This window comes from Gymnodraco acuticeps, unplaced genomic scaffold, assembly GCF_902827175.1.
Source record: "Gymnodraco acuticeps unplaced genomic scaffold, fGymAcu1.1, whole genome shotgun sequence".
Lineage (NCBI taxonomy): Eukaryota > Metazoa > Chordata > Actinopteri > Perciformes > Bathydraconidae > Gymnodraco > Gymnodraco acuticeps.
Window position 1 is genome coordinate 1,148,629 of NW_022990747.1, and position 68,328 is coordinate 1,216,956.

At 43.1% G+C, this 68,328-nt stretch overlaps 1 protein-coding gene across 2 annotated transcripts; it reads right to left on the reverse strand.

Moving 5' to 3' along the window:
* Positions 1-32,427: 32,427 nt before the first annotated feature.
* On the reverse strand, positions 32,428-60,287 carry LOC117556694 (AN1-type zinc finger protein 3-like). Of its 2 annotated transcripts, none has more exons than XM_034232179.1 (6): positions 59,916-60,287; positions 47,174-47,214; positions 46,501-46,698; positions 45,183-45,245; positions 37,379-37,585; positions 32,428-34,760 (listed from the first exon to the last, which is right to left on the reverse strand). In XM_034232179.1, exons 1-6 carry the CDS (start codon positions 59,996-59,998, stop codon positions 34,606-34,608), a joined length of 747 nt encoding a protein of 248 aa, XP_034088070.1. In that variant the 5' UTR covers positions 59,999-60,287; the 3' UTR covers positions 32,428-34,605. The 2 variants fall into 2 exon arrangements, with proteins under 2 accessions (XP_034088070.1, XP_034088069.1); XM_034232178.1 differs by having other exon boundaries at positions 45,183-45,248; positions 59,916-60,284.
* Between the last annotated feature and the right edge of the window lie 8,041 nt (positions 60,288-68,328).

Sequence of the window (68,328 nt, forward strand, 5' to 3'; positions counted from 1 at the left end):
GGACCGGAAGTAGATGGGCGTGACTTCGCCACTCTATAGTGTGTGCGGCCTGCGGTCTTTAGTGTGAACAAGCCTAAACAAGAAAGAAAACACAACTAACCATTCCTCTGTTTAATGGTCAACATCAACATCAACATCCTGTTTTGCTTTTCCATGTTTACAGTTGAAGAGCGCTCTGTGCCTCTATTTGTCAAAGCCACTGTCAGTTGTCATCAACAACATTATGAGGAATGAAACAATCGATTGACAAAGCACACGCCCATTGCCATTCCTGTTCGGAGCCAACACACATTATAGCCGAGTCAGGCTGCTATATTGCGATTCTGAACCACCACGCAATAAAGGCAGGCTCAAAATCATGGCGCAAAATGTTTTAGGTTATTGAAATTATAGTCCATTACTTTGCATATTTATATAAGACCTACAGTATATAAAGGTTTATCAACCTTTATATAAGACCTACAGTGAGAACAGCTCACACACATCCTGAGATCCACACACACACAAACTGCCTTCTCTGTGACACCCAACCTGGATTGAGTTGTCCCATATCAGTGATCACTCTGGATAAATAAATGTTGCTTTACCACTTCCTCCCGACTTAATCGCGTCCACACACAACACACACACACACACACACACACACACACACACACACACACACACACACACACACACACACACACACACACACTCACTCTCACACTCTCACACACTCACACACTCACACACTACAGGCCTCTGCAAATTGTTAGCACCAACTGCCTGTAATGTGATATTACAACAATTAGCAATTAGACATTATACAACACTGGTACATTGAATTTATGTTTCTGTCTACGCCTTTTGCAGATGCGATGGTGCTGGGTGTCATTGGGAGATTTTATCACTGCCTGGGTAATGGAATCGGGGAGGGAGGTTGGAGGGTCTGAGAGATTGTGTTGTCAGGGCTTCCTGACAGACGAGCAAAGCTTTCCGCTGCAGACCTTTCCACCCTCTCCCCCCCCCCCCACCATCCCCCCGACTCCTGCTCCCTCTATTCACTTATAATTTAATGAGCTTTATTAGTATTAAAGTTCACAAACAATATTGCCAAGGCAATTACATGCAATTGACATATCATTTGAATAATGATTAGAACTTCTCAGAGTGCACGCTTGTGGATTTTTGTGTGCAAGTAAGAGCAATTAAAGAAAAAATAAAACGATAGAATAATTACAGCAACGCCATAGCTCATGAGGAAGAAAATAAATGAACAAATAAGGGGAATGAGGGAAACTGGAGCCGTTTCATATGTTGTTAAAATGGTTTTCTCATAGTAAATAGAAAATATAATATTCAGAAAAGACAAAAGCAACTTTCTTGGGGCAGCCAGGTTTGTTTTAGTCTATAATAAGATTGTGTTTAATTAATCTCTTGGGTTTTTATATCAGTTTAAATTGGTTCCACTGGTCAGGTATTCTGCTCTATGTGGGACATGAAGATATATAGCACTGAAGTTTGCGATGATGATTCATTGTTGATCGATTGTGCTTATCTTTGTTTATAATTTGAATGGGGCAGTTTGTATGAGGCTTGTTGGTGGAGGTGGACCAGGTTCAAATATAACTGTCACTGGAAAATAAACATTTGCAAACAAAGAAAATGTGTTCATCTATAAGAACAGCAGATAATGATCTGAACTTCGTCTAATTAATAAACCAAACTTTCCCAATAAAGGGTCTAAAATCAACGTTTTATTTCACTGACTACATCATCTCATACCTTTATCGTGCAACAAGCAGCTGTTTTCAGGAAAATAAAAGCTATGACAGACCCCCGGATATTACTTGATCAGCAACAAATGGCAGACAGACGCAGTTTCTAACTTTCTTGTGAATATAATTGAAGAGTTTGCAGCTAAAGAGATATATATTTCCCCCAGGAGTCAGTAGAGACCAAAAACAGAGTTGAAAGAGAGCGGATATTCGTCGTACATTTGTTATTTGAACAGAAACATAACTCGAAATGAGTGATGATGTTAGTCTTTAGCAGCTTGTTATGTATACAAACAAATGATTGCTAACACATTTGCCTATCCAACTTGTTTTTGTTGTGTTCATTACTTGTTAATGTTGCTCCCAAGTTGCCAAGAAAATCGTTATTGGATGTTTAAATCACAGAACACTCAATTCATTCATTATTTGGGCCATCCACATCAGACTTTCAAAATAGCCCAGAGTGTAATCTGCAGTGAAACCGATTGCCAGAGGCATAATGCCAACGCATATTATTATGATCGAGGGTCATGAATGTTACCTGCTGAGCAAGGCTGAGTAATTTCTGGTGATTACAGGGGTGTTATTATTTGTGACTCTCAATCATTCTTGAATACTTGTGCGGGCAGCTGATAGCAGAACAATATGTCAAAGACAATACTTGTTGTGTTTGATCAGCTTTAATGAAAAACAAAACAAAGATGTTACAAAGTGTAATACAAAAGGATGGCTTCTTGGACACAGACAAGCAATGGCTATTTGAAAATGGCTGTTTTGTGCGGGAAGCCCCGTGTCACACTAGTGATGATTTTCTCTGACCAGTCGGTGATCTGAGTGTTTTGTCCCCAAAGTTTATTATCATCTGAGTATGGAGTTCATTAAAAAAACAGGAACAATCTGGATCACTCAGGTTGACTGGGAATAGTGGCACTCAAGCTGATCTGATCTGTACCATAGAGTGGAAATGTGACAATACAGGACATGAACACACACGTCCAAGCACACGTCCACACACACGTCCACATACACACACACACTCCATGGGGTTTACCCTAGGTTATCTGAGATCTTATTTCAGGAGATGGCCCTCTGCTTGGATTGGTGTCCCACTTGGGAGAGAGAGAGAGAAGAATTGTAGAGCTGTCCTCTGATTGATAAACTGTGTGTGTGTGGGGGTGTGTGCGTGCGCGTGTGCGTAAAGGTGAGGTGGTGGGAAATGGAAGTCTTTTAGATGGAGCTGATACTGAAGGACTCTTGACATGGTGTAGCAGTATGTGCGTGCAAAATTGCGTGGGTTTATCCACTTCTTTCATTCAGCTCTTGCCAAGCTTCTTCTATCTAAAGAGGGAGTAAAAGTAGGAAAGCCACTCTGTTGTGTCTGCATTGTCAAAGGACATCAATTCACAAGAGCTTAATTTGTCCCTCTCACACAGCACAAATACAAAGCTTAAATCCTTGTGATTGGACATGAACCAACAAAATGCCAAGGCCGCAATAATTGGTACTGTTCTCCTAGTATTCGTATTTGAATTTAAGTGTAATCAAAAGTAACCACACGCATTCAAATCAAGTTATGGACTTGATGACAGGTAAGATATGGATTGTGGTGTGCTTGACATTTTTTTGGAGAGGATCACAAGAAAAGTCTCAGAAGGGACACAAAGCAAAACACCTTGTGAGACTGAACATACATGATGGGGAAAGTATGCAGGGATTTCACTATATGGTTTTGTAGACGTTCTAAAGCATCTTCGAATCAACATTAGATCACTTCAACTTGCCAGACTACTGCAAAAGAAACATGTTCCCTTAACTGCAGCCCATTGTCCAAATAGTCCCTGGCTGGTTCTGATTGGATCAACACTACACAGAAAGTAATGAGGGATCTTCAACAGGAGTAAGTAGCCTACTCAGAATAAAATGTAGAAATATAGTCAAACTCTCACTAGTAGGAAATGAAAGTACATAAAGTCAGATAAAGCCCAGTCAGCGTGAGATAGGAAGTGTTTACATGGCAAGAGGGACACTTTCGACCGTAAGCATCTAATGAATAAATGATGTCACCGTGCTGATGTAAAATGGCTGTCCTTACGATATTGGATACGTGTTTTTAGCACTTAAAAAAGCACATTTAAATAGTTTCTATAACTGGAGTCAGGGTATTGTTTCTTTCACTAAGCACCAGGGTTTCCGTTAGCTGGTAATTACCGGTTTTTAGCTGGTAAAATGTATTAAAAACCGGTAAATTCAAAACCTGCCGGTCAAAATGTATGGTAATAATTAGGGAGGCTCCGATAGATCGGCCGCCGGTCATTATCGGCCGATATTCACTCTTAATAGTTTGATCGGTGCTCTCTATAAAGGCCGATCAGGAGAGCTGGATCTGATCGATATGGACATAAACACGAGTGAAGTATAACCGGACACGCGAGAGAGATCAGATCAGCTGCTAAATCAGACCGAGACACGCAGCTCTGCATAATCACCTGAAGCCCCGCCTCGGTTTAGCGAGCTGCAGGAGCTGCATGAGAAACTGACGGGCTGTCAGGAGAGAGAGAGAGGGAGAGGGGAAAAGAGAGGATCCGTTTCTCCCGTGTTATTATTCAAAGTTAATGTAAACTTTTGAATAATGTACGTTATGTAGTTATTGTTGAAATCGACCTCGCCGCTCTCTTTCCCCGGAAAGTAAGCTAGGTCTGACTTTTTTCAAGCTAGCGTTAGCTTGCTCCCTCACTACCGACACCACGGGTAGCGAGGAAGTCTTTTCTTTTCTCTTCCCCACGGAGGAGGAAAGGATTAAAAGGAGCATACTGCCACACCAGTCAGTATTCTCCGGGAATAAAAGACCCACACCGTCCTTTTCTCCGGATTAAGGACAGGGTGGTTACCTCTTTTTCTCCCAACCTACCTGTTGAGAGCGGGTCCTCTCCACGCCATGAGGCGAACAAGATGGACGCCCCTCTCCCTCACACCAGAGGAGTCAGGGACTCGGTGGCTCGACTCTGCGGCTGCGGGTTGAAGATCTCGGGCACAGACACACACCAGGTCTGCTCGTCCTGCCTCGGGCTGGAACACGCCCGAGGCGCTATCGACAACCCCGGCTCGTGCGGACATTGTGTCCGCTTCACCGTAAAGAGCCTCCGCCGACGGCTAGCACGCCAAGCTAGCCTGTCGGAGCAGGAACCCCCCATGTCCTCTGACCTGCCGGCCGGCAGTCAAGACGCGGGGACATCTGCCACAGAGAGTGAACCCCTCTCCATGTCGGTCTGGGGCTCAGTATCGGAGATGGCCGCAGAACCGGATTCCCGCGCCCTGGCAGGCCGGGACCCGGTGGCGGCAAGACACGCGGGAACGGGACCCCACGCTTTACCGAGCTGGGGCTCCCGGTTAGACCTCACCATGGTCTCACCCGCGGAGGATGTCCTCGAGCTTCACTACGACGAGAACGAAGAGGACGCCTCGGTGTTCCTCCTGCCGAGTCGGATAAACATGAAGAGGACATCTTCATGTCATCGGCTCAGGCTGCAAAGCCTGGAGCGAGGGCTGCTCTCCCAGACGATAGCACACCAGCTTTGCCCTGTCTGAGTATGGACCTGCAGGCCGTGTGCAAACGCGCTGCGGCCAGACTCGACATCCCGTGGCCTGAAATGGCCAAGGAGACCTCCAGGTCCCGCTACGAAGGGAAACATTTTCCCCAAGCAGCGCGGACAAAGAGGCAACTCCTTCCGGTCTTCCCGGAAATGTTGGATGAGGTGTCGGTCTCGTGGAGAGACCGGCCCTTCAGCAACAAGGTCCCAATCCAGGGTGCCTCCTCCCTAGACTGTGACGGAATGGAGAAGCTCGGCCTGCTCCGCATACCGCCCATGGAACCGCTGGTAGCAGCCCACCTCCTACCGAGGATGGGCCCGTCACCAAGCAGGAACCCCACGCTGCCGGCAAAGTCGGACCGATTTCAGTCGACAATGACTGAACGGTCCTACAAAGCCGCAGCGTTGTCCGCCAGGGCCCTGAATGTGGCCTCGCTGCTAACCGCTTACCAAGCGGAGCTCTGCGAGGACCTGTCAGGTAACCCGGGGGCAGCCACTCTGGACGAGATGGCAGCGGTCACAGACATCTGTCTCCGTGTCCAATGCTGCGCCGTCCAGGCCACAGGTAAGGCAATGGGGATCATGGTGGTGCAGGAAAGAGCGAGATGGCTCAACCTCACCAACCTCCCAGACCGGGAAAAGGAGGATGTGCTGGATATGCCCATCGTTCCCGAGGGAATTTTCGGCTCCGCTCTTGCTTCCATGCAAAAGAGGTGTGAGTCGAAAAAGAGGGAGGACGAGGCACTCCACCTCTGCCTCCCTCGAAGGGTCCAGCCGCTGCCTTCGCAGCAGCAGTCCTTTGCCCAAGCTGCCTTGAACCCTGCTCGGTTTAAAACACCGAGAACGCAGAGGTCGCAGCCCGCCCCGAGTCCCCAGCCCAGGCTGGAGACGAGGGCGAGCTGGCCCAGAAAATCTCCGGTTCCGGCTGTAGCTCAGGCGCAGCCAACCCAGAATTTCGGCCAGCAGGCGAGGAAGAAGAAGCGAGCGGCGTGACAGCCCCTCCTTCTCCCCTCCGTGACAGAGCTGGAAGTCCACGGTTCCCCAGCTCTAAATGTGTTCCCGCCGCCTCGAGAGATGCCTCAACACCATCCTCAAGTCCGCAAAAACACATGTCACAAATCTGTTTGTTTTCCTCTGTCATTAAACATTTGCCGCTGACGCATCCAGGCTTCAGGCCGAGGGCGCAGCTCAAAAAAATGATAAGAAAACCAATAAAACCAATAAACAGCCCGTCAACTGTTCCCCTTCTGAGAGCAGCTTCGGCATCTCTCAAAGGCGGGTTACAGGCGGGTCTGTGAAGGCACCACCGTCACGCGCATGCGCAGTGCCGGCTGGGGTTTTAAAAGCACCACCGCCACTCGCATGCGCAGTGCCGGCTGGGGTTGTGAAGGCACCACCGTCATGCGCATGCGCAGTGTCGGTGGGGATTGTCGAAACGGGGGCACCACTGTGTTCAGACACTAGAGGGCCCCCATAACACAACAAATAGAGACTCAGAGGGGAAGAGGAAGTGACATCTCCACTGGCTCTAAGGAGCATGCAGTGGAAGATGCTCACATCATCTGCTTGGGTTTCAAGACAGTAACACGGGGCTACAGACTCCAATTCGCTGTCACCCCCCCCTCGCTTCTCGGGCATTCTGCATTCGCAGGCCCGAGGAGAGTCAGCCCATATTCTGGAGAAAAGAGATTCTCTCTCTCCTAGAAAAGAGGGCTATATCTATTGTACCCGCCGAGCAGAGTCAGGGCGGCTTCTATTCCAAGTACTTCCTCGTTCCCAAACGGGGAGGGAACGGAATTCGGCCAATACTTGATTTGAGGGCTCTGAACAAATATCTAAGAAGATATAAGTTCAGAATGCTCACTCACACATCTCTGCTGCGGCTCGTGCGACAAGACGACTGGTTCACATCAGTCGACCTGAAAGATGCGTATTTTCACATCCCAGTATATTACCCACACAGGAAATATCTGAGATTCGCATTTCAGGGGATCTGTTATGAATACAGAGTACTCCCCTTCGGTCTGTCTCTCAGTCCAAGGGTGTTTGTACGATGTACGGAAGCCGCGATAGCCCCGTTAAGACAACAGGGTATTCGCCTGGCGACCTACCTGGACGACTGGCTGCTTCTCGCACAGTCGGAGCAGGAGGCTGTTACGCAGACAAATGTCCTCGTAAAGCACCTGCTCAACCTGGGTTTCATAATAAACACAGAGAAGAGCATGTTGTGCCCCGCGCAGACTATACTCTTCCTGGGTTTACACCTGAACTCGGGTGCCCTTTTCAGCTCGCTTGTCAGCGGATAGAGTGAAAGCTTTCAGAGCTTGTCTCGCTCTTTTCCGGCTGCGCAAACATGTTCTCTTCAGATCATGCCTGCGATTGCTGGGGCTCATGGCGTCAGCCATCCTGGTCGTACGACTGGGACGCTTACACATGAGGGAGTTTCAGCGGCTGGGTGGCCGCCCTAAAACTAAACCCCGCGCGCCATGATGGTTACTGTGAAATGCGTAATGGCACTGCGCCACTGGCTGCACCCGACTTTTCTAGTATGAGGTGTGCCTATGGGTGCTGTCCTTTCACGGAAAGTGGTCACCACGGACGCATGTCTGACAGGTTGGGGAGGTATTTATGAAGGGTCGCCCGGTGAGGGGTCTCTGGAGCAGAGACCTCCAGCGGGCGCACATTAAAATTACCTGGAGCTTTTAGCGGTGTTTCTCACCCTAAAACGCTTTCTGCCTTTCCTCAGGGGACATCACGTCCTCGTGAGGACAGACAATACGACCACAATATCGTATATTAACCGCCAAGGGGGTTTGCGTTCTCTCCAGTTACACACACTGGCGCGCAAACTTATCCTATGGAGCGGTAGGCGTCTCCTCTCTCTGAGAGCGACGCACGTACCGGGAGTGAGGAACCTTGGGGCAGATCTACTGTCCAAAAGTATACCACTTTATGCAGACTGGACTCTACATCCAAGGATTGTGAGCCAGCTGTGGGTGCGTTACGGCAGAGCCGCGGTGGATCTGTTCGCATCAAAAGACAACGCTCAGTGTCAGCTTTTATTTTCGATGCGCGATCTAAATGCACCGTTAGGCGTGGATGCACTCGCGCACAATTGGCCCCCGGGCCTTCTGTACGCGTTCCCACCCCTGGCTCTGATACCCCCAACTCTGGCCAGAGTGAGAGAGCAACGCCACACACTTATCCTGATAGCTCCGCACTGGCCAGCTATGTACTGGCTAGCGGAGATATATCAGCTGCTGTGCGGGCAGCCATGGCAGCTCCCACTACGCAGGGACATACTGTCCCAAGCGGGGGGGGCGATCTTTCACCCACACCCAGAGCGCTTGGCTCTATGGGCCTGGCCCGTGAGTGGTACAATCTAAATACAGTGTGACATGACGCTGACCCTGGCAGCTGCCAAGCGAGCCAGCGGCACTCATGCACTATCTGTACAGTTTTCATGCACTCAGTTTGCCCCAGGGCAAACAGAGTGTGGTTGAAGCCTGACCCTGCCTTTATCTTAAGGCGGTCGGTTCGGGTACCACATTTGACATTAAGGCAGGCCCGGACTGGCCATCGGGAGGACCGGGAGGTTTCCCGATGGCCTGGCCTGCTAAGTGGCCTGCTGGCCTGAGGATTATTTTTTTTATGTATGTATTGTGAACGCAACGCTGCGCAAATGTGGGTCTGACTCTGCCTCACAGAGGGTGACTGGCTGTCTCCATGAGGTGGCCTGCCGACATGGCCACTTTCATACAGATCATACTAATGCCCTCGATTGGTCTCTGTGTGTCATTCAAGCTCGGGAGGGTTTGTATGTGTTGGTGCGAGAGCGAGAGAGGAAAGCGCGTGCACCGGTATGTGTATTGTTTGGTGTTAGCAGTGCTTGAATTGGAATTAAAAAAGGTGCCAGTACTCTAAAATCAGGCAACTTTTTCAAGTCATTTTTATATATACAGCCCACAAACAAGAATTTGGCTACTATAATGCTGGTGGGTTTGTCTCTTTACTACTGTATTTTAGAAGGTTCACTGTACTTAACATTTTTGTATGATAGGCAGCGGATATGGCCTAAAGCTCAGTAAGGTCAATATTAACTGAAAATATAGCAATCAAAGTCTAGATCTTCTGCTGAAGACACATGAAGCAGAGACCTTTCAGGTGAGAGCCCCTCTGGTGGTGTTCAACATTAATGACAAGGAAACAAAGCTCTGGTCAGAAGCATTTTTTATAAAAAGCTTTAACAAAATTAAGTATTTCTGTACATTTTGAATGCAATCTAACTTTCCAACTCAGAAAACGAAAAACGAAAAAGTGCCAAAAGTCTTCTCACATGGCTGAGCTGCTTTGCAATATACTTCACCACTGAAGAATACAAATATGTATAAAGTAAACTATGATGCAATCTAACTTTCCAACTCAGAAAAATGATAAAGAGCATGAACAAAGAACATGTAAAAACAAATGCAAAATTTGCACAATCTAAAATGAGAAACTGTAACTGCAAGTAACAAAGTCTGAGCCATGGTAAAGAGTTACATTGAACACCAAGCTGATCAGATAACTCCCTGGTTGGTCTGAAGTCCTTCTATCTCCAGGATCTGTACAAATCGGCACATTATGCCAAAAGTCTTCTCACTGGGTGAGCTGCTTTGCAATATACTTCACATTGTTAGAAAAGGCTCCAGAAGGCCTTGGGGACATCAGATCAGGGGCTGGAGCTGGACAGGCTCTTTCATCAGCACTTCTCCTTCCCTTTGCCAGCCAGGACCTCACATACTGTTTCCGGATTGAACTGTCCTAGTGATGGTCCATTACATTTAATGAAAACCAGGCTGGACAGTCGGCTGACAGAGAGAGCATTCCTTTTTGCAGTAAGGATATCGTTCATGCAGCTGAATGCCCACTCACACTCACTAGTGGAGACAGCGATGGTTCGGACTGCTTTCAGTAGAGGCTCCATGGCAGCAGGTGTACGGGATGCCCTGGTTTCCTTGTATTCGCGAAAGCCCTGAACAGTCTCTCTTCTGTCCACTTTCAGCACTTCGCACAAACGTAGCACCTCTACGTCCCCATACTGTACGTCTAACTCCTCTTCAGGCCAACTTCCAGGATGGATAACTTTCATGTCCTGGATTAGCTGATTGTCCCGGGCCTCCCGGCCATGTAATGGGATTTCTCTTGTGCTGACATGAGAGGAGGTTGTGGAAGTCATTCTGTGTCTCAGATTCTCTACCATACTGCGGAAAAACTGACCTGCATGAATCTGTACAAGCCTGCCATTCTCACGCAGGGCAACACCCTTGAAGGACTTCTCAGCTAGAGCTGTATGAACTGTAGTCATGTGTGGGCCAGGCATGGTGACCATGGATTCAAAAACTCGTATTTTCTCGAGTTAAAGAGCCTATCTGCTGTAGGCAGTGTCATCTCTCTTTTTTGGAGTTGCCGAGAGAGGTCGCTGAGCTCTGTGAGCGCATCGTACATCAGTCCCAGATTGCTGACAAACGTTGCAGATGTGAGCACATCATCCAGGCCCTTGTACTTTGCTCTGTCTCTGGAATCCCTGCTCGTGTCGTTTGCAGCATTTGTGAAGTGATCATGAAGCACTCGGTAGTTTTCCCAGACTGCTCTGACGCTCCTTTCACTTGAAGCCACCCAGCGGATGGACAAAACACGCCCTATCACCAGGAGACGCTGTCCGACTGCCTTGCGCACACTGCGCTAACTGCCTCTGATTTTTGGGGGAGGCATGGAACAAGGAATAGAGTTTTGTCAAAAAATATCTGGAAATGATTGAGCCCTGAGACCTCCTTGACCACATCCCCAACTGCCAGCTCTAGACGATGATTGGAGCAGTGCACACAAACAGGCTTGGAATTTACTACACAACTGGGTAGCAACGCCTGTTCTCTTCCCTAGCATGACTGAAGCCCCCATCACATGCAAAAGAAACGAAACACTGACCTAAAAGTCCTCGTTAAAATCTCTTCCAAGACACTCCATTAACGCCTTTGTGATGTCATCAGCCGTGTTCCATCCAACTCGATCAGCTCCCAAAAAAAACGTTTCGGGCTCAGCATCAGCTAATGCTGAGCGTAGACACACAACAAGCACCGTTTTACCACTAATAGTGGTAGATTCATCGACCAAAAACACAGAGTTTTTCTTTGGTTTTCTGTAATGTCTTTTGCCATTTTTTTCTTCGCTCATGAGCTATGTGGTTGATGATTTCGCCAACAGGTTTATTTGGAGTGCAAAAACCCCTGCCCACGTTCAGCCCATTCAGTTCTGTACATTCAAATCAATTGGCATGTCTGTGAATGGCCGGCTATGTTTGCCAATTGTATATTGCCGTTCGAAAAACTCTGATAGTGGTGTCTAATTCAGATTTATGCATAGACTGCACTTGATGTTGAATAGTTCACGTGAAGCAGATGTAAGGATGTCAGCAGCTTTTACATGGCTTGTGATTCTTTAGTTCTTGCAGTGGCGTGTTCTAGGTGTACAAAACTGGGGGGGCAGAAAGAGGTCGGGGAGAGAGAGAGAGAGAGAGAGAGAGGGGGGGGACAGAGAGAGGGAGGAGAGGAGAGAGGGGGGGGACAGAGAGAGGGGGGGAGGAGAGAGAGAGGGGGAGTGTCAAATTACATACTGAAGACCACAGGAGCAACACTGTGAGCGCATACATTTACGTACACAGCGTGGGGATGTCATAGTAATGCACCTTCATACATGGAGTAAAGGTCACCATCACAAAGTAATTCTTAACAATAACAACAACCGTCATGCTTTAGCATTAAAACACCATAGACTGTAAATATAAGGAAAACACAGACACTCATCATCGAGGTCACAATATCAATCGATCCAGCAGAGGCAAAACACAGAAGATCAACAAAATATATGACATAAATGAACTTACCAAAGCTGAAGGCTCACTTGAAAAGAAAAGTGGCACGGCGGGTCCTTCCTCTGACAGAATGTGTCTATCACTTTGGGGATGAAGTCCTGTAGTTGCTGGATCAACTGGCTTTCAATTGAAAGCATGGCCAATGCGTTAAGTCGCGGCTGTCCCATGGTGTTGCGAGTGAAAGTCTTTATCCTTTTGAGGGTGGAAAAGTTCCTCTCTGACTCGGATGTCGTCATCGGAGTTGTCACTATTATTTTGACCAAAAATAACAGTCTCAAGCAAACGTGTCCTCCAAGTTGTTCTCGTGAATGGATTTCAACAGAGACAGGGCAGTGTTTCCAGTGTGAAGCTCACTGTGGCGGTAGCAGCGTGGTCAGCTCAGACTTCAAATTCTCCTTGTTTCCCAACGCAGGCCACAGTTTCACGGCGCAGTCAAGCTCAGGTGTTGGAAATGACAGGGAACATGCTGTGGGAAGAATGAGCTGTCAACAAGCTTTGCAGCGATCAAATGGTCACTCTGTGAGAACCTCTGTTCCACCTGTGAGATGACTGTGTCACAAGCCTCCTTCATCACCGGCGCTGTGCTGCTGACTCGTCGGCCTGGCTCGTCTGTTCCATCATGAGCAAGTGGCGGCCAATGCATCAGTTTTCTGCCTCATTTTCTGAACATTTTCCTTGAACGGCAGAGCCGCGCTGCTGTTGTCCCAGGTGCATCGATGCTTCGTTTTTTACAGAGTGTTGTATAGAACATCCACTTCTGGCCATAAGCAACGAAAAAAACTCCAGGAGCTGCATAAATGCTCGGTCCCGCAGTTTCTTTGACAGGCCGTATGCCTCACTTATGGTGACCGCATCCCATCCTGGTTGTGCGCGTATATGCTTCATACACTGAAGTAGTGCATCTCGGGTCTCCCAAACCGCGTTCACAGTTCTGCTTTTAAAGTTCCAATCTCACAGCCGGTGGCCGTGGGATGCGTCTCTGTGTTGCCTCTGCAAGAGCTGCAACATGTTTTGGAGCACCGGAGAAAAAAGTGGAAAAAGCAGTTAGATCTGCAAAAAAACACCTTCAGGATGCTCATCCTTGCTGAACACAGTTGCTGCAGGGTCAGGTTCAGTTGGTGGGCGGTAGCAGCGAACAAACTGAGCGTTTGGGTACGTCTCCTTCATCACCGTCTGTACCCCGCGCGTTACCGCTCATGACGGCCACCCGTCATAGGTCTGAGCGATTAGCTTTTCTTTCAGCTTCAGGGGTTCCATCCAGAACAGCCTTGATGCTGTTAGAGAGACCTACACCAGTTTTGTCCTTTACTTCCACAAACTCCAAAAAACGCTCTGTAACTGTGAGGTCAGGCATAATGTATCGCAGCACAATCACCATTTGCGATTTACAGGAGACATCGGTTGTCTCGTCGGCCTGAACGGCAACAAATGATGTGTTGTCCACTTGCTTGGCTATTTCCTCCCTGTACACATCATACATGCAGTCCAAGAGTTCATTCTGTATGGTGCTTGATGTCCCTTTGAAAACAAGCTGAGCTTCGTAGTGCCGTTGAAGCCTGGAATCGCCCTCACACATTGTCTCGAAAATTGACCTGAATATCCCTGGATTCAGAGAGTCCGCCGACTCGTTGTGGCCCCGCAGTGCTGTCTCACATTTCCCACAAAGTTTAATACAGGTGATGATCCGAACCAAGCACGTACCTGTTTTCTTCCACCTCCTATTATGAGAATCAATGCCGCGTCTGTAGGCGCTGTCAATCTGAGCTGCAACATCACCCTTCCAAGTAATCCCAATTTTACGGCATTTTCCAATGACTGTTTGCTGCTCTCATGCTTCATTGTCCTCTCCGAAAGATGCTTTATGTCCTTTGTAACCTGTCCTCGACCAAGTACCTTGATCTTCACCAAAAAGCAGGCAAGGAAAGCAAAGAGGGGAATTCTTCTGGATGCTCGCCGTTAGCCATTTCTTTTTATCAAAACACTCAGCGTTAACCCACGTTTAACTTTGCCCGCAGTCTGTACCATTTGGAAATCCGGTGGATGGTGGGCACCGAGGCGCTTTACCTCCAGTTTCTCTCCGAGACTAAGTGTCTCAAATGTGTGCTCCAGTAAATGGTCAACTTCATTCATTTTCTTTCAGTTTTTTTACTTCTTTTAATCGCTGGTGATGTTAGCTATATGCTGCTCTCTCGTCTCCTCTTCAAAACTACACGTGACGTTTCGCAAGCACTGCACACGTGAGTACTTACAGCCAATCAATTCTGAATTATGTGAGATGACGTATGGTGGGGATGGGAGCACTATGCCCCTACGGTCATTATTTTTTTGCCACACACATTAAATAGAAAAATACTCTGAGCATGCGCAGTGTAGTTTGTACAATCACCGTTCACTTAGACTGTGAGAGGGAGGGGCAGGATCGGGTTTTGTCCCACATGGCTCTAAACAGCTCAAAACGGCACTCTAGACACTAATTAGAAGAACACAGACTAAAACAGAAATGTACAGACGAATCAGATTATTAAACATGACCTTAAAATATATTTTATATGTTTTTTTATTTATTTTTTTGTATTTTTTTGTAATCATTATTTGTAATACTTTCTTCTGACACTAGGTGGGGCTGTGCCCCACCTGCCCCTAATGACGCGCCGCCACTGGTTCTTTGATTTTTTTTTCTCAGGCTAGCTTGTTGTTTGCCCTTGTCAACACCGAAATGAGACACTGCACACTCACCCCATTCAGTTGACAGTTTTCAGTCCTTGTCCAGTGTGTATTCCCAAAGATTTGACATCTCTGCATATCCGACATCCTAGCTTCTTATCTTTAAGAAGGAGCCATGCATTGGTCTTGCAAAAATATTGCACCTGGTCCGTTGTCCAGCAGTCAGGTGCATCGCTTTGCCCGGTGTTGGTGGTGGCAGTTGCGCCAGCAGCAGCTAACGTTAGAGGCTCTGGAGGAGGCGGCGGAGCTAGTGCTAATGCTAATGCACTAGAACTTGGAGCAGGAGGATCAACCAAAGAAAGCTCCCCATCAGACACAATTTCCAAACACAGGCACAGCATTCTCTGTATTTGAAGTTTCTTCCGGCGACAACCGCTGTCTTTTTGCACTTTTATTAATCCACGCTAACATTTTAGAAATGCTAATTTGTGACGTGACTTGCTTTCCTTCTCTCGGGGGCGTGCCTGCTCTGTTCTATCACTCTACATAGCCACCCACTGGGTGGGAGTTGCACTGCATAAACACAACACACGTGCATCTAGGTATGTAAATTGTAAAGCATTAAAACATGGTTTTACTAACAGTTTTCAGTATGTTGTTACTTCGGCATTATTATTATTATTATTTTGAAACGTGTATTACTATTAAATCACGGTCAAATAGGTTAATTTTGACATAGTCGTTTCCACCACAGTATTTACATGGAGAAGATAAGCCCCGCCCCCTCTCCAGCACGTTCTGTTTGAATGACAGGAGTAAACAGCTGACAGCCGCTGTGAAACTCCAGCGGTTAGAGCGATGAGAATGTCCGTTCGGCACCTCATGACGCATCTACTGAGTACCGGGCGGTTGTATATATATATATGGATTAGCATCTGGTGCTAGCTAGCTGCGCTAACGCATATCATGAGATGTCAACAAGGTGGAGGAGAGCTCTCTACTGTCAGACTGAGAGACTGATAACCTCAGCTCAGGTGAGGTAAAGGACTCTGAGTGTTTAGATAGTTAACTTAGTCTAAGTTCTCTGTGGGTCTCAAACGGTTTGGTCACCATTTATGTAAACACATATTCCCATTTGAAGGGGGAGTGATTAGTAAAATATGGATGAATAATAAAAAAAATGTTTTAACTAGGTGAAAAAAGGTAAGATAAACTTGTTAGCTCAAACTAGTCTTTGCTGCTGCCTCAAAGAGGAGCAGGGGGGAGAGGAGGGAGACAGGTGAGGCTGGTTCAGGAGCACAGACACACTATAAATGAACCAAAAACAAATAAATAAACAAGTTTCAATGTTTTTTCATATTGGATATGGTATGTTATTAGTTATGGCCATGTACTTATGATTTTATGATTATTTAAATGTATACAGTTCTGTTTCATATGGGTGTAGTCTCTTTATTTCCCCCTCAAAGTGCACCAGATTGATGCATTTAAGTTCAACATTTAAAAAAAAATCTTACCGGGGGAGCATGCCCCCGGACCCCCCTAGAGGAGGTGAGGTCCACCTGCACTTAAAATATATTCACATAGGTTCCTAAATAGATTTGCACATTATTTTAAACAGTAACCCATGTCCATATGTTTATTCTGGGGTAGTAGATTTAAAGTTTAGGGCTATCACTATGGGCAGCCAGCAACGCTGTAAATATTGACAAATAAATCCAGAAAAATGGCACAAAAGAAAACTGGTAGTGGCCTGGCTGGGTGTATAATTCCCGGCCTGACTTATTTTCCCAGTCCGGCCCTGCATTAAGGCATCCTCCCCGCCACTGTATTCCTCCGGGGAACAGCGGCCGGATTTGCCGTGTCCAGCCCGTGCTTCACGCACGTACAAGGGTGCTTTGTCATAATGACCAACCCCTTGTGTCCTGGGCTAACCCTTATAAGGGCAAGCCTGTTACTAAGCAACGGCTCTCCCACTGGTCTGTGGAAGCAATTGCTTTGGGGCTCATACGAGTCAGAGTTCGCAGGCACCCTCGGGTCCGCGAGCTCTTTCGACTCAGAGTCTGGCTGCATTCTGGACTCTGTCCAGGATGTCTCCCATCAAAGACATTGGTGCAGCGGCGAGCTGGTCCTCGCCGCTCACTTTTGTCTGCCTCCTAACAGGCTGGACGTTCTGCTCCTAGTGTGACTCCAGCAGTGCTGGGCACCTGGTTGAGTCAGAGCTCTACCTGTTAAGTTCTGGTTGGTTTGGTGATTTTCGAGATAAGCTCGTCTGGCAATACGGGAGCTACAATTTCCCATAGTGAGACATCGAACGGAGTGTTATGAATGAGAACTATAGGTTACTTACGTAACCCCAGTTCTCAGAGTAACATGAAGTGAGATGTCTCACCAGACGGCCCTCCTTGCTATGGTGAAGCGAGAAGAGGTGCTTATTTTTGAATGGCGCATGCGTTGTGGCGCAAGCTACTTATAGGGGGTGATTTCCCTGACGCTGACGTCAAGATCTCCAGCCAATCAGGATTGGCGTAATGAGATTGATGCTTCTGTTTGCTCCGCGATGAGGCGCATCCCATAGTGAGACATCTCACTTCATGTTACTCTGAGAACTGGGGTTACGTAAGTAACCTATAGTTTCTTCATGTTTTTTGTTTTTTTCCCTCTTGCTTGCGCCGGACTGAAACTGTCTTTCGTCGACATCTCTTCACCTGCACTAGTGGCCGTATCATAGCCGTGATTGGTCAGATGTCGATTCATTGCAACGGTGTCGAGTTACAGACGTGCTCCCCTTGTCGCCCCTCACTTTCACTCTCGCGGGGGGTGCGCTGAGAGCTGAGCGGAGAACTGCGCACAGCAGCTGAGGCCCTCTGGGCGGGGCCCCCTGCGCAAGGCGGGGCCCCATGCAGCCTGCGTGATTGGCCTGTAGGGAGGGGCGGTACTGTTCTGAACAATCTGTGCTGTTGTATTTGCTGTAAAGTGTCTCTACTGTAGGCTATTTTTATTATATGTACAGCACTTTGGCTCGACCAAAAATCGTTTATAAATGTGCTATATAAATAAAACTTGATTTGATTTGATTTGATTGACATTCATACTCATATTTGTTTTAGTTATTTTGAGACAAAAATGGGTCTCAAACAGCCAGTTATCCCAGTCAGTTGGAGATGTTACTTTAACGAGGCTGTGACTGCCACCACATTTCCACTTTGAATGTCTGTCATGCTCTTTGAGGATGTGAATGATGTCTGTGGTTTTGGGATCAGAGTGTCAGAGTGTTTACTAAATACCAAACCAACATAGCCTTACTCAGTGGCGGTTCTAGGGGGTGGCACGGGGTGGCAGCTGCCACCTCAGAAAAATGCCTTGCCACCCCAGTTGCCACCCCAGTTGGCAGCTTTGTTTTGAAAGAATAGTTGTGGCTCATCAAACATTTATGAGAGAAAATCTCTATTGTCCGAGTGCAAGTGAATGCAGCACAAGACGCAAGCCTTGTAACCCCTCCCCCCCTGGCGCAAGCGTGGAAATATGATTGGCGGCGATTTCATTTGAACGGGGCGACAGCGCAAAACGAGAAGCATTTCGGATCCAAGTAGACGGAAGGAATGAGGTATTTGCGGTCTGGGTCAGGGTATGGCTGGGGTAGGCTACAGCCATACCAAGAAATGGCTTTGCCCCACCTTAGCCCCACCATGAAAAATGATGTTAAAGTAAGCAAAATAAAGTACGCCAACTCGCGCGGAGTAAATTGCACAGACAGCAGTTAGTAAGATTGATTTCAGTAGCCACTTATCTGGAAATACCGAAGACTAGAAACGTTTTTGAAAACTTTTGTCACGTAGTGATCGTCTTCACAATAGAACATCTTTGATAATGTCTTATGGCCAATCAGAATCAAGATAACGGCGTGGTGTTGTTGCAGGAAGTCCCGACGGAGAATACTTTTGCGGTAGTACATCTCTATATACATCGATACAACATTACGTGTTGATAGAAATCAACACGTAATGAAATAAGACCCCACAGTTTGATGATTGATAGGTGTGTGGGCTGTCTTTCATTTTGACACACAGAACAATGGGGGCTATCCACCCTTATCCACAATGCAAAGTAATTCACACAGCCTCTTCCCTCTTCTCTCTGTGAGGAGCAGCAAGTTCAGCTTTCAGAACAAAGTAACAAAAAACTAAAATGGCATTCATTTTTTTAAATATGTCGTGTAGTAATAGATTTATTTATTTTTCTTCTCAAGAGAGTACCAGAATGTGTATTTTATGTTAGTATTTCAAAAAAATCTCCTGGGGGAGAATCCCCCCAGACCCCCCTGCAAGGGTTGGGTTTTCAGCATGTCAACTCTTTCACTTGTGGGTAAATTGCAGGATTGGCTCCAGATCGCCCTTTGTATTTACTACAAGACAAATGTCCCTTTTTATTTCATACAGTTCAATTTGGATTGAGACAGGGAAATAATCTAAACCTCACGCGTGGCATTTCACTGTCAAGGGGAGCGTGTATGTAACTACATTGCAAATACTGACTTGAGCCCCACCACTGTATGGGTTAGCCCTACCATAGATTACCCAACCCAAATACTCTGGCGCCGCCACTGTTTGCGGTCTACAATGACAGAGAAGAGCCTGTCAAGTTTGGCTGTACTCAGCATTGAATCAAAACGCACCATAGCTTTAAATCTTAATAAGTTTGTGAGGCGTTTTGCTGATCAAGATGGTAATCGCCACATTCAGCTGTTATAGGCATGCAAACTTGATGCTCTGCTCACGGATGAGTCGATGAGAATAATAAACTGTTAAGATGATGACCTTACGTGTGTAAATATATTTTTCTTCTTTGTGGGGGTCTGCCCCAAAAAACTGTTACAAGTCCTGAGAAAATCAAATAAGACAGTGTGTAAAACTACACTGCCCAGCCAAAAAAGAGTAACCACTTTGATTTAACTAGGCCAGGCAGTAGGACTTTCCACTGGACAATAACTGCAGCAATGTATATGTTTTAGCTGAATACACGTTTTTTAACCCTAATTGATGCAGTTAGTCACTTCTTTAATGTTTGTTCTTTCTGATGTAAAGTCAAGGTTGTAAGTGTTTGCAGTGAAGTTGTGGGGCGCTGAACTGTTCTTTTGATTATTTTGATTTATGATAGTAATTACTTGTCTTTCAAATTTGAAGGAGGGTGAGCAAGCATCTTGAGGAATATTCATCATTAACTCCTCCAAAAAATATAGTTTATTTAATAATAACACTGAATATGTGAATCATAACAGTGATTGACAGCTGATAGGAATAATATGATTGTTAATATTATCATATTCATACAGACACACATCGATGAGACAGTTAATTAATGTACTTATTGCAGCAGTCTGCATATATTTGGTACCCCTGCTGGTCTAAGAGTGAAACCAACTAATTCAGTTAAAATTCATTAAATTATGTCTGGCACCTTATATATTTATATGTAAGGCTTTACTGATGTGCCACAATAATGTATCCTGATGTTATTGAGTTAAAATATCAATATTGTGGCTTTCCAAGTTAACATTGATTGATATGACTGCGATTAAATCAGCATATACTTCTGCCAGGGGATGCCACCCCTGAAATTCTCCTGCCACCCTCTTGCCACCACATGAATATTTTTCTAGATCCGCCCCTGGCCTTACTTAACATGAGGCAGCAATTAAGCTTCAAAAACAAATGTGTCCTTCTTTATGGCAACAGAAAGAACACTGATGTTCATGAAGTTATGAAAAATGTTTTCTAATGATAGATATCCTACGACTGATAATGCTTTATTCTGCATTATGAAGATGTAAAGCCACGATTATTGTCCCTGACACATTATTACAACCTACTAAATTGGTATAATGAATACAATGGGCTTCATATTGGATGTTTCCTACGGAGCCCCCTAGGGGACATGGAGAAGAAAAACAAATTATTTAAAAATAAATAAAAATAAAATGTTTTGCGAGATCTCGCAAAACCTTTGCGAGATATCGCAAAACCTTTGCGAGATCTGGCAATACTTTTGCGAGATCTCGCAAAACCCCTTTGCAGTTTGTAGACGGTCCCTAAGCACTCCTCTCCAGTGTTGCCAACTTGACGAGTTTCTGGCTAAATCGGGCGACTTTCCAAACCCTCCGGCTACTTTTTTTTGTCAAAAGCGACTTGCGACAAATCCAGCTACTTTTTCTGGTGTTATTGGAAACTTTTCTGGTGTTTGGAGAATCTGACGTGATAGCACGTAATCGTTACGCATTTACTTTCCTCGACGAGCAGCGGGTGCTGAGCCCCTCCGCCGAAGCACTCACAGGCAGCCTCGCTAGGCAGCTGCACTCGAGCAGAGAGGTGGCAAAGTGACCCAAAAGAGACACACTACGCGTCCAGACTGAATATTAATCGCGCATGCGCCAATGCCATTGCTGATCCAGCCCTGGCTTGCTGTGTGTCTCTTTTAGGTCACTTTGCCAGTCCCGAGCCCAGATAAAGAAGGAAGGTAGCAATTCCATCCCACATAACACTTTTTTTTAATTAAATGTGACTAATTATTTAACAATACTGGACACAATGTATGTATGTAATGTTGGTCTAGAGTAGACAAGCATTAAAGTCATCAAGTGATGGCCAAAAATTGAAAAAAATAAAAATAAGAATCAACAAAAGGAAGTTCATTAGTAGTTCTAAACACATTAAGGGTGTTTTTTTCCACTTTTTGTCTCTCCTTCGGCGTCCATTACAACTACGTGCAAATGGCTAAATATGCAAATTAGGCGATGACGTCATTTAGCGACTTCTAGCTACTTTTAGGACAGCCAATAGCTACTTTCCTTACTATGGAGTTTGCAACACTGCTCCTCTGCCTCCTCCAGCTGCGGATTGTGACCAATTCTTGATGTTTAGCTCGGATGACGGCGCGTATCGAACTGTTCTGATAAAATGACTCTGTAGCTCGTTGTCTACCTTGCTCTGATTGTAAAGTCATGTTGTTTGTATTTTTACAACGTTATGTTCATGAGTTATTGATCCACGAAACGAAACGTGCATGTCCCCTCGTTCTGAGTGTTTTCTTGAGGTGTCTTCACTTATGTGAAACCCTTTTATATATACAGTCCATGTGTGAAACCCGTGCCTATTGCCAAGCACTGATGTTATATCTTTATATTTAAGGCCAAGCTCAAAGTAAAATCGATGAACCACTCCATTGTTGTGATTTGTGTTGCCGTAGCAGCCGAACTGACCAGGAAGTACTAAATGAAAAGTATTGCGAGATCTCGCAAAAACATTTGTTTTTATTTTTGTTCAAATTATTATTATTTTTCTTCTCCATGTCCCCTAGGGCAGTGGTTCTCAAAGTGGGGTCCGCGACCCCCCGGGGGTCCGTGGCACTCTGCCAGGGGGTCCGTGAAAAGTTTTCAGATTCATTAGATTTTTTTTATTTTTGTTTGTGACTGTTACGTTCCCTTCTAAATCTAGGGGGTACAAAGGGAAGTAACGACACACAATGACCAAGCACAACAAAAAGGAGAGAAAACCAATCTCTGAGTAACGAACAAGTCGTTTAATGAACACGGGCTCACCAGCCAACTTGCACAGAATAATACAGCATCAAATATATCACGGAGCTCCCCTCCTATCAATCGGCAAGACACAGGTCTGCACACATGCAGCCAGAGGAGGAAAAAAGGAGAGCCCACTGCAGTCTTCCTCCGGTCCTATATGGAGGCCCTGATTTGGAATTAGGAGCACCTGGGGAGAGGCTGCACCTGGGGACAATCAGGCTGCACCTGGGGAGTCAGAGGGAGAGAGAGAAAAACACACACACGACGGCACGTAACAGTGACGCAACACTTTTGGAGAGAGAGGACGCTGGCGTTGTCTGTTCGCCGCTTCTCTGTCCGAAAATGTATCTGCCGAGTTTTGGACCAACGTTTCTACCTCAGTTTCCATACGTTCAGTGGCTTGCACACGCTGTTCTGGACACTTTTGTAACACCCGATCGCAACTTTTTACGGATGCTCCGCTTCCGACCTGTCCACCCTGCTACACCTGCTAATGTTGCTCACTTGCTCCTGCTTCAGGGCTAACGCTATCGCTAACGTTAGTGGCTCCATTCTTTCACACACAGTGACGTCACGAGCTACCCACAATGCAACATGCGCCATATATATATATATATAAATACGCCATTTTCCTGGAGGTGCAAATATCCTGGAAGTGCAAATATAAACAACTAGCTAACGTAGCCAGGCAGAGCGCACTAGGTTTTTTTTCTGAATTAACGACCGAAGAAATCGCTGCATGTCTTCGGATTACATCTCTGGACTTGAGGGGTGTGCTTTAGGTCGTTACCAGCGTAAACTAGAGCTGTGTGGGTTGTCGGATTGCCCTTACAGACTGCCTGCAGATGTATGGAAAAACGACAGTGGCCTTCGTCGATTTAGGCTGCATCTACCTCTAATTTCTGGAAACACCAGGTGAATACCCCATTTGTCACAATAATATTATCATGCCATTGCATATATGTGGTATTTTAGAGTTGACTAGATATTGATTAAGGCAATAGACTATGATATTCAGTACAGGAAGCTTAGCAACACCTAGACGGTGTACGGCTGCTTGCACCTCGCGTAAAACGGCGGATACCGGAAGTACGGTGTCGCCCTCGGCCCAATACCCGTATGTATGTGTGAAAGAATCTGACCACAAGCCCGATTCTGCGTCTCATTTTCCCGTTTTGAGTCCCAATCCTGCTTCACTGTATCACCTGCTTAGCAGCTGTTTGATGTTGTTCTGCCACAAAAGACACAACAACGGTCCTCTCCACCCAGCCAGTCTGACGGCGATCAGAAGCTAGCCTAGTTCTACCTGCTCAGGCTAGCCTGCTCTGGCCACCACCGGTGCTCCTCTGCGGCAAACTTCTTCAACTTCCACCATCTCTCCTAAGTGCTGTCCGTCCTTGAGTCGCTTCCTGGACAGGCTCCCTGCTGTCCTGGTTCATCTGTACTCTTGGCTGATAGCGCATTCTCCCGGCCGATCCGCGACCACAGCTAACGCTGTGCTAACGTTAGCATCATACCATCGTGATGCTTCGTTACTCCGCCTAGCAACTTTTTAGGATCAACCACTTCACTACACCCCCTCTATGTCTGTCAGTCATTAAATACCTCGGGCTGTTACGAGTTGGCAGACCCAGGTATGTCCAGAGAGGTTCCAAACGTGGGTTTGTTTACACCGGCTCAGCTGACACTATCCCAACTGTGTGGTCCCGGTGTTACCGTTTAACTGGTTACACCGGGGAACTCGTTACGTTACGTTAACGGTAGGAATGGGGCGTGTACTTTGAGGAGCCATTGTCGAATAACCAGGAAATACACATTTCGATCGCTTCTTTTGTTGTTTACATTTATCTTTTGGTATATTTGGCTCCATAGGAACACTTTGATGCACATTCAGTACCAGTGTGTGAGGTTGTGGTTGCGATGCCGATATCCGGACGCGTACAGCGAGGACTACAAAATGACAATGAGGTGACTGGGGATGTCTGTTCAAAACATTGCAAACGTGAATAAATCATTTCAAATATGTATTTGTCTCCGACTTTCATTTGTACATCGTTGTTAATGTGATGTTTAGTAGCTTTGATAGCTGTCCATACCTCCAGACAGCCTAAAAGTAAGACACAAGTTGTTTACTCACAGCCCGAATGCAGCATAGAGATCCGTGGCCAGCTGTGATCCTCTCCGATTAACTTGTGACAGGACTTCTTTAGCTATTCTCCAGCGAGCAAGGTTTTTATTAAATACCTCCATTCCTCTCATCACAACAAGACTCTACACTGTGCAGAAAAAAAAACAACATAAATGAAAATAACCTTGCTGGATAGTTTGACATCAAGCATGCTCATTTCTGACGTGGAGCTAATCTGAAGTAAACATTGAATACTGCTTTCTATTCCTCCATCTTGTGACTGTGTAACTCCCTCTCTTGGATATCAGCATGTGAAGTACACTGTTCAGGAACTAGTTGATGCTCTGTATGTAATGACTACTTCCATTCTGGAGAGGATCACAGACACATGGATCCTGAGGTTGAAGCTCAAACTGGTGAAAAGTGATATTTTTCCAACAATTTCCAATAAATGTTATTCTGAAACATAACTATCACTGTTGTCTTTCCTTCTATAACACTGATGTAGGCCAAGAAAAACGTTGCATTGCATAATATCTAAACTTACATTTGGCACTTTAAATGTAGCCAAAAATATGTGAAGCTTGCGCTTAGCCCACCAAAAAGTGCATAGTTGCAACTTAGGCAGTTAAGCATTTTATATCAGTGGGTCCTAATGGTGCAAGACGGGGAAGGCAGACATAATTGCTTAAACATATAGGCTTAACCCTTTAAATGGCAGACCAAGAAAAAAATCTATAGAAAAAGTATTTGTTTGCATTTTTTTATCAAATGGGACACAAACTACTTTTTTTTTGTACTGTCTACACAGTTTTGTTTTTATGAGCCTCAACCAACTGGTCGTGCTGGCATTTTATGGTAAAAGTGCATTTTCAACAATCATCATCTACAGTATTTGTATGCATCAAACTCAAATAAATGTTTTTCTTTTATGGAAAATGAGCAATATACCAGATATATTCATACAAGATAATAAAGGATAATTGTCAACCATTTTCTTTTTTTCAAGCCATCAGCATAAATATCGTGGATCATAAAATCCATCAGTTGTTTAACAACTCCTGAATCCATCCCCTCTTGGTTAGCCCTAACATAACATATTCTCACACACACACACACACACAGCCGATCTTTCTCTATGTCTATCTCTACAGTATCTCTATCTATGTCTCTATCGCTATCTCTCTCTCTCTATAATCACAAACCAAGAAAGTTGTGACACTTCCGCCGGTTTATATAGCCTAGACAATGTAGGATAGAAATAAATATAAATATATATAGCATGTATATATATATATGTATATGCTATATGCTATATATATAGAGATCTCGTCTGGATTGGAAAGGTCGAAAATACACCGACCATAGACGCATTTGTTTGTTTTTTTGCATGTTAGAAACGAGTTGGCGACACTAAGACTGCGAGATAATATTTGTGTAGCAATAATACATGACCTTTCTCAACTCGCTACTCGGAGGGAAGTCGCTGTCATATGCCTTGTGAACACTCCGATAATGCCTCTCCACGTTACCTTTCTTTGGCAGAGCGACGCTTGCTTTAAAATAAGACAAATAACCTTTGAATGTGACATCACAAAAAAATATTCTTCCTCCCATTCTGGGTGGAAGTGGTATGTCTTTAGCTTTTTGCTCGGTCCCGCACTCATTTTGTTGTTTGTCTCTTGTTAGTCTCTTTAACTTCATTTGAGTTTTCCCGGGACTTGACTGATTTTGTATCGCTTTGCATTCTGGGTTAACAGACTGGAAAGCGATAGGTCGCTTTTTCTGTCAATCAAGTAAACTCCTGAATTAAGTGGTAGGGAGGCCAAGGGAGGAGGGATCAAAACCTGTTTTGTCTATTTTAACGGAACTGGATTTTTTTTTTTATGAATGACTCGCGATCTACCAGCATTGCCCCCGCGGGCGACCGGTCGCCCGCGGTCGACGTACTGGGCACCTCTGGTGTAGAGTCTTGTTGTGATGAGAGGGATGGAGGTATTTAATAAAAACCTTGCTCGCTGGAGAATAGCTAAAGAAGTCCTGTCACAAGTTAATCGGAGAGGATCACAGCTGGCCACGGATCTCGATGCTGCATTCGGGCTGTGAGTAAACAACTTGTGTCTTACTTTTAGGCTGTCTGGAGGTATGGACAGCTATCAAAGCTACTAAACATCACATTAACAACGATGTACAAATGAAAGTCGGAGACAAATACATATTTGAAATGATTTATTCACGTTTGCAATGTTTTGAACAGACATCCCCAGTCACCTCATTGTCATGTTGTAGTCCTCGCTGTACGCGTCCGGATATCGGCATCGCAACCACAACCTCACACACTGGTACTGAATGTGCATCAAAGTGTTCCTATGGAGCCAAATATACCAAAAGATAAATGTAAACAACAAAAGGATCGATCGAAATGTGTATTTCCTGGTTATTCGACAATGGCTCCTCAAAGTACACGCCCCATTCCTACCGTTAACGTAACGTAACGAGTTCCCCGGTGTAACCAGTTAAACGGTAACACCGGCGCCCCGTCACCGCCCACTTACGTCATCACAACAAACCACACGTGTGCAGTGTTAACCTGAAGCCCTTGGCCTGTGTTGATGGCATCACTGTTTTACCAGCCATTGCAACATATAACAACTCCCACACATGCATGTTGTTAAATACCCGCTCCCTTAACAACAAAGCATCACTTATTAATGAAATTATCATTGATAGGAAATTGGATTTTCTCTGCCTCACTAAGACATGGAAAAACCAACAGGACTTCCTCACACTCAACCTAGCCACCCCCCATCCAGGTTATGCTTATCTCCAACAGCCCCGCTCCATTGGTCGTGTTGGTGGGCTGGCAGTCATCCACAGAGCAGATATCCCTGTCAAACAGCTGCTTGTGACGAATAAAATCTCACTTGAGTGCATTGCCTTCTCAGTGGCTGCCCCCTCAAAGCAGCAGGTCGTCCTCATTTACCGCCCCCCCAAACCTTCCACCTCATTCATGTCTGAGTTGTCTGAGCTTCTCACCTCAATTTGCTCTATATCCCCATCCACACTACTGCTAGGTGATTTTAACATCCACGTGGACTCCAGCACCTGCACCTTTGCCGCTGAGTTTCTGTCACTATTGGAGTGCTTTAACATCACGCAGCATGTCCAAGGTCCCACCCACACTAAGGGCCACACCTTGCGTGTCTTCACTTGCAGAGAGAAGCAATCAGCTTCATGGACTGCCTTGCATCACTCCAATAGTGTCCAGAGCTGGCTGCCATTACAAGTAGTGGTTTGGGATTGTAGCAATGCAGTTGCAGTTGTTTTGCAATTTACTTGATATATGTTGCAATGCAGGCATGTGTTCAATTGTTTATAGCCTGCATTTATTTTGTGATTAGACTTTTATAAATCATTTAACTAAGAGTGAAACACTTTAGGTACAGTGTTACTTGCAGCTAATTGATTGATTGTTTTATGGGTATTCTGTGTTGAGATAGTGCAGATATTTTTAATAAATATCTAATATCTTTCTAATACATTTCTCTTGTGTTGTTCTTTCACATAACTAAGACTATAGAAGTGTAAAAAATAGGCTACGTCAGATTATTCCAAGGGACATACATGTCAAATCAAGTCAATTTTTATTTATATAGCCCAAAATCACAAATCAGAATGAGGGGGTCCTTGGTGTATTCTCTATCTTGTAAGGGGTCCTTGGCTGAAACACAATTGAGAACCTCTGCCCTAGGGGGCTCCGTACTACGGAGTACTACGTACTACTACTACTACTACGGCATCTAGCAGTAATGTAAGTCATTTGATACTGGTCCCCAAGGGGGGAAAGCAATAAGTTTATCTCTTCCTTTGTTCGAGGTACAATAAAGGCACGCCATTTGCACTGAACTTTGACTTGACTGCAACGCTTAGCAACACTTTATCACGGCTGCGATTACAATGGTTTGATTTGAACAATTACTTTTTTTGTTTACTTATTTGTTTGTTTTAACTGTTGTGATTAACGTCCCCAGTCTTCATCTATGTTGTGTTTTTGCCCTCTACCGTAAACCAATCCCCTTGAGAGACAATAAAGATTAACTGAACTGATTGCCACTGAACTGAATATCCCTCCGCTCACCCCGCTCGACTCTGTGTCAGAGAATATAAAGTGGCCTTCAGGTAACGTAAACACACAAAGGCTATGTCTAGACCTATGTTTGTCCATTATGGGCTACTATAGAAAATGGCAGTGTGGAAGAGGACTCTATCTCTATATGTGAATAATGCTTAGTTTCAGCTGATAATATGCTATTGAAAACTTGTGAATACAGTATTTTATTTCTGCAATGAGATTAGGCTAAATCCTAAACACTGGACCTTTAAATACATTTTTTCAAAGCAAGCACTGCATCTAAAAATATTGGAGGACTTGGAAAAAAATGTTGCTTTCAATGGTCAAAATGTGTCAAGGAGAGGCAAGGTTGTCCTTACTTTTAGCCATGGGTCATTGGGTCAAGCTTCAAAAAGTATTGATAGATTTCATAAAGCACTAAGGCTAGCACCACCAAAAGAGATCGTACAATTGTTTTCAGATGCTGAGTTGTCTCGAATAAGCAAATGTAAATGTAGAAAACCGTGCCCCTTTCATTTTGTACCTCTTAGCACATGTAGTTTTTACTGAACAATGTATGAAGAGTCATATAGCACTTAATGTTGTTATATAGCAGTTTTAAATGTTCTTCTCATAAGATGTAAGAAAGTTGATAAAGGGGGTATTTTGCATACAAAAAAGCCAATGCGGTGTTTTAAATCCACTGAAGCAAAAACTGCAGTATGTTTTTCTGCTTGTTCTGCTGCAGCTGTCAGAGCTGTTGCTTCAGTCCAAACTAGATTCAACTTGTTTTAACCTCTGGGTCTTGAAAACAGACCTAGCATACCAGTGACAGAAGTAGAGCAGAACATCACACCAATGAGTAAGAAAGAGGAGAAAGCTAAGAGAGGACAGTTCAGAGATAAAGGTTAGGAAGACAAAGGATAAGTGAGAAAGACAGTTGGGGAGTGAGAGGCAGAGAGAAACAGATAGAGAGAGAAAGAGAGAGGAGAGATCCATAAGCTGCCCAGTTTGGCTTCAGTTTAGAGAATTGAAAACAGGAAATCAATAGTGGAGGCCACCCAGGCAGCCAAATAATGGAGGCTTTAGAGAGGCAAAAAGGAGAAGATGACCACACATTAATAAGGACAATGCTATTTGGGGGGAATGCGACGCTTTGGAATGTGTGGCTTGGTTGTGGGATGAGAAATAGACAAAGAATGGGTTCTCTACAAATGTGCATGCAATGAAAACATCTTCACATTAAAAAAGACTCATTACTTAGTGCAAGTAATTAAAACATAACAATGTAATGTTGTTTTCCTTTTCGCGTCAAGTCATATAGCTCTAATGTGAAATCAATATTACTATGTGCAAGATTGAACTGAAGGAAATGTAAAGGAAAATGAAAAGGACAGAAAGACTTCACAGTATCTGCAACCTATCTATACATGTCTGCAAAGTCTTGAACTATTTGAGTAAGGGTCTAATTTGACTAATATATAATGTTAGTTGTAATGAATGTGAAATTGCATGTGTGTATTGTTATGACAGTGTGTGAATCAGGGCATTCAATCAGGTAAATAAGAGCTGTGCGTATAATATCTCTCTGTATACCTAACTGTTTAATTGACACAAAATCAGACCAGAAAGGTATACACACAGCCGGTAACACTCAAGATAAAAGCTTTGAAACCTGCAACCCTCTCTGCTTGTATCCTTTACACTCCTCTCACTCTGTAATAGAGACCTCCCAATTCGTCAGTAATTCTTCATTCAAGTCTCACCCTTTCCGCTGGTTTACCTCTCTCTGTTGAAGTCATCCAGTAATTGAAGAGAAGTGTGCAGTCAGCTTCCTCCTTAAAGGTCACATGGAAACAAAAAAAGTGTCCGACTGACAGTAATGGCTACGCCGGGATTGGATCCTGCAAAATCGCTTCTAATTTCCCCCTGAACCTGACCAAATGTCAGCAGCACGTCTGTCTGCTGACGGCAGTCAGGACTGGAGTCATTAGATATGGTATAATAGGGGATTATACTTTATGTGTCTCATAGAGTTACACTCAAAGAATATTAAATAATCTCAACACAGGATGCATGCTAATAACAAATAGGATGGAGAGTGATTATTTAATGACACAGTATATTTAACATAGGAACTTGTACTTTACCACTGAACAAATATGCAGTCCTCTTAAATAGTGAAAAGTAGAATTCAACCGCCTTTTACTTATATGGTATGTTCATGGCTTATTTCCAATTGTTGCCACATTTGAAGCATAACAGTATTTGTTGTGTTTAGGTATTTGGTGTTTTGTGAAGATCTGAGGTTCTTGTGATCTATTTGCATCATAAATCATGCATATTGTCTGTGTATAAGTGGATGTACAGTAATGCATCTGATGTCATTACAAGGGCTCAACATATCAAATAACACTAATACATTTCACATGGGTTACACCAGCGCTGCCTGGAAATGTGTGTTTTATGACACATGAGAATGAAACTGATCCTGTGATTACTTTGGACATTGTTACCTTCTATTGCATTTACTGTATATCTGAGATCAATCTCCACTAATGGATGGTTCGACATGGTGCAAAGTAGGAACTAACACGTCATAGCTTTCCTAACAAATGTTTACCCACACTTGTACAGTAGAATATGTAACAGTTATGACAGTGCGGAGAATCAAAGTGTCAAATAAAGCTACAATGACGGTATTTATAACTGATGTAAGCCAATCGAGGCAGTAAGAATGGCAGCTTCCTTGTTTGTTGAGCTGTAAGGAGATTACTTACCAACGGCCACAACATCTTGTCCTCAAAATCCCTCTCTAAAATAGGCAGCCTCCAGCAAATACAAATCTCAGCCTCCTTGATACCACCCAATCCGGCACTACTCCTCCCCCGGTGTCAGGATAGAATCAAGACAACATAAAACACAATAGATTGGAGATACTGACAACCACAGCAAAGACACAGCTCTAAAAAGACTGAGGGGGATTTAAGAGATTAAAAGGAAAACCTTACTGTATTTCAGACAACCCAAAGAAGGAAAAAGAAGGATCATATACTCTTTCTAACTAACTGGGAGACAGTGCAAGTAAAGAAAAGTCCCTGTATGTCCACATATTGCATGTATTATTACCATGAAAACATTGATGGTTCATATAGAAATTATACAATTCAAGTTTTTTTTATTATCAAGATTTCTGGATCTATTTTTGGTCTATGGGTCTCAGGAGATGTCCGTGTGCATCTCAAATGACCCAAGGATGTGCAAAACCAAGGCTCAGAAACTCTGGAGGAAAAATCGACATTGGATGTAAAACGAGCATTACACAAGGACACACAGGGCATGTTTTAAAAGATCTAAAAGCTGTCTGTAACCCAGCAGGGCTCTTCAAAGTTTCAACCACCTTGACAGAGGAGAAACTTCTTCACATTTAGATGCTAAATTCCTTAGTTTTGTCTCACTTTGAGCAAGGAGGAGGGTGAGAGATTACGTTCAGCCTGGCAGCCGGACAATTTCAGTGATTGAAGATGTCTTTTGATCATCGCTACACGTTTTCCTTTGCACAACATTAATTAGTGTAGCCGGCCCACAAGACTCTCTGCTGCCATGTGAAGCCTCTTCAGTTAAATCTCTCCATTAGCGAGCAAACATGATCACATGCAAACACACACCCAAACACTCTCAAACACATTTGTTAAAGTAAATGAGATTAGCTTTATAGCAGCCCTCTGTGAGCAGTAAACAGACGTTTGCATTACTTTAAAACATCAGCAGGATGTTAAGACATGGAAGAGAGCCAGGAACATATTGTAAGAAGACCGCTAACCAACCTCGGCTTACACTCGCATCCATTGCATTTAAACAAAAAGTGTATAATCTGATTCTGATTTCTGCTAAATCTAACACAGTAGAAATATTATATATATAAATAAAACTTCTCCGCAAACAATCCTTCAACTTTTCATCCATCACGTCAATAAGCCCACTACAGGTGTTCACACTTTGTCTAATCCAGTTTATTCTTTCTCAGTAAAAGAAACTGTTGGAAAGGGTAAGCATTAAGTAAAGCAATGGAAACAAAAATATAGAATTTGTCCACGTTCATCTTCCCATTTTATAACCACATTACAACCAAAAACAAAAAAGCAGCTCAACACTTAAAAGTGAAAAGCAAAAAGGAGTTAAATAAGGTTTTCTTTAAAGATACAGAATATTCATTCATTATGTATTTTCTCTTCATCCCTTCCATAGTCCACCAGGAAAACATTTGGAAAGTAATTATTTGCTGATTTCAGTACTCTGCTCGCCCTATCCTCCTCCTCCCTCTCTATAGCAAGAGAGGGAGGAGGGGAGACAGAGCGGCTGAAATAAGGAGAAATAGAGCAATCAATAAGGGGCGAGCTGAGAAAGGAAAGTGAAAGGCAGGAGAAGGAGAACGCATGAGAGTTCATCATGCTGGCTGGAAATGAAAACATGGGGCATTGAAGTACTGAAAACCCAAGAACAGTCTTGTGTCAAATCCCCTTCAAAATGTGGATAATTGAAGACAATATTAGAAACCTGAACTACAATAACCATCACCCATCTTAAAACAGGAACCTCTGAGTGACGCTCTGCCAGCTCAGCTTCAGCCCAAACTCAAAGTGTACAGCAATGTGTGATCTTGCCCTCAATGTGAACCGCTGAGAACAAAAAACATAAAAAGGTGTGTGAGTGTGTGTGTATTTGGAAAGCTCTAAGGTGTGTGGAAGTGTACAATGCAGACATTTCAGGTCCAGTCATGAATCATACGCACACTTTAATACAAGACATGCCCTGTAAATGTTGTCTTCCTGTTTGTTTGTACACACCAGCACATGTAAACCTCATGTTGCTGGAAACAGAAGACATGTCCTTATGTAAGAGGGAGTAAAGAGAGAGAGACAAAAAGAGGAAGACAGAGGAAATCTGCGACAAATCAAGCCTCGATAAATCACATCCGAGCATTGAACACAGATCCGTGTGCGATCTCAGGACGCCAGCTCACTCCCACCACCATAATGTGTTTGAGTCCATCTCATAATGCAAGTCCTGAATATTGGAGTTACCGACGCGGTTTCATCGTCCACAGAGAAGAAACCTTTCCAGAGTAATCTTAAACCAAACAAAAGGAGTACAAAGGTGTGGAAGAGAGAGGGATGCAAGTCAGTGAGGGGAGGGTTTAATATCCTGATAACCTGAGGTGGATGATTAACAGGTCTTTCTAAAGGATTATGGGTAGTGGACGGCCAGGGGGTAAGACACTGACTTAAACTGAGTCTGGCTTGCTTCACAAAGTCCATGCTTGGAGTACAAAGCAGCTCTGTGTGATTTTGAGGTAAAGAGCACAGCGCCATAGCAGAAGTGTACACAAAGGGTAACAATCATTTTCTCCTCCTTCTTTTCATTCTTTGTTTTCATTTTTTGAGGTAAAGAGTATAGTTATATAGTATAGAAACTGGCTTCTGGGACAAACACCTGTATAAAGCATTTGATATCTTCTCATCATCCTTTTCTTCCTTCTTACTCTGCTCACACTTGAGTTGTCAGGAGTTGCAAAAAAGTGAAGAAATGGTATATTTCCTGTTGCTCTGTATTGTTCTGTCATTCCTGGGTTTGGATTTTCCAAAAGGCGTCTTAGCAGCAGGGATATGATCAAGCAGAACAAAAACGAGTGTGGGTGACAGGGGTAATTCAAAGGAGCGAGCATAATTTAAAAGCAAAGTGTGGAGGTTTGTATAAAAAAAACCTGCAAAAATGTTGATAAACAAAATGAGAAGAAAACTCAAATTTAAAATCAGATCCCTGTTGGTGCTAAGACACCGTCCGACCACGGAGACTCTTCCGAGGGAGCAGCTCAGGAGCACTCCTCTCCGATGCGCTGGCAGGAGCGGCCCACCTTGCGGTCGAGCTTCACCATCTTCAGGACCGCCTCCTGGCGCCCCCGGCCCAGGTGGTCGAACAGACACTCGTGCTGCTCCGGGAGCCGGTGGAGCATACAGAAGACATACCCTGTGGGGCGGGGGGGTGTAGGAGAGGGAGAGTGTTAATATGCTTAATGTCCATTTACTTTAACTAACTGAATTTTACTTACCGCAATAAACCGTATTTCATTTTGTCTTAATTTACATTATTTAATTTCATATTCTGTTCTTGTACATATCCCATATTCTATTGACTTTTTGCACTACTTTTTATTTTGTATTTTATTATTTATGTTGCATTGTTGGAGGAGCTCAGGTCAGAAGAATTTCATTGCCATTTCTACACTGTAGCTTTGTGCATATGACAATAAAACCTTTGAATTGAAGAACGAGACACAGCATGCAGAATAGAGAGTACGATATGTAGACAGTACATAAACCATGCATCTATACAAGAAGGCTATTTATTTGAACATATTGAAAAAACTGTAGTTAATACAAAACGTTAAAAAACAACCCTGTAAATGCAAATACAGGTTGATTTTGGAAGTATTTTTCAATAGCCAAGGGCTGATAATATGTATTGCTTTGCAACCATTAAAGGTACTGTAACCAGACAAGACATATCGTTGAGAGCCTCCTCTTTTGACTCAGTTCCACAAAGCAGAGTACCCTCATCTCTCTCATTGACTCCCTGTCTCTACTGTATCACTCTAAACAAAGGCTCTGCCGCTGTAAGAGGCTCGTTAAGCTCACAGAAGCTCGTTAGCTCGCATCGTCTTAAATTCATTCATTAATACACATAATAACACTGCTGGCACTCAATGAGCGGTGATTAAAAGCCCAGTATGACAGCTGGTTGCTATGCAATTAAAAAACGATGTCATTACAGCGCACACACATGGAGTGGAAAGTTGTTTAACATTTCATGGTTTAAAAATGAATGCTAGGCACGGTCATAAACCGGGTAAGGGGTGGGCAACAGTCGAAATCGGAACTTTTTGTTGCCTATTGCAATAAGTGTACAGAAAAATGCTTTGATGACAAATAATGATGATTCTTAAAGCACTTTTTTTTAGCTGCCTGAAACTCATTTCCATTACACCATTTGTCTCAGAAGTAACTGCCCCCACAGAAAATAAACTTCCTTTAAAGGCACTGATAAGATATTTACCACTATTTAACTACAATATTTTCAAAAGTAAGGAAGAACAAACTGTGATTTTGTGATTCCTCCATTAGAACTACTTTTAGAACATTTAACACCATGGTCACTTCGGATGATTTATTTAACTGAACCAAGAATCCAGCCGAGTTGTAAAACATCAAGAGGAAATGTGGTGATCATTGGAATGGGATTTATGCCTAAACTTATGTGTTTTCAGTGAGCTTCAAGTTTCCAAAGTTTTATTGCATAAAATCCAAGCTGTGTTAAATATGTATTCTACCTAAGGTGAAAATGACGAAAAGCAATTTCATAAAAGTAGCTTAAGAATGCACACACACACACACACACAAATGCACACCCACACTGCAGAAAACCTTTAAACATAGTTATTGTAGGAAAGACATGAATTAATAAACGTGTTATGTAATTGAACATTTTTTGTTGTTGTGTGATTACATTTAACAGTGATTGAATGATAACTTACTCAATTCACATTCAAAATACCACAGCTTAATATCCCATACTGGAGTCAGATAAGCAACACAGTTTACTGGTTATTGAAAATGAATTGTAGGGTTTTTCTTATATTAGGACCATTGCAAAATGAAAGAAATGGAAAACTGCCAGGCCAATGCAGACTTCTGGATGTCAGAGGAGAATCTGTATGATCTAATGAGCTTTTTAAGTCTTTGTGCCTTCCCTCTCTGACATACTTACATCTAGTCAGATGAGTATTATAGTCACTGTGTAACAGCAGAAGTCACCGGCTGTGACAACATTGGATCAGATACTCCGCTATATTTTTTCTCTCTCATTTATTATCTGAGAATCGTTCGTGCTTTCAACTCATTATCAGACCTTCTTGGCTTACGCTGAGAAACATTTTGCAGACCCATTAGCAAAGTAATCTGCAATTACCGCAATAGTCAGAAATCACTATAATTGCCACCATTTCCCCTTCAGCGTGTAAAAAGCATGTTTTCATTTTTTCAGTATTGGGCTATTAAGGATGGATGGTGAATTAGGCAGCGCCTGGTGGAAAAAAAGGAAAGTCAATTTCCAATTTAGAAATGATTGCGTGGGTTTAAGCAGATGGTCTTTAAGAAGTGAAGAGTTGTGACTTTTTAAGTACTTTGATTTGTATGCAAACAAGTTGATTAGCAAGCCAAGTATTGCTTTCAACTGCATTAGTGTTCGTGGTAATTGGCTTATGTTTTATGTGCTATTTGGAACATTCAGGCTTTCTGTAATGCTCCCCTAAGGCTGGCAAAGGCACTCTGGTCATCGATGTTTCCATCAACAGACAAACACATGCTCAGGTAGGAGATGCATTTCATTGCACTGGATGTAAAATAAACTAACCTATAACCAAAATTAACTAACATCCTTCATGTATTTGAAACCAAATAAAAGACAATAATAGCTACCAAATGCTCTTGTTTGTGAGTGGGCCTGTGTATGGAAGTGTATATATCAGATCATGAGTTAATATACGTGTTATAAGCTATGTTTATACGTGTAGAGTTGTATCATCGTACCACAGCGACAGGAACCCAGCTCTTGCTGAACCAGCTCCAGTTTGGTTTGGCAGCGATGGCAACGTTTGCGGCTCCGCTGTTTGGAGCCACTGCGAGACGAGGTTGATGATGATGCAGACATAGATGACGATGAAGACTCCTCACCCTCTGGCACGTCCCCCACTCTTGCTCGCTTCTCGGGTGAAACATCGCTTTCTGACTCTGAGGCTAAGAGAATAAGAGAAAACATGGCTGTTAGCTGCACGTGGAGCTCCATAACTGCAACTCTTAAATTATGTTTTGGATTAAGATTGGGCTGAAATGTGTCTACAATGCAAAAGTCTGTCACATCTCTTTATTCACTACTGATAGAGAAAAGATGGTCTACTGAAGATTTGTGTAATAATGGCAACAGAAAATATCTATCTCTGGCAGAATATACGTAAGTAATGTGTTAGAAATTGACCAATTGATGTCACCCCAGCATTACCATGTGGCAGTGTTAATCGAAACAGCCAATTATGGTTTTCAGATTTAAGCAAATAGATAGCTATGAAGAAATCTGTATTCTGTTGTGGAAAGATATAAAGCATGTGAAGGTTAGTGTTATGTTTTGCATGGGGTTTTTGTTGTTGTGTTTTACTTGTTGTTTGCTCCTTTTATCCCTCACTACTCTGTCTCTCCGTCTCTGCAGGGCTGGTGTGTGACAGGGGGCGTGGCTGGTAGACTCCTGGCTGCAGATGAGGCACACCTGTCCCCACTCACATGATCAACCTGCTCTTTAAGAGCCTGGCCCTCACCTAATTTCTCTGCCAGAGAATTACATGCTGTTCCGCGGTCCGGAGTGCCTTTCTGCAGCCTGGAGTCTGTTTTTGTTCACTTCACAGTTTGTTAAGGAGTTTTCTTTTGAGTTTTTGTCGGGAACGTTTTCCCACAGCTTTGTTTTTGGACTTACTACGGCCAGCCAGCTCCCTGTCGTCAGTACCTGCCTTGGACTACCTTTGTTTATTAAACACATTGAAACTTTATTTTTGTCAGTCTCTGCTTTGGGGTCCATGTAATATCCAAACGTCACAGAATTCTCTGGCCAAATGGACCCCGCAGAGAATGAGAGACTAAGGGAAGCGCTTGCTGCTCAAGGGGTAATGATAGGGCAACATGTCAGAGCTCTGCAGAAACTTATGGAAGCGATTCAGGATTTAACCTCCGGTGTGACCAACCTCGGAGGCCGTATGGATCAGGTCGCAGCACATCTCTCCACGCTCCCGCTGACTGCCGATGCTCAAGCTACAGACCCTGCTCCTCCACCTCAAGCTGATCCGGAACGACAGCCCGGCAATCCTCGTGAGCCCTTTATCCCCACACCCTTCAGGTATTCAGGAGATTTAGGGTCTTGTAGTCAGTTCTTACACCAGTGTAGTATTGTTTTTGAGCAACAACCATTCACTTATTCCACTGATAGAACTAGGGTTGCTTTCATTATGAGCCTACTGAGTGATAAAGCAGCAGCATGGGCCCTTGCCATATCTAACAGCAACTCGCCTATCAGTCAGTCTCTGTCGTCTTTTACTGCAGAGATGCGTAAGGTTTTTGATCATCCAGTGAGGGGGAAGGAGGCTGGTAAAAGACTCCTTTCACTCCACCAGGGTTCAGGCTCTGTTGCTAATTTTGCTATTGATTTCCGCATTCTTGCAGCTGAGAGCGGTTGGGATGACATGGCTTTGCTGGGATTTTTTTATAAAAAGGGCTTAATGATGAGTTAAAGGATGAACTAGCTGCTAGGGATGAAACCTCCTCCTTAGAGGAGTTGATTTCTCTAGCGACACGACTAGATAACCGCCTCCGCGAGAGGCGCAGGGAGAGATCAGGAAAGCATAGCTCCACCTCCCTTCCCCCTCCGTCCAAGTTTCCTAGTCGGCCTGCATTCTCTGGACCTTCTCGCCATCCTCCTGACTCCTGGCCTTCCAGAGCTTCTCCAGCAACCCAGGTCTCTCCCTTCCTTATGGAGGAGCCCATGCAGCTGGGAGGGATGACGCTTACTCCATCAGAACGTCAACGCCGTCTTCGTCAGAGACTCTGCTTCTACTGTGGCCAGGCTGGTCACGTCAGCGCCGGTTGTCCCTCTCAGCCAAAAGACCTGGCTCATCAGCGACTGATGAGCCATACATCTATCAACTCCGCCTCCTCCAACCGCATCCCAGTCAAAGGTACTATTTCTCGGTCTCAGAACTCTGTTCCGCTTCAGGTCTTGATAGATTCTGGTGCGGATGACAATTTCATTGACTCTGACTTTGTGATGCAGTCTAAACTCCCTTTTGAGCCACTTCCAGAACCTAAGGATGTGTTTGCCTTAGATGGGAGACTCCTAGCCCAAGTCACCCACCGTACTGCTCCAGTTTCCCTCAAGGTCTCTGGTAACCATCACAAGATAATCTCCCTGTACCTTATCCCCTCACCCATGTCGCCACTCGTTTTAGGTTTTCCGTGGTTGAAGCTCCATAACCCCCACATAGATTGGGCCAACTCGTCTATCGTTAACTGGAGTCTATTCTGTCACTCACTGTTATGGTTGCTGTTTGTCTGCTCATTAGTCTGCCTGTGAGTGTTTTCAGCTGTGTGGGTGATTATGTAAATGAGCTGGGTGGTTGCTCCAACACCATTGGCTGCACATCCCCTGGTCCGACTCTGAAGACGGTGATTGGATTGACGATGTCCAATTGCAGCGCACAGCCAGCGCACACCTGCTGGGGAGGAGTACAAAGGCCGCGGACTATCACCACTCTGGAGGCTCTGATGAGGAGCAAGTAGCCTCTCGCTACTTGCTCGTTGGTCTATGGTTAACTTGTGTGGTCTGTGTTTAGATAGCTTAGAGTGATTAGTATTTTGTGACTGTTGCCTGTAGTTTAGCGGTGTTTTGTGTCGACTCCTTTGGTTAGTTGTACCACTGTTAAAGTGAGGTTTTGTACCGTACTTTATTTAGTATATTAGTATTTATTTTCCCCATATGCCTTTAGACTCCTTTTGAGCCCTCCTTTTGTTTGGTTATCAACCTGTGTCCTTTTGGCTCTTTTGTTTGTTTTCCTTTCGTTAGTGTTCAGTGATTTCAGGTGTGTAAACAGGCTCACTTTTGAGAGTCCTTCTTTAGTTTGGTTGCCCATTTAAACTTGCGCCCTTGTGGCCTCTATTGTTTATTATGTAAACCGGTGTTTGTGGCAATTTGTTTGTTTCAGGTTGCCTGCCTGCCATTTTGTTTCACCCGCTTGTAATAAATACACTTATTATTGTACCAATACCAATCTGGTTGTGTTTCTTCCCTTTGGTTCCCCTAGCCCCAAAAGGGAATGTAACACTCACATTGCTTACACTCTGCTGTACCCCCCACAGTTACTAGAGCACCAGACCCCCCCAAACCCATTGATCTCACCTCTGTACCCCCTGAATATCACAGCATCAAGGAGGTTTTCAGCAAGGACCACGCACTATCCTTGCCGCCTCACCGGCCTTACGATTGTGCCATAGATTTGCTCCCTGGCACCCCCTTTCCGTCTAGTATACTGTACAATATCTCCAGGCCAGAGAAGGAGGCCATGGAGAGTTACATCTCTGACTCACTCGCTGCTGGGCTTATTCGCCCCTCTTCATCACCTATGGGCGCAGGTTTCTTTTTTGTGGACAAGAAGGATAAGACCCTACGCCCTTGCATAGACTACAGAGGTCTAAATGAGATCACAGTCAAGAACAAGTACCCCCTTCCACTCATAAACTCAGCCTTTGTCCCCCTCCATGAAGCCACCATCTTCACAAAGTTGGATCTTCGCAATGCATACCACTTGGTGAGAATAAAGGAGGGGGATGAGTGGAAGACTGCATTCAATACTCCCCGGGGACATTTTGAGTATTTAGTAATGCCTTTTGGGTTAACGAATTCACCAGGTGTTTTTCAAGCTATGATTAATGATGTCTTGCGTGACATGTTACACAGGTTTGTTTTTGTGTACCTTGATGACATCCTAATCTTCTCTCGCACTCTTCAGGAGCATGTCCAGCATGTAAGGCTGGTATAGAGACTTCTTGAGAACAGACTGTATGTTAAGGCTGAGAAGTGCGAGTTTCATGCCTCTTCTGTGAGTTTCCTGGGTTTTATTGTCGACAAGGGACAATTAAGGACTGACCCCGCCAAGGTCCAAGCAGTGACCGAGTGGCCCACTCCCTCTAACAGGAAGCAGTTGCAAAGGTTTCTGGGCTTTGCCAACTTTTATAGGAGGTTTATTCGGGACTATAGTAGGGTAGCAGTACCTCTGACTAAACTAACCTCTGTCAAGTTGCCTTTTGAGTGGTCTCCTGCAGCTGAGGCAGCTTTTGTAAGACTGAAATGTTTGTTTTCCACTGCTCCTGTGCTCTCTCATTCTGATCCAGGGGTCCAGTTTGTGGTGGAGGTGGATGCCTCTGATTCTGGAGTGGGGGCAGTATTATCCCAGCGTTCCCCCTCAGACCAGAAGCTCCACCCTTGTGCGTTCTTCTCTCGCCGGCTGACCCCTGCTGAGAGGAATTACGACGTTGGTAATCGGGAGTTGCTGGCAGTGGTTCTGGCCCTTCAAGAATGGAGGCACTGGCTGGAGGGAGCCACCCATCCTTTTATAGTATGGACTGACCATAAGAATTTGTCTTACCTTCGCTCTGCACGCAGGCTCAACTCGCGCCAGGCTCGGTGGGCTCTCTTCCTGGGACGGTTCAACTTTACCTTGACCTACTGGCCTGGCTCCAGGAATGTGAAGGCTGACGCCTTGTCCCGGCAGTTCGCCTCCCTAGTGGAGGATTCAACAGATGTGACCATTCTGCCATCTTCCTGTGTCGTGGGAGCAGCTAGATGGGAGATTGAAAGGGTGGTCCAGGAGGCCCAGGAGGACCATCCAGAGGCTCAGGATTGTCCACGGCTGTGCACTTTGTCCCCCTGCCTAAATTACCTTCTGCCCTCGAGACTGCCACTCTTCTCACCCAGCATGTTTTTAGGCTGCATGGTATCCCTCAAGATATTGTTTCAGACAGGGGTCCGCAGTTTTCCTCCCAAGTATGGAGGGCCTTTTGCCGGGCATTGGGGGCGTCGGCCAGTTTGTCCTCTGGGTACCATCCCCAGACCAATGGCCAGACGGAGCGGGCAAATCAGGACCTGGGAACGGCTGTTCGTTGTGTTGTCTCTCGAAACCCGGCCTTATGGTCTCTTCAGCTGCCATGGGTTGAGTACGCCCACAACTCCCTGGTGTGCTCTGCCACCAGAAGGCGCCCTTTGAGGGGGGGGGGGTACTGTTGTGTTTTGCATGGGGTTTTTGTTGTTGTGTTTTACTTGTTGTTTGCTCCTTTTATCCCTCACTACTCTGTCTCTCCATCTCTGCAGGGCTGGTGTGTGACAGGGGGCGTGGCTGGTAGACTCCTGGCTGCAGATGAGGCACACCTGTCCCCACTCACATGATCAACCTGCTCTTTAAGAGCCTGGCCCTCACCTCACTTCTCTGCCAGAGAATGACATGCTGTTCCGCGGTCCGGAGTGCCTTTCTGCAGCCTGGAGTCTGTTTTTGTTCACTTCAGTTTGTTAAGGAGTTTTCTTTTGAGTTTTTGTCGGGTACGTTTTCCCGCAGCTTTGTTTTTGGACTTACTACGCAGGTACTGTCGTCAGTACCTGCCTTGGACTACCTTCGTTTATTAAACACATTAAAACTTTATTTTTGTCAGTCTCTGCTTTGGGGTCCAAGTAATATCCAAACGTCACAGTTAGTCGACCTCCAAGAGAATGTTTTAAATAATGAATCTAGCAATATACTTACAGCCAAAGCTTTTGAACCTCTTATTAGACCCCTTACCCATATAATAATCTTAAAAAGCATTAATCTCCTGTGTGTCTGGGATAGCAGCTTTTAACCAGAATTTAAAGAGAGAGAGACACTGACGACCTTCATAAATAGGCTCCAAAAACTTCAATTTAATATAAACTAGGAGAGAACAGATGTTGGCACGCTGGGGCAAAAACAAATCTTTATGTTAAATAAAAAGGTGCTTTGGAGATGAATGATTATCCTGCATTAAATTACATTCCACCTAGCACCTGAAACAGTGAGAGTGTGTGGCGAGGTTCCACTGGTCGGCTGGAATTTAAACTCAGCGTTTCTCATCAATCCTGCAGACTTTTTCTCTGACCCGGCCGAATGCTGATCAGCGCTCAATAAATCTCTGAGAACTAGGCCAAGCTGAGCAGCCAGATCCCCCCAGCCCCCCCATCGATCCCTGTATGTGTGAGAGCATGTGTGTCGGTGCAAGTGCGTGTTGTGCACTGCCTCCTGTTATCCTACTAAATCTCCGTGGCCAATTTACACCAGGGGAAATGTCAACAAGTAGTTTTTTCTGTGTGTGTGTGAAATATTTGAGCTATAAACTGATTTAATAGTGTAATAGCTTGCACAAAGGTGTATGCAGGCTTTAAACTCAAATACCTTTAGATAGTCTCAGGCACATGGATGCGTGTGCTCACAAGATCCGGCTGCATTAGACAAGGATCAGCATGTTCACACACCATCGCTGAGCTTTGCCTACTCTGCACTTGTCCTAAGGCATGTGCCAGTTTTTCACGTGTGTGAGTGCAGTAGGTTGTCACCCTAGGGTCAAAGCACAATCAAATACATGTACACTAGAAGAAAGTGTGCAGTGTATAAGGTTAGTTTAAAGAGGCCTTTGATGCTTATTTCCGCACACACACACACAGACAGACAGACAGACAGAGCCGAGCTTGAATGACACAAGCACACTTTTATTTCCATGTAACTCTCTGATTGGTCTGGTGTCTTGCCTCTGTTGCATTCACTGAACACGGGAAATTACAGTCCTGTCGTCCTCTCTAGTGTCATGATGAGGTTCACGTAAAGCACGGTTAACGTATTATATTATTGAGGTAGAATTGTCCGGGGCTACAGAATTGTAGCCAACAATGTGGAATTTATTGGCTACATATTACACAGATTATGCACAGCGGGAGCAGCAATAACCGTCAAATAATAATTCAGACAGGGGAGCTCCGCACCCCCTGCCTGCCGCTAGGGGGTGCTGCAGCGCCCTCAGCACCCCCCTTCCCTCGCCCATGTTGTACGTGATAGGCTAAGGGGCGGGACATCTCTAATCACAATACAGCCGGCCAGCTAACCAATCAGAGCAGACTGGGTTGATTTTCAGACAGAGGGTGAAAAGAGGTGCAGCAGAACAGGCAGTATGAGAAAAATAAATACTTTTTTGAACATTACAGCATGTAAACATGTCACAGTAGAGGCACAAAATACACATATGAACATTTAACCCTTTATTATTTATTATTTCAGTTCAGCTCTCTGCATGCTCTATGTTTTAGCTCTCTCAGAAGTGTGTCACTGTGAGCTGGTTTCTCTTAAACAATGACAAATATTTCTTAACTGTTTGGGAAATGGACCTTATTGTGGTGAAATGACAGTGACAACCATTGGGCTACATTGCTCCCATCTGTGTGACCTTCACAATTTGAATCTGTATTGTAAGTCTATTTTATATATGTACTGTATGTATATGTTTATATATTTGTAGCCAACATTTCCCCTAGTAAGCAATTGATTAGCTTTACACATTTTCACAGATACACTCTATTGCGTCCCCAATATCCTTCCCTCTGCTGTTTCCACTGGAAGTACAATTAACCTGGCTATTTACGATCGATCCACTGGCGTTTATGCTAATGGTCCCCCAGTCCAATACCTTAAGTGGACATGGCAAGCAGGCAGTGAAAACACAATAATGGACGTTGTGCCGTGCCTACCTGACTCAAAGGAGCGTTTTGTTGGAGTGGAGAGTGAACTGAAGACTGTGTCTGTGCTCGATGCTTCTGAGAGAGAGAGAGAGAAACAGGGAGAAAAGGGAAAAGAAAAGGACAAATTATGTGAAGAGAAAATAGAAGAAAAGAGAGGACCTAGGAACATTAGTTTCTTACTTGTAAGACTTTGTTGTAATTCATATCACAGGTGTACAATAATATAAAATGTGCTATGGCTTTATTGATTTAGAACAAGGCAATAAATAACTCAACAATAAATCATCTAAAGAAACAGATTCAATTGCAAACTGCATAAAAGTCCTGAAAATTCAAACTTGAACCACGAACACCAAAAATAGAAGCAAAACAACGGTATAAAAACATGATCCCTCTGACTGCCACTGATTGACAAATGAAGTTGAGTTGTTAGGTTACTCTAAAAAAGGGACACAGTTTATAATTGTTACAGCCAGAGGACAGAAATGCTTTGAGAGTCTTCTGTTGGTTGCCTGGATATTTTCATATTGATTTCCACACGGTAAAAAAAACATGACTGGGTTGTGTGAAATCCTTAATAATGCTGTGAGCAATTTTGTTTTGTTGTTGAAGTTTTTTACAGAGAATGTGATAGATATCTGTCAAGGACAGACACAGTTTGAATGTTATCAGATTAAAACAAGCAGAGGGACGGCTGACCTATTCTTTAATAGAGTTTAACTTGAAAAAAGAGTAAACACAAATTAATGTGTTTGTCAGGTTGAAAAATTAATTATGATGAAGGTCTTTTTCTAGCAAAAAATCAGCAACAATCACCTACTTTGTAAAAAGCCCCTGGACCCTTTTAGTATGGGCACATTTGTTTAGTACATTTATTTGGTAGCCACTTTATTGTCCTGTCCTGGAACGGCCTCCACAAATAACCTTGTCATTGTACAGCAATGACCGATGAACTGGCAATTGCAGGTGTCCTCTTAAAACCTTCACTTCTGAATGGATACCCTTTCCTATCATTCTCTCTATCTGTGCCATGAGGACAAATATAGCCAGAGCAGGGGCACTGCAGCTGCTGCTCGTAGAAACTGGTAGTTACACAGAAAGGTGCCCTGGACTGAAGCTACACTACTCTACTGGTTTGACCTTTAAAATGAAAGAATATACATTAAAACACACTTTTAACTGTGGAAGCAAGTATTACACACCAGAGATCGCATGACCTAGACCTACAGTTCTACAGGAGACCATAGTTTAAAAGAAAAATGGAGGCCAAGATGCCCTTTTCCTAAACAATTTCAGATGAAAAGACATTTTATTCCTGTCAGATTACCTGCCGTTTTACCGTCCTGAGCAGGTAGAGATGGTGCTCCCATCTCCTCTGGCGACGGGTCCTCAGATGCTTTTGGCATGGACATCAGTGTCTGACTAATGCTGCTGTTTGGTTCGTTACAGAAGACGTCTGCTTGGCTACTGGAGCTTGAGGAGGCCTTTAGGGCACAATCATTGTCTGGCTGTTTCTTCTGAATGTCTGTGAAAAAAAGTCAAATGATAAGACATTTGTGTGCCTCTCTGAAACATTTTTGAGTCCATCTATCAGATATGGGGTATGGATTGTTTATTTATTTGTGCAGCAGATCAGTGAAGTGTGGCATATGGGGAACTCGGGGGCACCTTTCAATTTCATTTCAATATTCTTATTTAAATGGACATAGTTTTCTACTTATATTGCAGTTTGTGATTTAGTAAGAGAATTAACTATAGCAAACTGAGTAAGACGGGACAAAATATTCTGATGTGACTTGAGCTAAGACCGACATGAAAATGTTTCAAAGAGTATTGAATTAGTTAGAACATAACACTCCACTTTCTCTCTAAGACTTTCTCCACTTTTCAAGGTCTTTTGGGAACATCTACAATGGTAAACGTTGTTGACCCCGTCCACGGCACACACATTAGACACAGAATAAGGCGACCAAACAAGCAACAGTAAAATAAGTACATACCTGAAAAGCATTTTGAGCAGAGATTCTTAGTTTTGCTCGACCTGAGACAAAGAGCAGAGGGGAACACAAATGTGTTAATCACAAAGCTTGTATAAGATTTCCCAAAAACTTCAGAGCAGGATGCAAAAAAAATGCATTATGCCTTTTGCTGGTGGGTATCCGCACAGCAAGAGTAACATGTTTCAACTTCGAGGCTCAGACTTAATTTTTCATTCGGGATCTTGGAAGGGAAATCCAAGATGAAGGGTGTGATCCAGGCTAGTGTTAAATTATTCACTGAATCCAAAGCTGCCATGCTGTATGAGGTTGTCATGGTCTAAGCAGCTATTGGCTTAAAGGCTACATTAGCTAAGGTATGACTTTTCTGCAAATCTTATACCAAACAGGAAAATCAAATAAAAAAACTCAGTTGACATATTAAACACTATACAGTTATTTCTCCATTTTCTAAGTTGTACGCAGTGAACACAGTTATTACAGATTAGATATTACATTACATTGCATTTAGCTGACGCTTTTATCCAAAGCGACTTACAATAAGTGCGTTCGACCAACAAAATACAAACTTGAAGAAAACAGAATCATATAAGTACATCAGGTTTCATAGAGCAAAAACATTTCAAGTGCTACTCAACTGGCTTTAGATAAGCCAGTCCTTTATTATTATATAAGTGCTTTGTTAATAGTTCAATCGCTCGAAGTGGAGTTGAAAGAGATGAGTTTTCAGTCTGCGCCGGAAGGTGTGTAAGCTTTCTGCTTTCCTGATGTCAATGGGGAGCTCATTCCACCATTTTGGAGCCAGGATAGCAAACCCACATGTTTTTGCTGATGGGAACTTGGGTCCCCCTCGCAGTGAGGGTGCAGCGAGCCTTTTGGATGATGCAGAGAGGAGTGCACGTGCTGGGGTGTACGGTTTAACCATGTCCTGGATGTAGGAAGGGCCAGATCCATTCGCAGCATGGTACGCAAGTACCATTGTCTTGAAGTGGATTCTAGCAGTTACCGGAAGCCAGTGAAGGGAGCGGTGGAGCGGCGTGGTGTGGGAGAATTTAGGAAGGTTGAAGACCAGACGAGCCGCTGCATTCTGGATGAGCTGCAGAGGTCGGATGGCACATGCAGGTAGACCAGCCAGGAGGGAGTTACAGTAGTCTAGGCGTGAGATGACGAGAGCCTGGGCCAGAACCTGCGTCGCTTTCTGGGTCAGCTGGGGACGTATCCTCCTGATGTTGTAAAGCGTGTATCTGCAGCAGCGGGTTGTAGCAGCGATGTTTGCAGTGAAGGACAGGTTGTTATCTAGGGTCATACCCAGATTCCTTGCAGTCTGAGTCGGGGAAACAATAGAGGTGCCGATGTTGATTGTCAGGTCAAGAGTGGGACAATCTTTTCCCGGAAGGAAAACCAGTTCAGTCTTGTCAAGGTTGAGCTTGAGGTGGTGAGCAGACATCCACTGAGAGATGTCAGCTAGACAAGCAGAGATGCGTGCGACGACCTGGGCCTCTGAGCAGGAAAGGACAGAATTAATTGGGTGTCGTCAGCGTAGCAGTGGTATGAAAAACCATGCGGGCTAATGACTGATCCGAGCGAGTTTGTGTACAAGGAAAAGAGGAGGGGACCAAGAACAGAGCCCTGAGGGACCCCTGTAGTTAATTGACAAGGGTCGGACTCGGACCCTCTCCAAGTTACCCTGTAGGTACGGTCTTTGAGGTATAAGGTGATGAGGGAAAGTGCAGAGCCTGAAACTCCAAGTTCTTGGAGAGTGCGAAGGAGGATCTGATGATTCACCTTGTTGAATGCAGCAGACAGGTCCAGAAGGATGATGACAGAGGAGAGGGAGGCTGCTTTAGCCGTGTGCAGTTCCTCAGTGACAGCAAGGAGGGCAGTTTCTGTGCAGTGACCTGCCTTGAAACTAGGGGTGCAACAACTAATCGACTTAATCGATTAAAATCGATGACCAAATTAGTTGCCAACTAATTCAGTCGTCGATTCGTTGGTGACGTCATCACGTGTGTTTTAACGCGCCGTTAAGCTCCAACGTTATCGGTCTTTTTATCGGTACTGGAGACATTTAAAAAATATGTCATATCTGTATTATTGCTACATAAGCATTATATCGCAGTCTTAGTGTCAACAACTCCGTTTCTAAAATGCAAAAAGACAAAAAAATGCGTCTATGGTGTATTTTTGATCTTTCCAATCCAGACGAGATCTCTCTCCCCCGTCTGTGTGAGAGGGGGCGGGGCAGTTTGCACACACGCGGCCGCTACATGCAGCAACACACACACGGAGGAGATGGCAGAGAGAAGCGCTCCAAGGTGTAGTTAAATGTTACCCGTCTCGATGTGGAGAATGCTCGTTGCCAATAGTGCAATAAGAGTTTAGCATGTAAGGGCGGTAACACGAGCAATTTGTCTAAACATTTAGCAAAAGTGCACCACATTCAGACGGAGGAATGCACCGGGTTCGACTGTCTTTCTAGTAGCTCTGTAGCCCCATCCACGAGTAACGTTTCCACGTCAGGTGTTATGTATGCTAGCAGCAACACACAGAGTTAACTACATTATACAAACATGGGTTAATGATTAGAGGTAACTGAGTTATTTATTTTTGTTAAAGTTTCAGCTATTCTGTTTACAGTTCTGTCATCAGATTATTTAATACGATTTGTTAAAACACTGTTGTTTCTTTTGATGTGAAATATTATTTATTTAATTTAAATAAAAAGCTATGTTAATTTTGTTCATAATTTAAGTTATTTCGAATCAAGAATTCATCTTTATTGTCTTCATTGTTAGTTTCCACATGCCTAAAACAACCTCAAGCTAAATCTAAAAGTTGATGGCTAAATAAGAGCGCTTGAGAAATTGTGCAAGGCATAATAGTCCGAATAGTCGATTAATCGTTTCATTAATCGATAGATTAATCGATTATCAAATTAGTCGTTTGTTCAGTGCTCTCGACTAACTTTTTTCCACATCTTCCCGGAACCGTCCCGAAATACAATCTAAGCCGTCCCGAAATTAATGTGGACCGTCCCGAATTTAAAATGTTAGTTTTCTACATTATCATTAGTTAAAATCATTCAAAGTGACCTTTAACATAAATAAAACAGCTGTAGCTACATGTGTGTGTATTTCGCGAGTTTCTAAATGTTTTGTGCGTGTGTGTTTATCATGGTGTTTATGTTGACAAGGAGGTTTAATAACTGTGTGCTACACAAAACGTGCAGTCGGTTTCATTTTCATCGCCGTTTGTAGTAGAGTTAGCAGGATATTTTTATTTTAACTCTCGTCCCAAAATTATTTTGTATCCTCCCCGACACTATTTTTTTCGACGACGGGACGTCCTTAAGCTCGAGCCCTGCGTTTGTTGCAGCCCTACTTGAAACCAGACTGGTGCGGATCCAGAAGGTTGTTCTGATGGAGATAACAGGAGAGTTGTTTAAAGACAGTGCATTCAAGTGTTTTAGACAGGAACAGCAATCACTTTGAACCAAGATCAAGCACCTTTCAATATTAACATTCAATCAGATGAGTCTCATGTTTAAACAGGCTCACAAATGCTTTCTCTAAATGTGATTGTCATAGTAAACTAGTGTTTAGTGAAGAATGACTAGCATCGACATTTTATAGCAGGAAAATAGTGTACGTATATCACCCATGAACCTATAATCACTATGTATGTGGTGTGTTTGCTGGTAGGTAAGTGAAGCAGGTTTGCTAACAAACCTGATAAACCAGAGCTTTGTGTTTGAACTTTTCAAAACGCAGACTCATTGGGAACCATGTTTTCTCGACTCTTTGTGCCCCTGTTTATAACCTTAGAATGAGTTGAATTAAAATCACATGTTTCTGCATGTTTTACTGTAGTATAGGAATTAGTAGTAGTGAATATACTGTCTACAATAAGTCCAGAGTTATCGGTAATATTAAGAATATTCGGTTGTCTCTGTATAATAGGCAATGATTCTATACTCTTAATACTTTTAAATCCAGACTAAAAACGTATCTTGTTGCCGCTGCATTTGAGTGAGCTGTTTATATCCACACTGCAGTATGGCTTTTATTCATGTATTCTATACCTGTTGTGTTGATTTTATTATCTTTGCTTTTTAATGCCTGTTTTTAAATGCCATTTTATAATGTGTTTCTGCTGTATTTATTCTTAAATGTCTTTTATTTTAATTTGTAAAGCACTTTGAATTAGCGTGTGCTGAAAGGTGCTATATAAATAAGCTTGCCTTGCCTATACAATGTAGAGTAGCGTAGTGTCTGAACATATCAGTATAGTGGGACAAGTTGGTTCAGTTTTGCAACAAACAGTTGTTCTCTCACAAAAATGTGTGGCTTTTCGCATGTGTGTTGGCTGAAATGAAAACTACTTAGCTGGTCTAAAGGAAGTAAGAGGTAGAAATGGAGAAAAATGCCCAAATTCCTTAACTTAGGATACCTTCCCCTTCCAATGTATGGATTGAGATATTATTTTGTATAGAATATGTTGTTATGGGACTGATCACTGAAGCCTTGCTGATTCCAGCAGCACAGCTCTATTACAGCAGATGGCTCTTTCTTCTGACAGGGCTCCTCTCTTTTCCTCTGTAGCCCTCGTCCTTACTGTCTGTGCATTGAGCGTGACGGTCGCTGCCATCAGTCACATTATATTTATTTTGGATGCTTCGTTGCACACCGTTGTCCTCATTTCTAAATGTAGGGTCCTGAGGACTGTCTGTCACTCTGCCGGTGTGTGGTCTTGAGTATAAAAGAGAAAGTAGAAAGCAAGAAGAAAGGGTAGAAGAGAATCCTCATCATGGGACTTGATCAGGGAGGAAGTTGGTACTGAGTAAACAAAGTCATATCCTGTTGCCATCCTTAAAAATCAGACGTAATCAAATCACAGGTTAATTAACGAACTAAACGGGTGAGAAAGGATGAGGAAAGATACATGCAGGAAAGAAACTGCTGAGTGAAGTTTGCACAATCAGTGAATCTCAGAGTTGGCCCACTGCTGTTACTAATGACATTCTCTGATTGGAACATAAAGGAAGATGGGCTCCGTCGCCTTGGTGATGCAGACTTTGAGTGACAGAAAGGAGCATGGCTTGAGTGGAAGTTAAATGTTTTGAGGGAATTAAGTTCAACTAAATTCATCTGACATGAGCAGTTAAAGTACAAAATAACTTTAGAAGTACAGATATAAGTCTATTAAGAGAGCATTCACAGTCATTTGGTCACCCACACACATGGCTGACAGTGATAGATCTATGAAATGAAATAACAACAGTAGTGATCAGCTCTATTATATATTACAAGGGATGAACACATCAAGTAGTTTTGGCCCCTCAATAAAAAAGGCAGCACAAGTGAGTCCATCAAGGATGCAAAAGATGTTGTAAATGAAAACCAATTCATTCAATACTAAGCAGTTTTGTTGTGAATAACAATGTCGGGCTTAGTAATAAACTAATTGATAATGGAATTGCTTGACCAATCCATCAATTACCTACTGCATTTGCAGTAAAGATCTTTGTTACTTTTCAGCGCCATACATATTCTGCACTAATGTGAAATCCTTACAATAGTTTGGCCCTGTATTAGTATGGATTGGATTTAAGAAATAAACGTCTTTATCGTGTATCCAACACAGCACATTTCAAACAGGAGACACAGCACATTACAGAAAGTATATTTTGTCAATATCATGAGTGGATTTGCTTTAACAGATGTTGCTAGAACGTTATATAGAGATAACTAACCCTTTAAGATCTCTAGGCCATTGCCACCAATGCTATATTGTACATTATTAAACATAACTACTGTATGCCGGATTTTAATTATGTTAGCTTTATCTTAGGTTTTGTAACCGCCGTATTGGCCAAAATCTAACAGTAGCAACAAACAGAAACTGTGTATTTAGTCATGGGGGTTGTTTGTTGTTGTATTGGTTCATGGAGGAGATTACAGCTCCATGTTTAATTTACTTTGTGGGACAAGTTCTAGGCAAGCTACACAGACACATACACAAAACTAACAGAGACCCAAACAGTCTACACCTGCTGGGAAAAGGAACATAACACTGATAACACTGAAAACTAGCACAAGCAGATCTTAAAGAACTAGGCTTCCCTCGGATACATATCATCCTATCTGCCAAAAATAATCATCTTCACATCCATCAAATAAGACATCTAAAAAAGGCATTTAATGAACTTGCTTTATGGTTAATTTTAAAAGCCACAATCTACAGGTCTTCCAAATGTGCTATAACCCACATTTTGCAAAAGCACTCTTCAGTAAGATCATCATTAAAAGAAAATTGCTGATTCCATAGTTAGAAAAAGTAAACATGTCCTTTCCCTATCTTTTTTGCTTCCTCTTTTAAAGATCACTTTGAGACATTTAAGCCTTCTGTGCTAAGGGAGAAATAACAAAAAGGTAGAACAAGCATTAATCTCTTGCTAAATGTCAAATGCTATTATTGTCTATTAGCTACAGAGCACCAATCACAGACATACATGGTGTGCCTGAATGTGCCTCTTCAAACAAGTTTGAGGTGGAAAAAAACATGTGGAAGTCAAAAAGTCAGAAAGTCTGCTTGATGCTCTAAAACAACCTGAAGGAAGTTGTTCTTCAAATGTAGTCATACATCATGCTGACAAGTCTTGAGCTTACAAAGCAACTCACAGGTGATTCCAGCCAATTCCCATTTTTACCCGTCCTAAATCCAATGACATAACGTAATAGTCCTCCAGTCCTATGGGTGATCCAAGGACACACACAAACCACAAAGCTTGAGAAGGAAAACATCTAACTTAGGAAATGGATTCCTAAACAAAATCCATCAAACCCATAACAGGGATGCCCCATTTCAAAGGCCTATGCCTGCAGAAGTGAGAGAAATCTAACTTTCTTTTGCCCAAATTTGGCGGGCACCCCTAAATTCCACATTCCATTGTGATTTGTTATGAGACAGCTTCCTGTCAACTAATAAAGTCAGAACATATCATGTGACCACACACACTGTAACAACCAGAAATGTAAACAACATTATTTATCGAATGCCATGGGTGTTCGCAGTGAGTTGTATACACCTTTGTGCAGTACCGACTTACTAAACTGTGACAATCAAAACTGTGACTATGACAATTTTAAATGTCAGGAGAGACACCTGACTGGCAAAAGGAAATCAATAAACCTACAAAAGTAAGTCAAACTGTCACAATACGTATAAGGAATGTGTTCAGGTGCTCATTAATTACTGGTAAATGTTTCACTTTGAGAGGATCATAGACGTGTTCCCATGGGTGCAACATACACACTGTATGGATATATTAAACATTAGCCTGGTACACTGTTTGACAATTCTTGTAGTTAAGAGACACAACTTGAACTGAATCTTTTACTCTTCAAACTTCGCCCAGGTTTCCAGGGTCAGTGTTGATCATAAACTTTTAAATGTTGAACTTAAGGTGTTGATGTATGACTGCAGCATAAGTACAGAAGGAGCAGTTTGGCCCTCATATTCTCTGAAGTAAGGTGGTAACTAAAAACTATTTACATTATCAGTAAGTCTGCAGATTATGTATTTAATTGATTAATTTCCTGGTCTTTTGAACATTAATAGATTGAGAAAAAGTGGAAGTTATCTTCTTATGAAAATATCTTATCTTCAGTCCAAAACCCACTGATATTTAGAGATCAAGAAAAAAAGTGTTTTACATTTAGGAAAGTACAATCAATATACTTTTGCCATATTTGCCTGTGGCTGCACATACATGTTTTTCTCCAGATCATCACATTTTTAAGTCAATTTATCGGTCCAGGTTTTGTTTTTGGTTGCTCTAGAGAAAATAAACACATACTCAGTGGAAAGCACCTCCAATGCCAATACAGAAGTGGACCTGTTTCTTATCATCAATGATGGAGGTGCATTTTAGGATCAGGCTTGACTAAGATTCAGGCAACACTATAACTGATAGCAGTGGACTGATAACAATGCTCTTGAGATCAACACCAAGAAAACTGAGGAAATCATTTTTGGCTCACCATCTGACTCCCATAAAGTCCCCATTGTCATCCATACAGATGAAATCAAGCAGGGAGTTTCATACAAATACTTGGGTGTAATGATTGACCATCTGCTGTCATGGAAGGATCACATTGAATATCTGTGCAAAAGGACAAAACAAAGAATTTATTTTCTCCGCCGTCTTAGGTCTTTTGGGGCGAGCAGAGAAATTCTTCTGTTGTTCTTTACATCTGTGATCTTGTCTATTCTGCAGTACTGCAATACTACCTGGTACAAATGTTTGTCAGCAGCTTTAAAATCAAAACTACTCCTCCTGTTAAAAATCTGCTCAAAGATTGTTGGTCAACCCTGTCAGAGACTCTATGACTCAGCCTATCATAAACTGAACAAAAATATAAATGCAACACTTTTGTTTTTGCTCCCATTTTTCATGAGATGAACTCAAAGATCTAAAACATTTTCTATATACACAAAATAACCATTTCTCTCAAATATTGTTCACAAATCTGAAACAATCTGTGATAGTGAGCACTTCTCCTTTGCCGAGATAATCCATCCCACCTCACATGTGTGGCATATCAAGATGCTGATTAGACAGCATGATTATTGCACAGGTGTGCCTTAGGCTGGCCACAATAAAAGGCCACTCTGAAACGTGCAGTTTTGCTTTATTGGGGGGGTCTGGGGGGGTCCGAAAACCAGTCAGTATCTGGTAGGGGTGTTGAAAATAATCGTTTCTACGATGCATTGCGATGCGGACGTGGACGATTCGGTCTCGATGCAGTGACGGAAGATAATCGGTTATAGCGTAGTAACGTTGCTTCCTGATTTTCCGGCCGCGGCTTTACTATAACGTTTTTTTTTTTCTGTCACTTTAATATCAAATCGGTTGGTGACATAGAGATCAGGGAACAGACGTGACAGCGGCACAGCAACACCAAACACGGAGCAGTCTGCTTTATCCACCAACACAAGACCACCAGTCCAGAACCAACAGCAGAAGGACCCGCTCTGAATCACTCCGTGTCGCTGCGGCTCAGAGATTTATGTTTTTCAAAAATAATCGCGTTACAATCATGTCAGGTTTTTGGTGGATTTAATTAAGTCTTGGATTGCAGAGTATGAATGTCCTCTAGCAATTTTCAGACGATATACGTGTGTAAAGTTTGTGAAGGCAGGAGGAAAAAAGCTTCCGCGATCACCGTCTCCTCTGTTCCTCCAAGCCCCGCCCCCTCCCTGAAAATAATGAGTGACAGGCTGATAGTGACCCGATAGAAACTTTATTATTCACTTAATCACTGAGATATAATGAAGCTAACTTAATCTCATACATTCATGGGATTTATGCAACAGTAAGACAGAGAATATAAGTGTGCACCCACATGCAGTATTTTAGTTGTTATATGCTGTTGTAAATACTCCTGTTGTCTGCTGTGTTCAGACTCAAGTCCTGTGTGTGATGCCACATTCAGGACATTCAGTGTCCTTTTTTTAACAGAAGACCGTTGCTAGAAGCTGCAGCTAGACTGCAGAAGCATTATTTTTTTGTTTTTGAGGATGGAACAACTTCACACACAGATATAGGGAGGCTAGACCTATACAATTCATTTATTTTGCTTTATAAATGAATGTCAAGACATATATGTTATTGATTTCTGAAGCACTTTCTAAATAATAAAAAGAGAGTTCATATGTATTTACTGCATGTATGCATTGATGAAAAATAAGCCATGTGCAGTAATATAGAAAATTGAGGATGCAACGCATTGGTATGAATCGTGATGCATCGGGATGCATCGGGATATCGAATTGAATCGAATCGTTGACAGGATAATCGTAATCGAATCGTGAGACCAGTGAAGATGCACAGCCCTAGTATCTGGTGTGACCACCATTTGCCTCACGCAGTGCAACACATCTCCTTCGCATAGAGTTGATCAGGTTGTTGATTGTGGCCTGTGGAATGTTGGTCCACTCCTCTTCAATGGCTGTGCGAAGTTGCTGGATATTGGCAGGAACTGGAACATGCTGTCGTATACGCCGATCCAGAGCATCCCAAACATGCTCAATGGGTGACATGTCCGGTGAGTATGCTGGCCATGCAAGAACTGGGATGTTTTCAGCCTCCAGGAATTGTGTACAGATCCTTGCAACATGGGGCCGTGCATTATCATGCTGCAACATGAGGTGATGGTCGTGGATGAATGGCACAACAATGGGCCTCAGGATCTCGTCACGGTATCTCTGTGCATTCACAATGCCATCAATAAAATGCACCTGTGTTCGTCGTCCATAACATACGCCTGCCCATACCATAACCCCACCACCACCATGGGCCACTCGATTCACAACATTGACATCAGAAAACCGCTCACCCACACGACGCCACACACGCTGTCTGCCATCTGCCCTGAACAGTGAAAACCGGGATTCATCCGTGAAGAGAACACCTCTCCAACGTGCCAGACGCCATCGAATGTGAGCATTTGCCCACTCAAGTCGGTTACGTCGACGAACCGGAGTCAGGTCGAGACCCCGATGAGGACGACGAGCATGCAGATGAGCTTCCCTGAGACGGTTTCTGACAGTTTATGCAGAAATTCTTTGGTTATGCAAACCGATTGTTGCAGCAGCTGTCCGAGTGGCTGGTCTCAGACGATCTTGGAGGTGAACATGCTGGATGTGGAGGTCCTTGGCTGGTGTGGTTACACGTGGTCTGCGGTTGTGAGGCCGGTTGGATGTACTGCCAAATTCTCTGAAACGCCTTTGGAGACGGCTTATGGTAGAGAAATGAACATTAAATTCACGGGCAACAGCTCTGGTGGACATTCCTGCTATCAGCATGCCAATTGCACGCTCCCTCAAAACTTGCGACATCTGTGGCATTGTGCTGTGTGATAAAACTGAACATTTTAGAGTGGCCTTTTATTGTGGCCAGCCTAAGGCACACCTGTGCAATAATCATGCTGTCTAATCAGCATCTTGATATGCCACACCTGTGAGGTGGGATGGATTATCTCGGCAAAGGAGAAGTGCTCACTATCACAGATTTTTTCCGATTTGTGAACAATATTTGAGAGAAATGGTTATTTTGTGTATATAGAAAATGTTTTAGATCTTTGAGTTCATCTCATGAAAAATGGGAGCAAAAACAAAAGTGTTGCATTTATATTTTTGTTCAGTGTAACAACCTAGTGAGGCTGTCCAACAACATCATCTCTGACCCAAACCATGTTCTGAACAGTGAATATGAACTGCTACCATCTAATCGGAGATACAGGGTCCCACGATTCAATAAAGTCAGACTGAAGCACTCCTTTGTGAATCAGTCAATCCTCACAGTAAACACAGAGCTAAATCCCAGATCAAATGCACGCTGAAGGCTCTTTGACCATGTTTTCTCTCACTGATTGTGCTGTTATGTTAAATGTTTGTTGTTTGTGTTTCATGTATTGTGTCTGGATACTTGTCTGTTGATGTTGGACATGGAGCTGCTGTGACGCAAGTCAAATTTCAGACTTGATCTGACAAATAAAGTATTATCGTATCGTTATCGTATCGTAGCTCTGATAAATGAGGTTAACATTTTAATTTTAACAAATAATCTCTGACGCATAGTCTACAATGTGAGTGACACATCATTAACTAACAACTTAATTCAAACAACACTAACAACAACTGCATGAGCATTTATTCTGCATGTGATGCGATAATGCTGGGTAAAAAGAAATCAAAAGGACAGATAAGACTGATATTATATTAAGAACGGTAGTGAGAGAAAATTGTATTATCAGTGTCAATATCACACATGTTACCTTCTGTCTACAACGTAGCAGTAGATTTGCTCAAAACGGGTGCAAATATTAGGGGAAATAATTAAAATGGCCTGTTGTAAATGTGAATGATGTTTGATAAAGAAAAGATGAGCTAATAGAATATATTCATCCAAATATACTTTAAATACAAAAAGGGAAAGTACTCCTTATACGTAATATATATATATATATATATATATATATATATATATATATGTATTTATTGAGTTACTGAGTTACTATTATATCACAGCTAGATAATGTAGAGCTCATTTGAATAACTTTATACTGTTGCTGGATATTTTAACCTATAAATATTTGAAGTGTATTTAATAATTGATTTACATTTCTATATTAGTTTATAATCTAAATAGTAACTAGTAATTTAGCTGTAATGTACTGGAGTAAAAAGTACAATATTGGCTTCTAAAGTGGAGTAGAGATTGAGAGGAGCATAAACGGAGAATACTCAGGTAAAGTACAAGTACGTCAAAATGGTACTATGTACAGTACTTAAGTGAAAGTACTTTGTTGCTAGTATCCACCACTGCCTGGTATCCACCCAGGTCCAGTTTATGGATTAACTGAGCTGTCTTCTGTGCTGTCTGCTTCATGTATTACCTTAATATCAGTGTATTAAACAGTTTATTAGCTTTGTCACACATGGCATATTACCTGAGGAGCTTATCCCACACCTAGCCTGCTTTCTACTTCTTTAGGGGAAGGTTACCGAGGCAGCTGGTGTTAGCAGCTAATGCTACAAAACAATGGGGAGGGGGTAATAACAAGAGAAGCAGCTCATCCCTGTTTGAGCTGCTAATGCTAGTGGCTAGCGACTCTGCTAGCAGTTGACAGGCGAAAAATAGCATTTGCTAGAAAGACATTTGATGTGTATATGTGCTTACCCCCAGAAACCACAGTGGCATCGCGGGGGAATCACGTTAACGTTACTCGGAGGCTTGCTGCCCTCGCGCCCCGTGTCCCCCATATCGGTCTTCCGCGTGAGGCTCTCCGCGTAGCAGGTGAATCCGGGGATGGAGTGAGGGCCTTTGCGTTCAGATCCCCCTGTCTTTGACACGTACAGAGGCAATACCCCAGCCAGATTGTCCTTCAGATATGTTCACTAGACGGGGAACGATTTGCCGACACGAGCGGCCACTGCCTCCGTTAGATTATAACAGTTTAAATCGACGGTGAAACATTGGAGTCGCCGAAGCCAACGACAGGCAGAGCCACCGGGAATCCTGCGCCGATCAGCTGGAGTGAGGAGCGAACCACTGCCGAAGAGGGGGGCTGTGTCGGTAACTGCACAGTTAAAAGATAACTAACGGGACAGAGATGAACAAAATAATACAGTTTAAATGATTTTATATATTATACAGGGTTAAGTGTATCTTGGATTCCGTAAAGGTTTAATTATGATAATTACTTTAGCTAACTTGGTATGATCCGTACACAACTATCTTCCTACAACTAGAAAGCCCACAACTCCGTGGTTCATCATTCAGTAGCCTACTGTAAACAGGCATACATTTAAAGAAGCATAACATCACATTTATATTTGTACTTCTTAATGGATAAAACGTTCTCATTATGCTATTGTTAAACTGGAACCATCATTTAGTAGTAATAACATTCCAGCGTTGTCATTACTGATGACCGGTGCTTTAAAGGAATGGTATGCTCATGACACTCATTTTTAAATAATTATCATCCGATAAAACAGACCAGTCTCTGCCAGTCTTTCTTTTTATTTTTTTAATCCGATGACATTATCAGTGATTTTAAACTGATTAATTACCGAAATAACATCAACACAGTGGGCGGCGCCATTTTACCGGACGTGACGTAAACCATGCGTTTGGTTTCGAGGACACGTTGATGTTCATGTTATTTACTGTAGTTACTCTCTTCAAATATGCCTCATTGTATCGCGAAACATTGCCACAATTCTGATAGGAACAATCCACGGAATGCTCGGTTCCATCTGTTGCCAAAAGGTAAGCGTAGGAAGTACGTTCGGAGGCAGTGGCTAGCGAAATGTGGCCGGTGTTCCGGATTAACTGGTTCCCCGATCAACTGGTTGACAGATGTGGAAGCGTGGCCTTCGACTGAAATACACATTTCGATCGCTTCTTCTGTCGTTTTCATAAATCTTTTGGTATATTTGGCTGGATAGGAACACTTTGATGCACATTCAGTACCAGTGTGTGAGGTTGTGGTTACGATGGCGATATCCGGACGCGAACAGCGAGGACTACAAAAATAAAAACGAGTTGACATGGGGATGTCTGTTCAAAACATTGCGAGCTCCAATAAATCATTTAAACCAGCTATTGTTGCCAGACTAATTACTGAATATCGTTCTTAATGTGATACCAAGTCCATCTGAGACCTGTGTACACCTTCAGACAGCCTCCAAGTGAAGCACACGTTGTTTACTCACAGTTTGAAAGCAGCGTGGAGAAGTCTTCAGCTGTGTTAAGTTGTGATCCACTCGAATACATCCTTAAAACCAGCTATTGTTGCCCGACTTATCACTGAATATCGTTCCTAATGTGATACCAAGTCCATCTGAAACATGTGTACACCTTCAGACAGCCTCCCAGTGAAGCGTACGTTGTTTACTCAGAGTTTGAAAGCAGCGTGGAGAAGTTTTCAGCTGTGTTAAACTGTGATCCTCTCAGGTAAACTGTGATTCGCTCAGGGTCAACAGGGATCCACCCATGGGAAAATGGGATCCGCCCAGGTTAAACTGTGTTACGACTTCTGTGGCTATCTACCAGCGATCATGTTTAATATGAAAGACACACACATATACATCCCTTATAAAAACGGCATTCTGCAGCACTCATCCAGATAACATGCTGTTAACTCGTTTTGCAAAGATAGCAGCAGAAATGTCATTGCTGCATGTGCAGGGATATTAGACTTTAAAATGCTGATGGGTCATTAATGTTGGTCTCGGCAAACAATATTAGGAATCCTTTATTCAAACTACATAATATTCATTGTCCATCGACATGAAAATAACAAAAAAGTTCATGCTGGACTCAAACCCGAGTCCCAACAGCAAAAGTCACTCCAGCCCTGCGCGTTATAAGTGCGCCACGGATCAACACGACATATCGAACCACCACACTATAATATTTTAGATTAACCTTGTTAAAAAGTTCCAGAAAAATGCAACCCGACCATCATTTATAATGTGAGCGGTTAATAATGTTGGTCTCGGCATGTTGGTACACTTTAAGCCATATAATATACATATTATAATATAGTATTCTGACTGAGGTCTGTATCAAGCCTCATTAAGACCCACCGAGATCAGATATCCTAGTTTATCAGCCTGCGAGCCCACATTATGTTGTGATAAGTGTTAGTTTTACCGTGGTATCGTGTTGATTCGTGGCGCACTCATAATGCGCAGGGCTGGAGTGACTTTTGCTGTTGGGACTCGGGTTTGAGTCCAGCATGAACTTTTTTGTTATTTTCATGTCGATGGACAATGAATATTATGTAGTTTGAATAAAGGATTCCTAATATTGTTTGCCGAGACCAACATTAATGACCCATCAGCATTTTAAAGTCTAATATCCCTGCACATGCAGCAATGACATTTCTGCTGCTATCTTTGCAAAACGAGTTAACAGCATGTTATCTGGATGAGTGCTGCAGAATGCCGTTTTTATAAGGGATGTATATGTGTGTGTCTTTCATATTAAACATGATCGCTGGTAGATAGCCACAGAAGTCGTAACACAGTTTAACCTGGGCGGATCCCATTTTCCCATGGGTGGATCCCTGTTGACCCTGAGCGAATCACAGTTTACCTGAGAGGATCACAGTTTATCACAGCTGAAAACTTCTCCACGCTGCTTTCAAACTCTGAGTAAACAACGTACGCTTCACTGGGAGGCTGTCTGAAGGTGTACACATGTTTCAGATGGACTTGGTATCACATTAGGAACGATATTCAGTGATAAGTCGGGCAACAATAACTGGTTTTAAGGATGTATTCGAGCGGATCACAACTTAACACAGCGGAAGACTTCTCCACGCTGCTTTCAAACTGTGAGTAAACAACGTGTGCTTCACTTGGAGGCTGTCTGAAGGTGTACACAGGTCTCAGATGGACTTGGTATCACATTAAGAACGATATTCAGTAATTAGTCTGGCAACAATAGCTGGTTTAAATGATTTATTGGAGCTCGCAATGTTTTGAACAGACATCCCCATGTCAACTCGTTTTTATTTTTGTAGTCCTCGCTGTTCGCGTCCGGATATCGCCATCGTAACCACAACCTCACACACTGGTACTGAATGTGCATCAAAGTGTTCCTATCCAGCCAAATATACCAAAAGATTTATGTAAACGACAGAAGAAGCGATCGAAATGTGTATTTCAGTCGAAGGCCACGCCTCCACATCTGTCAACCAGTTGATCGGGGAACCAGTTAATCCGGAACACCGGCCCGAACCGAAAGATCCACAGGCGCATGTATGCAGCGAACATTTCAAGTTTCCGGACGACTACTCTGAGAGTATGATAAAACATAACATGGGATTTATTGAACAACCATTACTTAATGGAGATGCAGTACCATCGGTCTTTCTGGTGTCATCACCGACCAGGACACCAGTTCGGCCAGTTGAGAAATCGCCCTCTGCAAGTGTGAAGCGACGGAGGACCAGAAGTAGTGCTCGGAGTAAGAATAAGGTATGTTATAACCATAGACTGTATATATAAATGGACGTAGGGTCCGTGACGTCACCCATAGGATTCTGCAGAGTTGCCGTGAAGCCCTTAGTAGGCGGAGTCGGCCACTAACGGCTCGACAGTGACGCCAGAGTTCAACTCCCGTCTTCTCCAGCCTGCTCCAAATAAGGGCAAAGAGGCGGAGCCGAGGCGGGACCTGCTGCCACCGAGCTGGAAGCTCCAGAGCTAGCTGAAGCTACCATGCTCTCCATCTGCACACTGCCGTCGCATTTTACGTTTCTAAGGTAAGCGGACATGAAACTATTCAGCAAAACTATGAATAATAATCTAAGTTATTGAGTTTTTAGCATAATACTTCAGAATCTTAAAACCCCTTAACGTTTGTATGCAATTGTGCTAAATTCAACACTGGAATCAAGCAAATATTAATATGTTTGCATGACATTAGTTATTTATATTTTGATATCACTTAACTATACGTTTAATACACTTAAGTCAAGCTAAGGTACATGTGATGGTAGCTAGTTAGCGCTCTTACCTGTGAGGCCTCCTCCAAACAGCATAATAACCAGACTGTATCATTAAAACTAAGTACCAGTTATAGATCCTTGACTTTAGACAAACAATTCAAAAGACAAAATGTATTTAAAGACCAATCTTTATTTGAATGTGCCTCTTAACCTGAGATATTAGTTATACAGTAATAGTATTGACAATCTAAAAAAACTGAGCAACTCAACAGTCAACTTTATGTTTCTTATTGTCTAAAGCAGTGTTTCTCAAACTTTTTCATACCAAGGACCACTTAACCAATAAAAAAATACTCGCGGACCACCTAACTCCACAAATATCCAAAAACACATTGTTTTTTACAAATCGCCTGAAAATGGTTCAAACAAGTAGCCACATGTGTGATGAAGGTGTTGCGCTGGGCTATATCATGCAATTTAAAGTGATACTTAAGCTCGCTCCATTGCGGAAATATTCCCGCGAGAGTGCGGAAAACTTAAATTAATTAATTTATTTCAAATGTGAAATTTTACCAATATACTCACGGACCACTAGGGGGCGCTCACGGACCACCAGTGGTCCGCGGACCACACTTTGAGAAGCACTGGTCTAAAGCATTTATTATTTTCATTTTCCCAATCTCATATTCAGTGTGGACGGATTGAGACAGCCTGGTGTCCAGAGAGCTGCAGAGACTTCAGGGAGAAACCTCCGTGTGATGGACGTCCTGTCTGTTGGTTTGGAGAGGACTGAGGGTCTTTCCTCAGCGAGGAGGACTGAGGGTCTTTTCTCTGCGAGGAGGACCAGGGCTGATGAAGGAGCCCATGCTGGGCAAAGCTGATACCAACTGCACAGGCCTAGTAGGTCACTTTATTTGACTAAATGTGTTTAATACATTTAATAGGTTTACACCTTCTGTCCATATGTGCTTTTTATTTAAAACATTTGATTAACTTTTGGTTCACATTTCAATAAATTGTATTTGTATTTGCACTCCTTTTGTCCATTATTCTTACTGAAAATGTTAGATTACACATTCACATCTGACTGAAGATTGGCCCCATTTATTTATGACGTTGCAAAACGAGGAACATGTTGTGAAGCTCATAAAGTGAGGCAAATAGAAATAATCAGCTGATGGAGTGTAGATGTGGAAATAGCTGCATTCGATCAGCTGACTGTTTTTACAATAAAAGTAGTTTCTTAGTGAATGTCCTGTACTGGTCTTAAAATCTCATAACATCAGCTTTTAATGTTCCTCTTGGATGTTCTTCTTGACCCTCAGAGAAGGAGACAATGTCGTGTCTTTCAGGCATGTCCTTTCCTAACAAAAATGACAGGAAACATAAAACATATTATTGCAGAACAAGTGTGTTATTTATGAAAGCGGTGTGTTTGTGTGTTTAGGGGCTGTAGATATCATTATTTTGTAATTGTAATGTTTTTTTTTAATTTCAACAATAAGCTACAAAGACAATCAGATTATGAATGAACAGTATGCAGTTCATCAACATTGAAATATATGTTATTATCAAAATAATATTTAACTGTTATCAAAACGTAGTGCAACTGTAGAAGCTTGCTCTGTTGTCTCACTGAAAGAATAACTTTTACCACGTTTTTTACAGACAATATTGAGAGATAAATAGGCGTGTGGTGCAGTGGGTTGAGCGTTGGTGTTCGGATCAGGGGAGCACAGGTTCAAACCCCACTGCAGTCAGCATGTCGTTGTGTCCCTGAGACACTTCACCCCAAATTGTTCCTGTGGGGATTGCACAGTATTGAGTATGTAAGTCGCTTTGGATAAAAGCGTCTAACAAGTAACATGTAATGTAAAAATGTAGAAAATAGTAGCAGTTCTCATTATGCGTTAAATATCTTTGCCTTCAATACATTAAATTAGAAAGCTGACAAAGTCATATTGCTTGTTATCATCTAAATGTAACTTTTTGCATGGAAAAAACCCTCAACTTAACTGATGTGTAGGTGATCTAGTATTTAGTATTGTTTAATGGAATGTATATCAGTGCAGAGATGGGGACTCGAGTCTGTGACTCGGACTCGAGTCGCACTTAAGTCGCACACACAGAGACTTCAGACTTGACTTGGACTCCTGCTCAAAAGACTTCGGACTCGACTTGGACTCGTGTTTTGGGACTCGTGAACAATCATTGTGTTTTCTATTTTTGGCGTATTAAAGGTGGGGTAGGTAAGTTTGAGAAACCGGCTCGAGATCGCTAGAATTTGAAAATACACAACCGGAGAAAATCTGCCACTTCCTCACAGAGCCCCTCCTCCAACACACACGAACGCACACATGACCAATGAGGGCACGAGATAAGTTTGTGCCCCGATGGGAGGCTGACAGGCAGGTAGGCCATCCAGTTATTTTAGCCGGGCCGGGTATCGGGATGTTAAGAGCATTCCATGGAATATAACAAAAAGTGTATCTCGAGCCGGTTTCTCAAACTTACCTACCCCACCTTTAACATTAACATTAACATCATGGTAACACCATGGCGACCGGCGGCACACCTGCAGCTGTACCGCTTGTAATTAGGTTCAACTATAAAAACTTCGAACAAAACGCCGGCGGCACCAACAAAAGGAGCGCACACTGCACAGTCTGCAATATTAAAATCAAGGATGCTGGTGCAACAATGTCAAATTTCATCAGGCACTTGAAAACTCACCCGGAGAGGTCAGTCACATTAACGCATATGGACGGTTAGCAAACATGTTTAGCTCAGCATCAGCTATGTAATGTTAACTTAGCTTGCTACTAGCTTTGTAACTGAATATTTGAAAAGAGGAGTGAATGTTTGCTTGTCACACTTGTTTGCGTTGAGTGGCGTTGACATCCAACTCTTGACATGACATAAAAAAGGTCGGTAACGTTAATCATTACGTTCCGCTGCCAACGTAGAAACGTAGAAAAATACATAGTTACATACATAAATACATCTGTCGGTTTATAGGCAGGTTACAGGTTTATTGTTGACCACGTAACGTTAATGTTACAGGTTTATCAGGTTACCATTACACTGGGTTTGAGTGAGAGGATAGAGGAATATGTTTATTTATAGTAGACTTAAAATATGTCATTAGAGACCCAGTGTAATTAAACAATACGGTTGCAGAGGTCAAATTTTAACATTTTTGTCCACTGGCCAAATGGCTAGCCTAGTGAATGTTGAAATGTTACCAGCCACTCAATAGATTGCCATTGTTATGTTTGGCTGGTGCGTGCAACATACAGTACCAGCCACTTGCATGATTTACCAGCATTTGGCTGGTAAATGGTGTTAATGTTAGATATCTCTTTTGGAACAGGTCATGTTTTAATATCACCAGTTCAGTATATTTCAGATAATATTGCAGCAATAGTTTTTTAGTTGCAAATGGCACAGAACAAATGTTTACTTTTAAGTACTTTTAACACAGTTTCCCTGCGGGGGATTAATAAAGTATTTGTGATACTGATTTCTGATTCTGAAGTGTTTTGCTTAGTTGTTTGCATTTAGCTAAAGTGATATTTTTCCTCATATTGCATTGCAATAGCCTGTTTAAAGTGATCATATAGCAAACAACTAATCAGTACTGATACTGTATGCTAATAGATATAGGAGTGATAATAATACAGTAAATGCTTTGAATGTCTTAGATATAGCTGTGCAGTATTCTTAACAGACTGGATAGCAGCAGACAATAGAAGGCTTATTACAACCAGAAGAGACATGAGACTTTTATTTTTTAGAGACTTGAGACTTGACTTGGACTCGTGACCTGACTTGGACTTGCAAAAAGAGACTTGTGAACATCTCTGTATCAGTGTATTCAAGTCAATACTTCATTCATTTAAACCAATATCTTTCTTGATTCTTTGTACAGTATGAAAAAAGAGTCTTTGTACCTGTGCTGAAGTTCACTGCTGTGAGGAGTCCAGTTCTGTCTCTCACTCTCTGGTCCAGCCTGTCTGCATCACACCTGGACACCTTAAACAAACAGATATATATATATAGATATATATATATATATATATACATATATACATATAATATATATATATATATACATATATATATATA

Excerpts from the sequence above, each read along its gene's own strand:
- LOC117556694 (XM_034232178.1), bottom strand. The coding sequence starts at position 59,998 with ATGGGGGACACGGGGCGCGAGGGCAGCAAGCCTCCGAGTAACGTTAAC. Across the intron at positions 47,215-59,915 it reads TGCCACTGTGGTTTCTGGGG|GTCGAGCAAAACTAAGAATC; the intron begins GTAAGCACATAT and ends TCTTTGTCTCAG. Across the intron at positions 37,586-45,182 it reads AAAACGCTCCTTTGAGTCAG|CCTCAGAGTCAGAAAGCGAT; the intron begins GTAGGCACGGCA and ends TTATTCTCTTAG.